The 72,089-nt window shown below is 44.9% G+C and overlaps 2 protein-coding genes across 2 annotated transcripts; both read left to right on the top strand.

Annotated features, from left to right (window-relative positions):
* The first annotated feature begins 44,890 nt into the window (after nt 1-44,890).
* Nucleotides 44,891-50,140, top strand: LOC125546095 (uncharacterized). Its single transcript, XM_048710247.2, has 5 exons — nt 44,891-45,961; nt 46,842-47,306; nt 47,455-48,483; nt 48,670-48,823; nt 48,936-50,140. Exons 1-5 carry the CDS (start codon nt 44,966-44,968, stop codon nt 49,901-49,903), a joined length of 3,612 nt encoding a protein of 1,203 aa, XP_048566204.2. The 5' UTR covers nt 44,891-44,965; the 3' UTR covers nt 49,904-50,140.
* Nucleotides 50,141-52,672: 2,532 nt separating this feature from the next.
* LOC125553885 (uncharacterized) lies at nt 52,673-53,391 on the top strand. The gene has a single exon (XM_048717569.2). It carries the CDS (start codon nt 52,796-52,798, stop codon nt 53,249-53,251), a length of 456 nt encoding a protein of 151 aa, XP_048573526.2. The 5' UTR covers nt 52,673-52,795; the 3' UTR covers nt 53,252-53,391.
* The last annotated feature ends 18,698 nt before the right edge of the window (nt 53,392-72,089 follow it).

The raw sequence follows: 72,089 nt of genomic DNA, 5'->3' as shown, positions 1-72,089 counted from the left end.
GTAGGGATATGTATATGCAGTAACCCGAATGTTGCTCGGAGTCCCGGAGGAGATCCCGGACGTCATGAGGAGTTCCGGAATGGTCCGGAGGTAAAGAATTATATATAGGAAGTGCTATTTCGGGCATCCGGACAAGTTTTGGGGTCATCGGTATTGTACCGAGACCACCGAAAGGGTCCCGGGGATCCACCGGGTGGGGCCACCTGGCCCGGGGGGCCACATGGGCTGTAGGGGTGTGCGCCTTGGCCTACATGGGCCAAGGGCACCAGCCCCAAGAGGCCCATGCGCCTAGGGTTCAAGAAGGGAAGAGTCCCAAAGGGGGAAGGCACCTCCTAGGTGCCTTGGGGAGGAGAGATTCCTCCCTTGGCCGCCGCCCCCCTAGGAGATTGGATCTCCTAGGGCCGGCGCCCCCCCTCTTGGCCCTCCTATATATAGTGGGGAGATGGAGGACTTCTCAACCCACGCCTTTGGTGCCTCCCTCTCCCTCTCCAACACATCCTCCTCCTCCATAGTGCTTGGCGAAGCCCTGCCGGAGTACTGCAGCTCCACCACCACCACACCGTCGTGCTGTTGCTGGAGCCATCTTCCTCAACCTCTCCTTCCTCCTTGCTGGATCAAGAAGAAGGAGACGTCACGCTGACCGTACGTGTGTTGAACGCGGAGGTGCCGTCCGTTCGGCGCTAGGATCTCCGGTGATTTGGATCACGTCGAGTACGCCTTCCTCATCCCCGTTCTTTGAACGCTTCCGCGCGTGATCTACAAAAGTATGTAGATGCAATCCGATCACCCGTTGCTAGATGAACTCATAGATGGATCTTGGTGAAACCGTAGGAAATTTTTTGTTTTCTGCAACGTTCCCCTACACCTTTTTCAAAGAAGTGAACTTTTTTATCGAAATTTGCTGAACTTTTTTAAAAATTCCGTGAACTCTTTTCAAATTTGTGAACTTTTTTTGAAAATCCGTGAACCTTTTTCAAAGAAGTGAACTTTTTTATCAAAATTTGCTGAACTTTTTTCAAACCCATGAAATTTTTTCAAAATTCCGTGGACTCTTTTCAAATTTGTGAACTTTTCTTATAAAAATTGATGAAATATTTTAAATCTGTGAACTTTTTGATCGAAATTGATGAACTTTTTAAAAAATCCGGTGAACTCTTTGCAAATTTGTGAACTTTTATGAACTTTTTTCAAAAGTGATGAACTTATTTTTAAAATTGATGAAGTTTTTTCAAATTCGTGAATTCTTTTTCATATTTCATTTTTTTTCAAATAAATTATACTGGGACTGAACCACGGGTCTCGTAGTGTGTGTTTTCGCATTGATATCGTCAAAGACAGTCAGGCGCGGTGGTTGTTGCGTCTACTGCTGCAGCGTTCGCATCCTAGTTTGAATCCCACTACTAGCAGAATACTGTTCCTTTTTGTCCGATTTATTTTAGCGAGCTATGCTGGGCCGGCCCATTACCGCTTGCCTTCGGGCGCCAGGTGGCCTAAGCGGCGCTGAGGGCGCCGAAGAGGAGCTCTCCTATTTAAGAGTACAGATGTCCAAACATTGGCTATACCTCGCCCGACACGAGATAGAAACCCCCCTCGCCTACAGCGAGCGTCTGGTTCGCCCGGCCCAAGTATCCTACTGCAGGTTACTTCAGTTTTATTTGTTTATTCATTCGATTTTATTTACTTTTGCTCATATTTTCGAAAACAATACCATACATTCAAAAAATTATATTTATTAAGAAATATACAAAATCAAGAATTCAAAAAATTTTAATACAATATAAAAAATTTGTTAGCGTAAATTTAAAAAAATGTTGATAGCATTCAAAGAAAATGTTGGTAATATTTGAAAAGTGTTCACTCGTTACGAAAAATGTATATGACATTTTTAAAAGTGTTTATTAAATTTAACTAATTTTTAGAGAAATTTAAAACTAATGTTTCATATCATTCAAAAAAATGTATGTCACATTTCAAAAAACGTACACACGTTCCCAAATAATGAACTAAAACATTAAAAAATGTTTAACATTACTTTTTAAAATGTAAAAAATGTCCACATATGTTTTTACAAACATTTAACAGAAAAATGTTAACATGCTCAAAATAATGTTGACAGCATGTATTGGGAAAAATGTTACCCATGTATCCGAAATGTTAATACATATAAAAATGTTTTATATGTATTAGAAAAAATATACACCAAAACATGTAATTAAAAAAACGTTAATCTTGTATTTTAAAATTTAAAACATCTATAAAAAAATGTTACTGACGTATATGGAAAACGTTCAATGTGCATAAAAAAATGTTCCATGCGTACACTAAAAATACACATCTGCACTGAAAAAAGGTGTGTTGAAAAAAAGAAAAATATTTAAAAAAGGTAAAGAGAAAAATAAAAATAATAAACAAAAATGAAATCACAGAAAAACAAAAGAAACTGATTCATAACTGCGAAACATGGTATAAAATAAGAGAAAAATGAAGAAACCCGCTGAAACCCAAGAATGAAATAAAGAAAACCAAAGAAAAAAAGAAAAGGAAAAGGAAAAGGAAAAAAAGAACACAACTTTTAGAAAAAAATTGACAGAAACCCACACAGGAAACGCACACAAAAAAACTATACTAAAAACCCGTTGTACAGTTATCTCGCATTGGGCTGGCCCGACACTGTATCTACCTGAAAACCCTTCAGGCGAGGGTAGCTTCTATCTACAAAATTGAAGTTGGTTGTTGTTGTTGTTGTCCTCTATCCATCTACTATTTGATACGTTTTTTAGATTCTCAAGTGCGGTTACACTTGTGCCCTAAATTGGAGTAGCTAGCTTGCCCTCTACCGCTGGGGGAGTTATCTGCGTTGCAATCTCGCCATTACCTCATATACATCTATAGTGCTATGCAATTTTGTTTGGGAATGGGTGGCTTCGTGAAATCATTGGTTGTTGCGATCCTGGGATAGTCTAGGCGTCAACTTGGCTTAATTAGCATGTCACTGGCTCCTCTTCTATTCCTTCTTTTTTGTTTCACCACAATTATAGGTTGGTGAAATGACCAAATTGCCCACTGCCCTTGTGGCAAATAACCAAATTATGTTTGATCGGCGGAGTTGATTCATCTCCCGGACCTCGATTCCCCCACAACCCTCTTCCAATCGACCGTCGCCGCCCCGGTGGCCCCAAATGTCCAGATTCGGCTGTCGAGGCTCGTTTGCGCCGAATAAGCACGGGCCATCGTCGGATCGACATTGCGACCGAAACAGGACCGTGCAGCCGTCCTGAGCACCCACTAGTGCGCCAAACTCCGTATCCATGTGCGACCTGCCACCGCCAAAGAAGACGAAGGGCCATGGCTTGCAGCAGCGGCTAATGGCGATCTAGCTGTTGAGATTAAGGATTAGGACACGTGGAACCGGTACTAGATAGGCCCGTTCCATCAGGGGGGGGGAGCAAAATTGAAGTTGGTTGTTGTTGTTGTTGTCCTCTATCCATCTACTATATGATACGTCTTTTAGATTTCAAGTGCGGTTACGCTCGTGCTACTTAATTGAAACTTGCATCGATGCACATATATAAGTAAATGTTGGACATGTGGTGGCTCTTGTGCCCTAAATTGGAGTGGCTAGCTTGCCCTCTACCGCTGGGGGAGTTATCTGCATTGCAATCTCGCCATTACCTCATATACATCTATAGTGCTATGCAACTTTGTTTGGGAATGGGTAGCTTCGTGAAATCATTGGTTGCTGCGATCCTGGGATAGTGAAGGCGTCAACTTGGCTTAATTAGCATGCCACTGGCTCCTCTTTTATTCCTTCTTTTTTGTTTCACCACAATTATAGGTTGGTGAAATGACCAAACTGCCCCTGTGGCAAATAACCAAATTCTGTTTCGATCGGTGGAGTTGATTCATCTCCCCCGGGTGATGTCATGGATCGCCAGCTCACTATGGCTGATTACTCCGGTGCGCACCTCCTATCCCGGCATGTCCAGCCCCACTGGGCTACTCCTCGCACTCCAGCATGCGCTCCAAAGTTGCTAGGTTGCCACTCGCCCAGCACACCCATTCGCCACCGGGTCACCTCTCACGCACACTCAGTTCGTTAGCCGGCATCATGTTGCAAGTGAATATTTCCATCCGTATGGTTAACTCACTCTTCCTTACAATACATTACGCAGCAATCCATTCAAATTCTTTTCAGAAGAACCTATTGAATCAGGAAGCACTCTAGGTTTGTATGCTATGTTGACCTGTTGAAGCTAGCGATGTCCTGAACACAGCGCTCCAGTCAATTTCATTTCGCCATGTTATGTTTCTCTCTTCTTTCTTGCCACTAAGTGCTACTGTTAATCCCATTATCCTTACAACATGTTTTCTCTTCTCAATCCTTCAATTATACATTGAATTTACAGCGCTCCAGTCAATTTCATTTTGCCATGTTATGTTTATCTTTTCTTTCTTGCCAATAAGTGCTACTGTTAATCCCATTATCCTTACAACACATTTTCTCTTCTCAATCCTTCAATTATACATTGAATTTCACTTGTAAGGGCTGGTGTTGTTTCAGGATTTTTTGCATCTACTTGCAGTTTACCCTTTGATTGTGTGGAGACACAGTGTCAGAAGATGCAACCTGATGCTGCCGGAAGAGGTATCTCTACACTGGGTCGAATTGTATGCAAAGCACGGGACATTGTTCATGGCCTCCACCACTGTTCCAGACTGGCACCATTAGAGAGATCGCGTGAGTTGGTGCAAGGTTCACCTGGACTGATAACCAGGTGGACCTGATAACAAAGTGTGCTGGATCGGGTTCTAGTGTCCATCGAGTGGGAAGTCGCCTTCCCACTTTGCTCTTGAATGAAAACTGAGTAACTCCCATTTTTGTTGTACACATTCTATATAAACATAATTTAATCTATTTCTAATTGAAGGAACATAGTTATCTTTATGTTTTCCACAATGGGTATTAGTTTACAACTAGCGGAAGACTAGCCTAACCCGTTGATAATCTAACATTGCTAGTGGAAAGAACCAGGTTAAATGTATCAGGTACATGTAGGCTGATTCATGTGCTTGACTTGCCAAATGAGCATCTTGAGTTTTTATGTCCACTTCAAATGAAGATCAGCTACAGATAAATCACCAGAAACCAATACCATGGCATGAATGGATTACTAATTTCGGAGCTACTTCTGTGACGTGAGATCAATACGTGCTACTTGGCTGCTGCATCAAGAGGTGGGAAAATTTAAGTAATTAAGTTGGTTGTTGTTATCCTCTGTCCACATTTTATTTGGTACGACTTTTAGATTCTACAGTGCAGCTACACATGTGCCACTTAATTGACACTTGCATCGGTGCACATATATAAGTATATGCTGGACGTTTTCTAGCTCTTGTGCCCAAAATTGGAGTAGTTAGCTTGTCGTCTATCACTAGTAAACTTGTTTATCAATCTCACCAATTTCTCATATACATGTATGCTGTGCAACTTTGTTTGGAAATGGGTGGTATCGTGAATGAGCGCAACACAATTTCTTGAGTGGTTGCTACCAACCTAGGGCATCTAGCCAATAGCCCATATGACTATATACTTTTGGAGCATTTTAAGGTAGATAATGAGGCCATATAGTGTCCAAATATGAGTTGGCCGCAGTTTAGTTTCATAACAAATTTGGCAGATAAGTCTCCTACTTAATGAAGATTTGGTTGGACATTTGATTGCATGCAGGCACCCAGATGTGAGGCTATAGCTACACGATCTCAGCAACGGTCTCTGAAGGATGATGAATTTAAGAAGGTGATGATCAGTCTATGGGCGATATAGTGGGCTTGGCGCATGGCAATCCAAGAATAAGAATATCAGTCCCTGCCGTCGACCCTCTGTTTTACTTAGAAATATTTAAGTGATCTAGCCTTAATCCTTGAACGTTTTGTGGCTGCGAAGCCAGCTATCTGTATGGCAAGAGCCAAGCACTGGAAGCCACCTTCAGATAGTTTTGCAAAGATCAACATCGATGCTTCAGTCTAGGAAACATGAGAAGGGAGCACTTGCTGATGTGTGTCGAGATGACCAAGGAGGCTAAGGAATTTAAATGATCCAGAAATCCTAAAGGTGATTTTGAAGTGTTCAAGATCGAGCATGAAATTAGGGAGTCGAACTTTGAAGCACATGACCTGGAAAATGCTGCTGCCTCGCTTGAATCCCGCTGGTCCTATTGGATTAGACTGGTTGAAAGATCACATAACTGTAATTTTTAGAATCATCGGGGGAGTTCCGCCACCTGAATATATTACTCAAAGTAGCAGGTCACTCCGCAAGTATTACAAGAATTACATAAGCACGTTTGCACGTGAGGACATGAAGGAACGCCACGAGAAGACGTTTTCCTTACCTCCAGACTTGGAGAGACGATGTGACCATAAGTCTGGATCAGCAATGATCTCTTTTACCAAGAGAGAGGAGTGAACATCCATGTTGCGGAAAGCCATAGCGTTCCGAGCATCCCAAATTTTCCATAGAATCTCGAGAAGGACAAAAGGCCATGACCCCATAGGAACACCCATAGCCCAAGGTCCCTCCCATAGCCTCCGGGTGTCGCTGTAAGCAGTGGCGGCGCCACGGTAGGGGCGACTATGGTCAGCCGCCCCGGGTAGCCAAATCCCGTATACTAAAATATGATTCGTTTTGTATACATGGGCTGATACATGTGAGGATTTGCACTGGATTGGGTTACACACAAGCCCCGTAGCAGCCCATAGCCCCAATAGTTAGCTCGGCAGCCAGGAAATCCACCGAACACGTACATGCAATCCAGGAAACCCAAATAGTACTAAAAAAGGGAAATTCCCAAATCGAGCCAGGAAGCCAGCACCCAGCAAGACTAAAACCTAGCCGCCGTCGGCTCGCCGAAACAGACCTCCGCCTCGCCGGGCCGCCAGCCACCAGCCGCCGGCCGCTGGGGACCTGATCCAGATCCACCGTACGCGGATGAGCGAACCAAAAGAAGATGTCCCCGGTGTGGGAGGAGGCAGCGACGGCAGAGCATCGAGCTCGTGCAAACGCGGACCTACAGTTTGCAAAAACAGCAAGTGCAATCAGCAGGTTGTCCAACTCCAATACATTTCCTTCTCGTTCTAAGACATATATTGATATTCAACTTGTTCACCTGCTGTAGGCATCTATTAGTCATGTAGTTGGACATTTTGGGCCACCGAATGAATCATTCAAAAACGGGAGTCCATGTTAGTAGTTCTCTATGATGTTCATGTTAGATTTTGTGGTTTTGGGTGGTTACATCACCTACTTGTTGAGTATATTGAACTGTTTAAATCATTGGTTATGTTAATTTTTGAATGCATCTAGCTTAATATTTGAATTTTATGGGATTTGGTTCAGCGGACTTGCATTTGTCAATCAAAAAATCTGTACCTCAAATGTTCCGCCCCGGCTAAGTTTAATTCCTGGATCCGCCACTGGCTGTAAGGGGGACAAAAACCAAGCCACTAGCCAATCCTGAGCGCGAGAGGACAGGAGAGGAAGAGATGCACATTGTCTTCATGAGGAGCGCCACATCTTGGGCATAGGTCATTCAGAATGATGTTTTTGCGGAGCAGATTGGCGCGGGTGTTGAGGCAGTTATTTAAGAGGAGCCAAGCGAAAACCTTCACTTTGTTTGGCACATGTGAGCCCCAGATCGGAGCAGCATTCCTGTCGAAGTTGTCAGTGCGAAGAACAAGTTCATAAGCTGACCAAACCGAGAAGTCCTTGCCGCCAATAAGAAATCTTGAGTCCGGCCCTGGAGATGGCATAAAATCTTGTGACACAGACAAAAGTGAAGCCAATTCCTGGGAGGCTGCGGAGGTTAGGCGATCCTGCATATTAGAGACTATACCGAGGTGCAAAACACTAGCTACTATGACTAAGGGATTGAGCGCCAGAATTTTCCCGTTTACAGACATTGTTTCAAGCAATAAGACATTGAGCGCCAGAACAGGTCTCCTCAACAGTCCAAAAGAAAGCACTTCTAAGAGCATCAATTTTCTTCAGAACTTCTTTGGGAATTTTGAAGACCGACATAAAGTGCACCATTATAGAGTCCAGCACAACAGAAATAAGGATGATGCAGTCACCCTTGGAAAGTAACTTAGCATGCTAACCCGATAGAAATTTCTTGCAAGAGTCTAGGATAGGGTGCAATGCATTACCCGTTGGTCGTAGAGGAGATAACGGTAGACCGCGATAGGTTTGGGGGAAGGAAGAAATGGAACAGCTAAGTGTGAGTGATATCTGTTTGGCGGCCACGTGAATACGAATGATGGTGGTTTTGGAGAAATTTATAATTATCCCTGTAGCAAGAGCATAGTGGTCTAGAATTGTTTTGAGCTTAGCAGCCCCGACTATAGAGGCATTAGCAATGATCAGCGTGTCATCGGCGTACTGGTGAGTGACCGGCGGTAGATGGGAAAAGAGCGGGTGATGCAAGTGCGTGTCATCATAGGAGTTGAGGATCATTTGCTGAAGTACATCAGCAACAATGATAAAGAGGCAAGGTGAAAGCGGGTCACCTTGTCGCATGCCATTTTTATAGTTAATCCAACTCGCCAGAACTCCATTAAGGAGCACTGCATTCTCCTACTGGCCAGAATGTTGTTGACCCAAGAGTAGAACCGTTGTGGAAAACCCCGACTGACCAAGATCTTGTTAAGAGAAGCCCAAGCAATTGAGTCAAACGCTTTCCTAAAGTCCAGTTTTAGGACCATAGTGGGGGGTTTGCGGGAGTGGTAGGTACTAATGATATCGGCGGCAAAGATGATGTTCTAAGCAATATTACGACCCGAAATAAATCCAATTTGATAGTTGTGCACGAGGGAGGGGATGAGAGATTTTAGCCAATTGGTGAGAGATTTGGTGATCGCTTTGACCGGACAGTTTTGCAGGGCAATGGGCCTAAAAGCATCAGGGGAACCAGCCTCATCCTTTTTGGGTAGAACTACAATAAAGGCCCGGTTGATGCTCTCTAGGTTGGCAAGCCCTAGGTAGGAGTCATGGAAGACACTCAGGCTCGTGGGCTTGGCAAGATGCCAAAATTTCCTATAGAACGCCGGGCTGAAGCCATCTGGACCGGGGCTAGCGAGGGGGTCATATGAATGAAGGACTCTGTGATCTTTGTTTCAGAGAAGGTGTCATCAAGGGAAAAGAGGCCAAAGGTAAGGTTGGGGTAGAGGTTAATTAGATAGCGAAAAGTTCTAGGCAACAATATATGTGAGAGAGTGGGCAGCTTTTTGATCGTGCCAGAAGAATTGTTGTCCATTATGTGAGAGAGTGGATTGTTTTCTTCTGCAGGCCTTGAGAGGCAGAGGTTGCGAAATTGTTGTCCAAGCTCTGCGGATTGTTTACTTAAGCTAATCGTGTACATTATTAGTTAAAGTATTTAGAGTTTTCACCCCCTTCCACAGTTGCCCTAACTTTTCCCCGAAGCCTCCAGAAGGTAGTTTTCTCTTTGACCGTGTTTTGGAGAATGGCAATAGCCACTTTCTTGGTTGAGTGCAACCCAAGTCTAAGTTGGTACTTGTAGCTACAAAGCCTGCAGGTGGGCAAACCAAGAACTTCTTTGTACAATACAATTGGAACTTACCAATTTTAATTACGGTGGGAGACAGGAAGCATGTGTTATATATTTTTCTGTCACATATGAGTACATTAGCTTAAGTAGTGCATTTAAACTAGTGTACACGATTCTACAAAAAGAGGTTGTAAAAACATAAACTAGTGTACACAGTTTTTAACTAATAAATGACTAAATTAGAGTGTATATATCCATCCAAAACACCATGCTCATCTCGAAATCACAACTAGCTAGTAAAAAATCAGAACGGTCAAAAGTGTTGAATCGTCTCTACCCCCAACATAGGGGGCCGCATGTGTATATATTGATTGTATGGGTGGAGTACAGGCTAGTTTGGTTGAGGTAACCGAAAGATATTTACATGAGGGAGAGATGGAGATAAAAAATAGATGTAAACAAAAGAGAATCTATCTCTATCCTAACAAAATGTGACGCACAAGTCATGGTGTGGCTAATGCCAACAACCTGCCTGTTTAACACCCTTCCATAATCATAACTTTCCTAAGTTAAGATCATGCTTAAACTCTTCAAATAATTTCATGGGTAAGGCCTTTGTAAAGCCGTCTGGAACTTGATCCCTTGAGTGAACAAATATGATCTCCAATTCCTTGCTCGCAATTCTTTCCCTTACAAAGTGATAATCAATTTCAATATGCTTGATCCTTGCATGAAAAACAGGATTAGCTGATAAGTATGTGTCACCAAGGTTGTCACACCAGAGACATGGAGTTTGAGTACTAATTATACCAAGTTCTCTCAACATGGACTTCACCCAAATGATTTCTGTTGTTGCATTTGCCAATGCCTTATATTCTGCCTCAGTGCTTGATCATGAAAATGTTGCTGGTTTGCTTCCACACCAAGGTATCAAGTTTGGCTCAAAGAAAATCACAAACACACCAGTTGACCTTCTATCATCCAGGCAACATGCCAGACAAAATCAGAAAAAGCACTGACAATAGTGGATGATGATTTACTGAAGGTTAGGCCAACACTTAATGTGTTTATCACATATCTCAATATGCGTTTGGCAGAAATTCGGTGAGAAGTAGTTGGTACATGAAGGAACTGCCAGACCTTATTCACAGCAAAAGAAATATCAGGCCTAGTGAATGTCAAGTACTGAAGTTCACCTACCAAGTCTTGTATTTGGTACCATCCTCTTGATTTAAATGTTCTCCTTTTGTAAGGGAAAGTTTATCTGAACTGGATATATAGTGGTGTTGATGAAGGTTTGCAGTTTTGTAATCCAGTTCTACTCAGAAGATCAAGTGCATACTTTTCTTAAGATATGTGAAGACGACCTTTTTTTCTTGACCTCAATACCAAGGAAATAATGCAAGTCTCCTAAGTCCTTAAGAGCAAACTCCGACTTCAAATCTTTTAACAGAGCAACCACTGATTCATTGGATGACCTTGTAAAAATGATGTTATCAACATATATAAGCACAAATATGGATGTATTCAATTTATTGTAAATAAATAGTGATGTATAAGACTTGAATACAACAAAACCAAGAGTTTGCAATTTTGAGCTCAAACGAGAGTACCATGCTCTCGGAGCTTGCTTCAGTTCATAGAGAGATTTATTGAAACATGACTTGTAGGAAAAATGCTTTAGAGCAGAAATCAACAAACTATAGAGTGAGAGCATCTCTAGTTGATCCCCTCAAAACCACATAACTCCTTCAGTTTTTCGTTTTGAGGAGTTAAATTGAATCTAACCAAACCCTTATCTGGTTTAATAACTCATGAAAAAATTTAAGCGATGCGTCAGCTTACACTTATATTTGAGTGACCGCAGTCGTCTCAGTATAAATTTGGCCCTTCTACCCCACACCCCCCGCCCTCCCTCCGCTCACACTGCGGCGCTGCTCAAAGCCACCCCGCAGCCCCCGTCGGCTCCCTTCCCACACCCAGACCTCGATTCCCCCACAAGACTTTTTCAATTGACCATCGCCCCAGTGGTCCCGAATGGCCGGATCCGGCTGTCGAGGGTCGCTGGTGCCGAATCGACGCAGGGCCATCGTCGGATCGGTGTTGCGACCGAGACAGGACTGCACAGCCCCCTTAACATCCACCAGTGTGCCAAACTCCATATCCATGTGTGACCTGCCGCCGCCAAAGAAGAATAAGAGCCATGGCTTGCGGCAGCGGCCGTTGGCGATGTTGGTGTCGAAGATTAAGGAATAGGACACGTGGAACATATACTAGATTGGCTCGGTCCATCAAGGGGAGGCAAAATTGAAGTTGGTTGTTGTTGCTGTCCTCCATTCATCTACCATTTGATACATCCTTTAGATTCTCAAGTGCGGTTACCCTCGTGCTACTTAATGTCAGTGCACATATATAAGTAAATGTTGGGCATCGGGTGGCTCTTGTGCCCAACATTGGAGTATTAGCTAGCTTGCCCTCTGCCGCTGGTAGAGTTGTCGACGTTGCAATCTCGCCATTAACTCATATACATGTATAGTGCTATGCAACTTTGGGAATGGGTGGCATCGTGAAATCATTGGTTGCCGCGATCCTGTGATAGTCAAGGCGTCAACTCGCCTTGATTAGCATGCCACTAGCTCCTCTTTCGTTTCTTTTTTTCTATCGCAACAATTACAGGCTGGTGAAACGACCGAACTTCCCCTGTGGCAAATAACAAAATTATGTTTCGATCGACGGAGTTGAATCATCTCCCCGGGCGACGCCATGGATCGTGAGGTCACCGTGGCCGATTGCTCCGGCGCCGCCGCCTATCCCTGCATGTCCAGCCCCACTGGGGTTACTCCTCGCACTCCGGCGCGTGCCCCAAGGTTGCAAGGTTGCCACTCGCCCCGCACACCCATTCGCCATCAGGTCGCCGCTCACGCACGCTTAGTTCGTTAGCCGGCATCATGTTGCAAGTGCATCTTTCCATCCGTATGGTTAACTCACTCTTCCTTACAATACATTACGCAGCAATCCAGTCAAATTCTTTTCAGAAGAACCTATTGAATGAGGAAGCACTCTAGGTTTGTATGCTATGTTGACCTGTTGAAGCTAGCGATGTCCTGAACACAACACTCCGATCAATTTCATTTCGCCATGTTATGTTTGTCTCTTTCTTTCTTGTCAATAAGTGCTCCCACTACTCCCATTATTCTTACAACACGTTTTCTCTTCTCAATCCTTCAATTATACATTGAATTATACATTGAATTATGTATGCTGTTTCGTGATTTTTTGCATCTCCTTGCAGTTTACCCCTCAATTGTGAGACACAGGGTCAGAAGCTGCAATCTGATGCTGCCGGAAGGTATCCAGGCTTTATAATTGTGAAAAGAACAGAAAAAGAAATGAAAGAGGAGCTAGACTCACACGAGGATAAAAGCTCGGCAAATGTGAACCTTCGTTGAATGCGGTTATTCAATGATTGCATTGCCTGGGTGGCCCTTAGAGAGATCCCATGAGTTGGTGCAAGGTTCACCTGGACTAATAATCAGGTTGACCCGATAACAGAGTGTGTTGGATCAAATTCTAGTGTCCATCGAGTGAAAAGTCGCCTTCCCACTTTGCGCTCTGCGGGCCAAAGTTGTTTGGTAAGTTGAACAAAACCGAGTAACTCCCGTGTTTGTTGTACGCTTATATACAAAACTAATTTAATCTATTTCTAATTGAAGGAACATATTTATCTTTGCGTTTTCCACAATGGGGATTAGTTTATGACTAGCGGAACTGCGGAAGACTAGCTTAACCCGTTGATCATCTAACATTGCTAGTGGAAAGAACCAAGTAAAATGTTTCGCGTACATGTAGGCTGATTCATGTTCTTTACGTCCACTTCGAGTGAAGATCAGCTGTAGATAAATCATCAGAAATCTGTACCATGGCTTGAATGGATTACTGCGTGACGGTTTGGGCAGCGGGATGGCGGTCCTGTGTGAGCTCTCGTCGGCAGCCGTGGCAGTGCGGGCGGCGCGGCTGCCGGTCTTCTGGTGGGGGAGGTCCGGCCCCCTCGGCTGCGCAGTGTGGCGGCCTCCCTATGGCTTCCCGGGCGGTGCTTCCGGCGGCGGGCTGCTAGGGCACCCGCCTGCTCGGGGCTGCAGCGCCGACGGGTTGGATGGCTTCGGCTTGGCGTCCTTCCGGCGTGTGAGGGCGGGGTGACAGCCCACCTCCTGGAAGTTTGGTGGTCTCTGTGCAGTGGTGGGCGCTGGAGGTTTGAGGTGGCTCTCATGTGTGGTCGGCGCAGCGACGTCATGGGAGGTCTGCGGGCTAGCGGAGATGCGGTGCGTGTGGGTGTGGTGTTGGGTGGTGCTGTGAGCGAAAGCTCGCTTGGTTTTTACCAGCCGGTAGCGTTGGCGTCCATGGACGTCGTTTCACCTTCTTGGAGGCACCGCTGTGGAGTTCATCCCCTACACACCTTCGGTCTCAGGTCTGTGGGTGAAAGCCTAAGGCTCAGTCGGGCCGGGCGACGGCGTCGACATCGATGCTTCCTCCTTTGGGGCGTCGTCTTGAAGATCTAGGGGTTCAGTTCGTGCTCCTCATGTGCTAGACGAACACGGTGCTGCGGTCGGCAGGTGCCCGACCGGCAGTGTGGAGGTTCTGGCGCCGCGACTTGTGCGGCAACGATAATGGTGGCTAGATGTGCAGGGTTGTGGCTGGTCTTTGTTCCTCGACAGTCGGCTTGCTTCTGAGCATGAAGTCGGAGCTGCGGCGTTGCGGGGCGACACGGCGGCAACGATGCCATGCGATGGGCATTTCGGTCTCTGTTGGCGCCAAGCGTGCTCCTTTTCTCATGTGATGCTCGTCATCAAAGTCGGAGATGTCTGGTCCTCGTCGTCACCGGCCGATTTTGTGGCTTAGGCCAACATGGTTCTCGTGTGTCGTTCGTTCGAGAGGCCTTGACGGGTCGTCTGCGACGAAGTCGGAGTCGCTTGCTCGAGGAGAGGTGATGACGATGACATTGCAGGCAACCTCGACGGTGTCCTTGCCTCAGCGGTGTGTGTGGGTCTTGTAGGTGTCAGGTCGGCCGGGGTGCCCTTCTTTGTGGACGTGTTGTAACGGTTTTAATCCGGTTTTCCGTAAATTAACTGGACAACTTTCTTCTGCTTTTTTAAGAAATCGAGATTCTCAGGGGCCGAGTTTCAAAAAAACTCCAGAGCTACTTCCATGATGTGAGATCAATACAAGCTACTTGGCTGTTTACATCAAAGTGGTGGCAAAATTTAAGTTGGTTGTTGTCCTTTGTCCACCTATTATTTGGTTTGTGAGCCCTCCGCTGCTTCCTCCGGTATCCTTGGCTGACCCTTCAGCGCGAGGTTTTACTCGGGAGGAGGTTGTTGCTTTTGGTGGGATCCCTGACCCGGTCTCGGCGGGGCGACAGTTGAGTACTCGTCTCCAGGACCACCCGGAGGTTGATGACATGCAGCAGAGGTGCGTCATGAGGGCGGCCAAGCTTCGTGACGTTGAGGTCACCACTGGTATGTCAGTCAACATGTCTAATTTTATTTTGCATTTTTCTAATGATGAGATTATTAATAATGCCAACCAGTTAGGAGTTTCGCTAGGGAGTACCAGTAATGAAATTTCTAACTCGGTTAATGATCTCCTAGATTTGGAAGCGGAACGCGCTATAGATATTATTCGAAACCTAGCAGCAGTAAAACCTATGAACGATGCAGAGATTGATGCGTTAGGGGTAAGAGTGCTCGATAATTTGTGTGCGGATCTTGCACCATCCACTCCTGATTCTGAGGAAGAGGATGTAGTTCTAGAGGATGCAGTAGCAAGACCAACTGATCCCGGTTATGAGGACCGGATGGAGGACCATGATAAACCCAAGCGTAAGTGGAAGCGGAAGGTTTATGCGGCTTCCGCGGTTCGTAGGAGTGCTAGGATTCGAACGGCCAAAAAATTTCATGATGACCTATGAAAGGAATCTTTTGGAATAGCAGAGGTCTTAAGGACTTGGCTAAAAGAAGGTTCCTTGCTGAGGCGTCTCTTGAGCATCGATTAGATTTCATTGCTCTTTCTGAAACTGGTAGGGATAATTTTGCGCCCCAGTTTCTCAATACTTTATCGGGTGGTGTCGATTTTGATTGGCATTGCCTTCCTCCGCGAGGAAGATCGGGTGGGATCTTGCTTGGAGCGAGATGCGATTCACTGGAAGTTCGTAGTGTAGTGATGGGTGACTTTGCGGTTAAATTTCGGGTCAGGTCCAAAGCCGATGGTTTTAACTGGGCTCTGGTGGCGGTGTATGGTGCCGCACAACCCGAGTTTAAACCGGAGTTTTTGGCGGACCTTGTTCGAATTTGCGGATCTGAGCAGCTCCCAATTTTGGTTGGGGGTGACTTCAATATCATTAGGAGGAGAGATGAAAAGAATAATGATAATTTTGACGGAAGATGGTCATTTATGTTCAATACCATTATTGAAAGCTTGGATCTGAGAGAGATAGAGCTTTCCGGTAGAAAGTTTACCTGGGCTAACGCGTTGCCAAACCCGACGTATGAGAAGCTGGATCGAGTTCTCGCGAGTGTCGAGTGGGAACAAAAGTTCCCTCTCGTAACGGTCCAGGCTCTCTCGCGCGGAATCTCGGATCACACACCTTTATTCGTGGACTCAGGTGAGCCAAACCACGTGGGAAACAAAAACACATTTTCTTTCGAACTTGCATGGTTTGAACGAGAAGGCTTCCTGAATCTGGTAGCCAGGGAATGGGCTAAAGATGCAGGAGGCACGACCTCTTGCCAGCGTTGGCAGAACAAGATTAGGCATTTGAGAAGTTTCCTACGAGGATGGGCTAAGCACCTTAGTGGGGTTTATAAAGTTGAAAAGGAAAGGCTCCTTTCTCTGATTCAGGCCCTAGATATAAAAGCCGAGTCCATGATTTTGCAATCTGCGGAGCTTCAGATTAAGCTCGAGGCGGAGATGAGGTTGAAAGAACTTCTCCGTGAGGAAGAATTGAAGTGAGCGTTGCGGGCTAAGGTTCGCAGAGTGGTCCAGGGGGACGCAAACACTCAATTCTTTCACTTGATTGCTAATGGCAAACACAGAAAGAAGAGAATCTTTCAGCTTGAGCAAGAGGAAGGAATGATTGTAGGGCAGGACAACCTGAAATTTTATATCACCGAATATTATAAGCAGCTATTTGGACCTCCGGAGGACAGTTGTGTATCCCTCGATGAGTCCAGGATTGAGGATGTGCCTCAACTAACTGCTCGTGATAATGATATTCTGGTTGCCCCATTCTCGGAGAAGGAGGTGTTTGATGCTATATCGCAGATGAAAAACAATAAGGCTCCCGGGCCTGATGGATTCCCGGCGGAGTTTTACAAGAGATGTTGGCACATTATTAAGGGGGATTTACTTCCAATGTTTCACGATCTTTTCTCTGGAAGCTTCAGTTATTTCACTTAAATTTTGGAACAACAACACTGCTTCCTAAGAAAACGGATGCTGTGAGAATCGAGCAGTTTAGGCCGATCTGCCTTCTCAATGTTAGTTTCAAAATTTTCACCAAGGTTGGGACTAATCGGCTCACACAGATTGCGCATTCTGTGGTGCATCATTCCCAAACTGCTTTCATGCCGGATAGGAACATTCTAGAAGGGGTGGTGGTCGTGCATGAAACGCTCCATGAAATTCACTCGAAAAAGTTGGATGGAGTCATATTTAAGGTGGATTTCGAGAAAGCGTACGATAAAGTTAAATGGCCATTCCTACAACAGGCGTTGCGTATGAAAGGCTTTGATGAAATCTGGCGACGCCAGGTTGAGTCATATACGCAAAAAGGGAGTGTTGGAATCAAAGTGAATGATGAGATCGGTCATTATTTCCAGACACAAAAGGGCCTGCGACAAGGGGATCCGATGTCCCCTATCTTGTTTAACATTGTAGTGGATATGTTGGCAATTCTAATAGGAAGGGCCAAGGAGGCTGGTCAAGTGGGTGGCCTGGTACCTCATCTAGTTGATGGAGGTGTGTCCATCCTCCAATATGCTGATGATACAATCATCTTTATGGAGCATGACTTGGAAAAGGCGAGAAATATGAAGCTGGTGTTATGCTTATTTGAACAATTGACCGGGTTAAAAATTAACTTTCACAAAAGCGAGTTGTTCTGCTTTGGTAGAGCCAACGATGAACAAGAGGCTTATAGGCAATTGTTCGGGTGTGATTTGGGGGCTTTGCCTTTCACCTACTTAGGAATACCAATCCACCATCGTAAGCTGACAAACACAGAGTGGAAGTGCATCGAGGATCGATTTGAAAAGAAACTGAGTTGCTGGAAGGGCAAGCTCATGTCGTACGGAGGCCGTTTAATTCTGATAAATTCGGTTCTCACGAGTATGCCTATGTTTCTTTTGTCGTTCTTTGAAGTCCCAGTTGGAGTTAGGAAAAGACTGGACTTCTATCGATCGCGTTTCTTCTGGCAAGGTGATGAGATTAAAAGAAAATATCGGTTAGCCAAATGGGATATCATCTGTAGACCGAAAGACCAAGGGGGTCTTGGTATTGAGAATCTTGAAGTTAAGAACAGATGTCTTCTCAGCAAGTGGTTGTGGAAGTTATCAAGTGGAACTGACGCCACTTGGGCGCAAATCCTCCGTAGCAAGTATCTTCAAACCAAAACTCTGTCTCAGGTGACAGTAAGACCGACTGATTCACCCTTTTGGAAAGGGCTTATGAAAGTAAAGTTGTCCTTGTTTAATAGGACAAAGTTTATTGTTGGTGACGGTGCCAGTACGCGATTCTGGGAGGATACTTGGCTCGGAGAGACACCCTTAGCAATCCAATACCCGTCTTTGTATCGTATAGTTCAAAGACGTGAGACTTTTGTTGCCACGGTATTACAATCAATCCCCCTTAATATTCAGTTCAGAAGGGTATTAGTGGGTAATTGTTGGGAAGAATGGCTGCATCTAGTAAGGAGACTGATGGACATTCAGCTTTCCCAACACCCAGATGAATTATGCTGGAAGCTTACTAGGTCTGGAGTTTTTACTGTTAGATCAATGTATGTTGATTTATCAATTCAAGCTCGATTCTTAGTTCCAAACATGTTTGGGCTGTCAAAGTCCCTTTAAAAAATCAAAGTGTTTATGTGGTTTCTGCATAAACAAGTTATTTTAACCAAGGACAACTTGACAAAGCGTAATTGGACAGGATCTACTAGGTGTAGTTTCTGTGTTCGGGATGAGACGATCAAACACCTTTTTCTTGATTGCCCGCTAGCTAAAGTTTTATGGAGGACGATCCATATTGCTTTTAATATTACTCCACCGAATTCAGTCAACACGTTATTTGGAACGTGGCTTAACGGGGTAGAGCCCGAGTTAGCGAGACATATTCGTGTAGGAGTCTGTGCCTTGGTGTGGGCGCTCTGGAATTGCAGAAATGATTTGGTTTTTAACAGGACAACACATATTCATTTTTTGCAGGTTATTTTTAGAGCCACGGCGTTGATCCGTTCGTGGTCGCTACTCACTCCGGCGGAGGCCAGGAAGCGTTTGGTTACTGGATCTATCCGCTGGGAGATGATAGCTCGGAATATCTTCAACCGGTTTGGATGGCGATCATGTAATAGGATAGGCAATTAGTTTACCTATCTCTTTTTCAGCCAGCCGGTTGTGGCGTCTTTTATATGACTAGTATGTGTTTCTAGCCCATGTTGGCTCTGTGTGAGCTTTGTTCACTTTTCAGTAGGAGACTTTGAGACCTTGTTGGAACTTATTTGGTTTAATAAGATGGCCGTATGCATCGATCTGATGCAGAGGCCGGGGTATCCCCTTTTCGAAAAAAACCTATTATTTGGTACGACTTTTAGATTCTACAGTGCAGCTACACATGTGCCACTTGATGGGCACTTGCATCGGTGCACATATATAAGTATACGCTAGATGTTTTGTAGCTAGCTTGCCCTCTATCACTAGTAGAGTTGTTTGTCAGTCTCACCAATTTCTCACATACATGTGTAGTGTGCTGACTTTGTTTGGGAATGGGTGGTATCGTGAATGAGTGTGACACAATTTCTTCGGTGGTCGCTACCAATCTAGAATGCCAAGCCAATAGCCCATATGACCATATACTTCTGGAGCCTTTTAAGGTAGATGATGAGTCCATCTGGTGTCCAAATATGAGTTGGCCGCAGCTTAGTTTCGCAACAAATTTGTAGGATTTGTCCCTACTTAATGAAGGTTTGTTTGGGAATTTGATTGCCTGCAGGCACCCAGGTGCAAAGCTACGGCTACTCGATCTCCGGGAGCCTCTGAAGCATGATGAATTTACGAAGGTGCTGATCAGTCTATGGGCGATATAGTGTGCTCGGCGCAAGGCAATCCGGGAACAAGAATATCAGTCCCCGATGTTGACCTACTGTCTTATTCAGAAGTATTTTATGTGATCTAGCCTTAATTCTTGAACGTTCGGTGGCTGCGAAGCCAGCTATTCGTATGGCAAGAGCCAAGCGTTGCAAGCCACCGTACCTTCAGATACTTTCGCAAAGATCAGCATCGATGATTCAGTCTCCAGGAACCATGAGAAGGGAGCACTTGCTGCTGTGTGTCGAGACGTCCAAGGAGCATTCTTAGGTGGATCAGTAGTCCTGCTAAGGAATTTAACTGATCCAGAAATCCTAGAGGCGTGGCTTGCAGGGGAGGTCTTGACCTAGCATCTGATATGTACCTGAGTAAAGTACAAGTCGTTACTGATTGTTTGTCTACAGTGAAGCATCTGAAAGACCGTGATCATGGCATTTGCAGCTTCATCATACAAGACATTCAAGCAAAGATAGGAGATTTTTGAAGTGGTCAAGATCGAGCATGAAACTAGGAAGTCGTACTTTGAAGCACACGACCTCGAAAAGGCTGCTGCCTCGCTTGATCCTGGCATATATGTGTGGTTGCTAGGTTTACCTGATATTATTGTGATCCCGAACTCCATTTTAGTTGAATAAAGTGGTTACAACCACTCAATTTTTTTTGGCGGATTCCCCTTTACACGACTCCCTGGTTTTTTTTTTGTTGAGACACACACGACTCCCTGGTTATGTTCTGTCGGAATCTCTTGACATGCTGAATCCGGTTGGCCCAATTGGATTAGAAAGGTTGAATGATCAAATAACTGTCGAGTGAACCCAAATCTAAGCTGGTACTTGTAGCTACAAAAAGCCTGCAAGCGGGCAAACCAAGTTTTTTTTTTTGCGAAAAGGCCTAAGAGCAAATATTAAGAACCCCATGACCTTACAAACACATCCAAATAGAAAAGTAAAATTACAATCAAAGCCTTGAGCATGCCGAAGTCTTCTTCCCCCGCATCCATCGACAGTGCACTGTGAGCAAAGCTCAATGCCACCTTTGGGCCTCCGCCTTGGTGGAGTAAACTTTTTGAAACCCAGGAGAAGTCGTCAATGCAGGTTAGGAGACGTCGACGACCGCGATATGCAAAGCAAATCGCCACCCCATGGAAGTGAACACCGGTAAGGACATGTAGGAATGCTGAAGATGACGAAAGCAGGTCAAATCTAGATGGATCCACCAGAAACCTAAACCAACCTACAGGGTGTCATGGCACTAGCTGACTGGAAATATAGGAGGGTGAGGTCGGCCCACACCATTAAATTCAAGGTGTATAGTTAGTAAATTGGAAGGGGTTCGTAGGATCCCCGTTTTCCTTTCGAGAGTGGGTAGGATCCCCGTAAGTAATCAGGCATAAGTCTAGCCTTTTTGTAATGGGGCTGAGCACCCCCTCCCTCTGCTCTCGGGGACCTTCGACTTGCTTCTTTTGCGCACAAGTCGTTGATCCCTAACCTTGTACCTTTCTTTCTACCTATCAATGCAAAGATGCGCTTAGGCGTATTGGTGAGAAAAAAATAAGTCTAGCCTTTTAGGGAAAATCCCATTAGGAGATGAAAAACACATTGCTAACCGTAGTGGAAAGAACCCGGTAAAATGTATTGCGTGCATACCGGCAGTTGATTCATGTGCTTGGGTTGGAGATATGTTGGCATTGCCAAATGAACATCTTTAAGGGCATCTCCAGCCGCGCCCCCAACAGGGCCCCCCCAGGCCACTTTTTCGGCGCCGGCGCCGAAAAAACAGCCCAGTCGCGCCTTCAGGACGCCGAAAATCGCCGGTTCGGACCTTTTTTCCGCCCGGCGGTCACAGGCCGAATCCGGCGCGCTGGGGAGCAGTTGGGGGCTCCGGCGCTAGGGAAAAGCACGCCTGGCCCACACTGACAGGGGAAAAGTCAAGGTTTTCTTCCCCCGACTCGCCTCGCACCCCCCGCGCCCTCGGCCACCACTAGCTATATCCCGACGACGGCCGCCGCCCTACTCCGCTAGATAGCCATTCCCCGCCGGAAAATAGCAGCGCTTCGCCGCGGCAGCCCCTCCCACAACAGCTGGGCGTTTCCGGCCGCGGAGGCGTGGTTTAACGGCGGGTACACGCCCACCGAGCGCAAGGTGTTCGGCGTTTTGCCTGCCTCGGCGATGGACTCGGATGAGGAGGAAGAGCTCGCCGCGCTGCTGGAGGAGGAAGCCGCGGCCGACGTCCAGGAAGAAGAGCATCTCATGGTGCTCGCCGCCCTCGACCAGCTGCTGGCGAGCAATGAAAAGCCGCGGCGAGGTGGCTCGGCGCCGGGGCGGATGAAAGCAAAGAACCGGCATCGTCTCCAAGGCTACTGCATGCTCTACTCCGACTACTTCGCCGATGCTCCACTTCATGGCGAGAGAACATTTCGGCGCCGTTATCGGATGAGCCGAAAGCTCTTCCTCAAGATTGTGAATTCCATCCGGGAGTTCGACAACTACTTCAAGTGCAAGATGGATTGCATTGGCGCTCTTGGATTCACCTCCATCCAGAAGTGCACGACAGCGATGAGGATGCTTGCATATGGAGCTCCCAGTGATTCATTCGACGACTGTGGGCGCATGGCCGAGTCCACCAGCATAGAGTGTTTCTACAAGTTCTATCGGGCAGTGATGGCAGTGTTTGGGCCACAATACTTGAGAACACCCAATGCGGAAGACACTGCTCGGATCCTAGCCCAGAATGCAGCAAGAGGATTTCCTGGGATGCTTGGAAGCATCGACTGCATGCATTGGAAATGGAAGAATTGCCCATTTGGTTGGCAGGGGATGTACAAAGGCGCCAAAGGTGGTTGCAGTGTGGTGCTTGAGGCGGTAGCCACACAGGACCTTTGGATTTGGCACTCCTTCTTTGGTATGCCAGGAACTCACAATGACATCAACGTGCTGCAGTGCTCTCCTGTTTTTGCCAAGCTCGTTGAGGGCCATTCTCCTCCGGTGAACTTCGAGATCAATGGGCACCAATACAACAAGGGGTACTACCTAGCAGATGGCATCTATCCGAGATGGTCGACATTTGTGAAGACGATCTTAAAACCTGCGGCAGGAGGCAAGAACGCCTGGTTTGCGAAAGTTCAGGAGGCTTGCAGGAAGGATGTCGAGCGGGCATTTGGTGTGCTCCAATCTCGATTCGCTATTGTTCGGTACCCCGCTCAGACCTGGTCCAAAGATCAAATGTGGGAGATTATGACTTGCTATGTCATCTTGCACAACATGATCATCGAGAGCGAGCAAGAAGACCCAGTGTTTGACACTGAACCATACTACAGGCAGGGTCCTCTAGCCGAAGTTGATCACCAGCTACCGGCAACTTGGACTGCCTATCTTAGTATGCGTCAGGAGATCCGAGACCCACAGGTGCATCATCAACTGCAGAAAGATCTGATTGAGCACCTATGGAGGCTCAAGGGGGACGTCGTGTGATGAAATACAAGTTTTTATTTGTTGAACTATATAATTTGTATTGAACTATTTGTTGTTGTACTATTTTGTTGAAGTATTTGATTTTTCTGTGATGAAATATGTGATAAAAAATAATTGTGTTGATAATTGAACGCCGAGACACGGCGAAACCATGCTGAATATGGGCCTATTCTCGCCCATATGAGTCCTTTATTCGCCGAAATTGGGCTGCAAAGTGGGCCAATTTTGACGCCTGGGACGAGCTGGGAGCGATGACTGGGCGCAAAACCGCCCCAGCGCCGATTGTATCGCCGGTTCGCCCCCAGGTGACGATTTTTATGCGTCTTGGGGGGGCCAACGGCTGAAGATGCCCTAAGTCCACTTTGAGAGAAGACCAGTTGTAGATAGATCACCGCAAACCAGTACCATAGCTTGAATGAATTAATAACTCCAGAGCTACTCATGTGAATTAATAACTCCAGAGCTACTCATGTGACGTGAGTTCCACACGAGCTACTCGGTTGGTTACATGGAGGGGCGGCATAATTTAAGTTGGTTGTTGTTGGACTCTATCCATCTACTATTTAGTACAGTACGACTTTTAGATTCTCTAGTGCGGTTACACTTGTGCCACTGAATTCACACTTCATTGGTCGGTGCATCACATATATAAGTAGTGCTGGATGTTTTCTAGCTCTTGTGCCCAACATTGGAGTAGCTAGCTTGCCCTCTATCACTAGCTAGTAGAATTGTTTGTCAATCCCACCAATTTCTCATACACGTGTATGGTATGCAACTTTGTTTGGGAATGGGTGGTATCATGAATGAGGGCAACACAATGTATGAATTGGTTGCTACGACCCTGGGATGTCAAGGCAATAGCCCATATGGCCATATACTTCTGGAGCTTTTTAAGGTAGATAATGAGTCCATAAAGTGTCCAAAGATGGGTTGAAGGCAATTTGGTTTCACAACGAATTTGGTGGATTCCCCTCTACACCGCTCGTTGGATCTTGTCCGTCGGAATCTCTCGGCAGGGTGAACTCCCCATGGCCCTGTTAGTTTAGACAGGTTAAAAGATCAGATAACAGTTGTGCTGAATCCAAGTGAGCTGCAAAGCCTGTAAGTGGGCAAACAATGTGGGCTAAAACTTCTTTGTGCAATATAATTGGAGTTTACCAAATTTATTTACTGTTGGGGACAGGAAACATATGTTATTTATTTTTCTGTCACATAGGAGTACCATAGCTTAAGAAGTGCATTTGAAACTAGTCCACACGATTCTATGAAAATTCCAAAAAAAAAAACTAGTATACTCTTAACTAAATGTCTAAATTAGAGTGTATATATCCGTCTGAAACACAATGTTTCGTCTTCAAATCACAGACTAGCCAGGAAACGGTATCTCTAAAGTACATAATCATTTGTCTACTACTTTTTTTAACTCAAGCTTAACTCTTAATTAAAAGAGTTCAGGAATCTCATCCGATACAACTCCCAGAATGGATTCTGGAGGAGCTTGGTTCCGTACCATACACAATTTATTAGTGCTCTCTTCTCACTACTGGAATTTCCCTGGCGCCAGGTGTCCGGCTTTTCGTTGTGAGCCAAACCGTGGGCACTCGGCAAACTAATATACTCAAGAGTACCACTCAGTAACCACGGGTTTACCAAAACGAGGTAATGTTGTCGACAGTGCTTCGCGGCGAACAAGGCACAGTCGGCAAACAAAACAAACGGCTGAGACAAATTTTCCACGCCAATGTACACCAAGTCTGGATCTGAGATCGAACTCATCATCATCCAGGGTCTTGCACTGCCACCATCTTCTTCGGTGGCCTAGCTAGGCCGGGTCGCCATAGAAGCTCACCACACTGGATCCGTCTGGTTGTCATCGGATTCACCAACATAACCGCCGAGCACCGCCTGATAGAGGCTCGAAACATAATCTCCTGCTCGGACCGCATCATCCCTCCAAGTCCTCCAAAACTTTCCCAACAAGTTGTCCCTCGACCGGTCCTCCCCACTGCCGTCACGCCTTGGCGGTGGGTGGGAGGCGGCTAGGGTTTACGATTGCCTCAGAGCCTCGTACAAACAAAGAACTTCTTTGTGCAATATAATTGGGGCTTATCAATTTTATTTACCGTTGGAGAGGGGAAGCACGTCTCATATATTTTTCTCTCATAGGAGTACAATAGCTCAAGTAGTGCATTTAAAACTAGTGTACACTAAAAAAAGGGTGTAAAACAAATAAACTAGTGTACACAAGTTAGGGCTTATATATCCATCCGAAACACCATGCTCATCTCCGAATCATAAACTATCCAGTAAAAACTCAAAGCGACCTCTCTCATTCCTCTGTGACCACTTTGTCAATCTCGAGATGATGCGTTAGCACAGTCCATCGAAGATGCTCATAGGCGTAGGATGTGTATGTGCATTCATAGGAATGAGTGTATGTGTGTATGTATGGGCATCTGCGTCTGTATTGTGTCAAAAAAAATTGCTTTCCCGTGGGTGTCTTAACACTTAAAAATCAAAATGATTTACTGCAAAAATAAACAAGACAAAATAAATGTTGAGTAATAAAAAAATATGGTAACCTCTAATCTAAGACTAATATATGGCGTCTGATGAGAAGGTGTCGTGCAAATACACGCACCACACTCAGTGAACACTCCAACTGACACTTTTTCTATGCCCCCACTGACCTAAAACTCAAAAGTTGCCTCATTTCAGAAGACCCTCAGACGTCATGTGCGCATGCTAAAAAATACAACTGTGAACAGTGTCTTCATTTTTTTTTCCTGAGTAATCATATGGGAGTCTATCTTTTTGGTTATGCATGTATAGCTTGAATTTTGGTTTGAAGTTAGATTTACTACAGGAAAAATACACATCCATGACAATTCTGCAAAGCAAATGAAATTCTGTCATCACTTCCATTACAAAAAAAAAGTGAGAATATTGTCATGCATGTGTTGACTTTTTACATCTATGACTAAAAATAATGATAAAATGTTGAAAATCATCCTCGGAGGGCTGCCTGCGTACTTGGATGTCGTTCTTTGTGCCTTTCATGACAAGAATGTTCGTGAGAAGTAAGGGCGAGAATTTTTGGCTGATTGCTCGGATGAGTTGTACCTCACATGTATAAGTTTGGTAGTTTCGACCTGGTCGAGTCCAGATGTCAGCCTCTCTAGAGCCATACAAAAATGCCGATTTCCATCCAAACACAATCCAACACCATCAATCAACGTAAACAAATTTATTATTATTTTTAATGTTCGTTGTACTACCACTATTGAAGATGAATAGATTGAAAGTTTTTTCCCGCAAAAAAAACGCAAAATTTTTGCTAGGGCTGCTCGCTATTGTGATCCAAACATGGCCCAGCCTTTTCTTTTTTGAGGAAATCACCGGAGGGACAACCTGCCCTATCTGAATATATTTCTCATTCCACTGAAAAAAGCAGCAGAAGAACCCAAAGTACAGGGATAAACATGCTACCGCCAAAACATTTTTGCAAGAGCAAAAGTTTGACAGATTACAAGTTCAGAGTAGAGAGGAAGGGGCTCCACGAGAGGTCTCCTCTGGCATCAGGCTTGGCACGGTAAGGCAAAAGGTTCAGGCTTGCTGTCGCTCCTTTATGTCGTGGTTGATTTTTTTTAGGGTATGTTGTGGTTGATTTTGTGGCGTTTGCCACAGAAGCTATTAATTAAGTTCCAATCTCTGGCGCTCCTCCTCTGGCGGTCCCACGGGTGGCAGGGGAGGAAACCCTAGCCGCCGCCGAACCGCGACCTTCTCCCCATCCCTCCCCTCGCCGCCGCCAGGGCGTGCCGGCGGGCGAAGCCCGCTCGGCATGGCGACGGCGGGGCGCTTTATCCTTTTCACGAGGCCGGATCGCCGTGGGGCGATCTACCCTGGGCGGAACGCGACGCTATGCGGGGCGCGACGACGCTGGGCTGCCACGGTGGCGGGCGTGGAGGGCTGCACGAGGCGGGTTACGTGCTGGTGATGGTTATGGCGGCCGGTGGTCGATCTGCCGGATCTGGATGACGCGGGGGCGGTGGCACCTGTGCTAGGCAGAGTCGGGCGAGATCCCCTTTGGGCTGGCATCCGTCGTGTATGCGGTTTTGCTGGTTGCTCGTCGGATTCGTCTTGTTGCTTGCGCTCGGCCTTCTGGATCGGCGCCGAGGCAGGTCGGGGTGGCATCCCCGGGGTGCTCGTGATGTGCTATTGGTGGCTGTGCTATTGATGTGCAGCTACTGACGTCGGTGGAGTGCGACGGCCCTTCTCGGCATGGAGGCGGGACATGGCGGTGGTGGTCATCTCCTCCGTCGGAGGTGGTCGGCCTGATGCTGGGTGGTCGGATCTCCAGATCCGTCATCTAGTCCCGGCTACGAGTCGGGGAAACATGGTTGCCGGTGAAAACCGAACCGACGGCAGGCGATGGCGGCGTTTTCGCCGTTACCTTGATGGAGGCATCGTCGTGTAACTACTGTCGACTTACTCGTGCTGCTCCGGGGGAAACTCTAGTATCTGGTGTGCCAGATCAGACGATGGCGGCACTACGGTGTCGTTTCTCTCTTAGGAGCATCGTTTGTGGAGCAGCGCTGGAAGTCAGAGGCGGGAGGTGGAGCGGTTTCGTCTTGCACGGAGCTTCGGTGGAGATGTCAAGTCATGCCTGACCGACATGTGCTAGTCATGCCTGGTCGGCAGGTGCTACGCACCACAGATCTTCCAAGGACTTCAAGCTGTGTCGGCTGGTGGTACTTGGCAGCATGGCACTGAGGTGTATCAGTGGCAACCGCGACGCGCTCAGCTGTTTGCGCGCAGGGAGGAGGTGCCGTTGGGCGCCGTGGTGGCGTCGACGGTAGCTAGACCGAGCAAGGTTGATGCATCAGTACAGGTCTGAAGATGGAGCGGTGGCAGTTGGCGGCGGCGGCCTCTGAGAGCACGCCGGACCTGTGTGTGCCCCAGACTCGGCAAGTGGCTAGGTTGGGGTCTCAGGTCTTAGATGTTAGGCTTGGCTGCGATGTCTGTTTGGTATTAGGCCCAGGCTATCTGCGCCCATTCATCAACTGGATAGGTGTAGCGACAGTTTATTGCTTAGACGGCGTCTTTAGTCTTACTGTTGTATGACTTTGTAAGGTCTTGTGAGAATAATTAATAAAGTGGCCGTATACGTCGCCCAGATGCAGAGGCCGGGGTCATCTTCTTTTTCTATTTTTTTTTGATAAGATCTGATATGCAACAAATATCTTGGGGCCAAAGTTGTTTCATAAGTTCAATGGAAACTGGTGACTCACATGTTCGTTGTAGACGTTATACATAGAGATGATTTAATCCATTTCTATTTGAGGGAACATAGTTATGTTTATGTTTTTTACAGTGGGTATTAAATTACAAGTAGCGGAAGAGTAGCCTGGCCTCTTGATCATCTAATATTACTCGCCCTAGTGGAAAGAGGCAGGTACACTGTACCCCTCCCATGCATGCGGATTCATGTGCTTGAGTTGGAGATATCTTTACAAATGCCAAATAATGAGCATCTTTACATACTGTCCAGAGAAGACCAGCTGCAGAAAAAATCAGTACCATGGTATGAATGATTACTAGTTCCAGAGCTACTCTCGTGACATGAGATCGGTACGAGCTACTTGGCTGGTTAAATCAAGAGGCGGTAGAATTTAAGTTGGTTGTTGTTGGTATCTATCCATATCTACTATTTTGTACGACTTTTATATTCTCTCCGGTGCGATTACACTTGTGCCACCCAATTGACACTTCATCAGCGCACATATATAGGTAAATGCTGGGCGTTTGCTAGTATCTCTTGAGGCCAACAGTGGATAGCTAGCTCGCCCTCTATCACTAGTAGTTGTTTGCATCAATATAGCCAATTTCTCCTATACATATAGCTTGGGAACGGGAATGGGAATGGGTGGTATCGTGAATGAGTGCAACACAGTTTGTCCATCTACTGCTCTGACTCGGGGATATCTGACCTATAGCCCATACATCCATATACTTGTAAAGTTTTTGAAGGTACTCATACAACATCCAAGGATGAGTTAGCCACAATTTAGTCTCGCGGCGATTTTCACAGAAACCCTATGCACTACTCGTGTGACCTATTCCATCGGGATCTCTCGGCAGGCTGAACCCTTCATGGCCCAACTGGGTTGGATCTCTCGGCAGGCTGAAGACTGTCGTGTGTGGTCGGAATCTAACCTGCGCCAGTAGCAGTAAGCCTGCAAGCGGTCAAACCAAGTGAGATACCAATTCTTTGGGCAATACAGTTGGAACTTAGCCATTTTATTTACCGCGGGAGACGGTAACCATGCATTGTATTTTCTTCTGTCTCATAGCTTAAGTAGTGCATTTGAAACAAGTGTACACAAGTTTTAACTAAAATATCTAGACCGTAGTGTGTAAATTTATCCGAAATACCATGCTTTGTCTCCAAATAATAAACTAGCATGTAAATGATATCCCTAGTTGTACATAATCATTCTCCTATACAAGACCCTGAATCTATTCAAATCCATGGCTTCTACTGCAAAAAACGGTAGTTAGAGGGAGAAGAACAGTGCACCATGGACAATACAAGTACACATGGAATAATTTATGACTTCTAATGGAGCAAAACATTGTGATAGGAGGAAACCAAATTTAGTGCTTATGAAACAACATTAAAGATTAAACGGTTTCAATTCCACGAGAAATTAAACCAAGAAAAACAGCAAAAAGTTTGTTCACCGTATCACCAAGTAAGGATTCCAATTCCACAAAAATTAAACCAAGAATAACAACATGCCACACCCATATAAACTCAACAGATCCAAAAAGTTGGTCCTAAGAGAACACAAACTCTATCCAAACAGATGGAGAGAAGTCCATATTACAACGTTGAATTGTCACTAAAGTCTAGGAAACAACCCTGAACTTCAACCGCCTAGATTTCAACCCTAAACTATCAAAACCGTGTAACATTCAACCTTTACCCTAGTTTTGATCCCGTTGACTGGGTTTGAAACCTCTGGTGAACTGATGAAGAGACAATTGCCATCCAATCTACTCATCTCAGTGGATATGTGAGGTTTTGTGCTGAAGTCCATGGAAAACACTCCAACTTTAAGAACATTTAACCAGTCATGGTGACCACTGATGTATCTGATGACCACCAGTAATGTTTTACACCATTCCACCAAGTTGCACATCTTTGCCGGACAATCCTTAACCGTCGGACGAAACTCTATCAGACACTTCCGAAACACAGTGAGCCTCACTCTCTCGCAATCCTCTTCAAATTCATAGGAGAAAATGTCTGTAGCGTTATGCAAGACCAAATAGAGCTTTCCCTGGTAGAAGGCAATATCAGCGGAACAAGATTTCCATAGACGTACCATGATGTCATCCCAGGCCGCCAGAACCAAAGAGCAAGGCACAGTTACAGCCAGAATGCACTTGGAGCTGGAATCGCAAAGAAAACACGGCCACCTTGATAAATAACCTCCCCTAATCATGCACTCGGAGAAGATGTTCAACATGAATTACCCATTTCAACGGTAGTATCCGCATCTGTGTTGGCAACGACACCGCTAGCCAGCCATCAAAAGAGCCCCACGCAATGGGCTTACTCGGTCGGCATGGTTCATGTGCTTGAGTTGGAGATTACTTTACTCTACCAAATGTGCTTCTTTACATCCAATGTCCAGAGAAAACCAACTGTAGGTAAATTGGGTCAAATGTTTAGCATTATGAACGAATGACTAATTCGAGAGCTACTCTTGTGATGTGAGAGTACTACTTGGTTGGCAGCACTAAAAGGCCGCAAAATTGAAGTTAGATGTTGTTGGCCTCCTATCCATCTACTATTTTGTACGGCTTGTAGATTTCCCAGTGTAGCTACACATGTGCCACTTAATTATATCGATGCATATATAAAAGTAAGTTGGATATTTGTTATAGCTCTTACGCAACATTGGAGTAGCTACTAGCTTGCCCTCTAGCACCGGTTGTCATTTGCAAATTGCAACGATGTTCGGGGAATGGGTGGTATCGTGAATAAGCGCAACACTGATCTGTTCTTTTGTGCTGCTTCTCGCACATGTCGAGCCCATATCTCATACAATTCATAGACTTTGGAACTTGTTGCTGCTAGATATAATGAGCCCATACAATCCATATACGAGTTGATTGGGATTTCGGTTTTGCTCGGCAGGGCTGGCAGTCATGGATTTTCAGTGGGAGCCCAAGAAACTGACGAGAATGCCTCTAGGTCTTCTCATTTGCTCCAATCGAATTTCAAAGGGAGGAAAATCAAAAGGACTTCTCCCATTTCTCTAAAAAGGATTGCTTTCCTGTGCTTTTCACATGATGTAAATAATCCAACAGGAGCTCTTGTTTGAGCGGACGCTTGAGGCATGGTGACGGGTGTTTAACACTTGAAAACAAGTCAAAATGATTTACAAGAAAGAAAAAGAAGAAAGACGGAAAAATAAAAATAGACTGACAAAAAATATAGTCAACCTCTACCACCAATATATAGTGTCTAAGGTGTACTACAAACACGTGCATAGAGACATATGGAGTATACGTATACCACATCCAATACACAATCTAAGTCACACTTCACTTCTTCTATACACCCACTATCGTAAAACTGAAAAGTCGCCTAATTTCAGGAAGACTGTCAACCCTCAGACTTCATGTGTGCACACTACAATCCAAATGTGAGCATTGTCTGTCATTTTTTTTCCTTTTTCTGAGTAATCATGTGGGAGTTTATCTTTTTTGCTTCTGCGTGCATAGCTCGATTTTTGGTCTGAAACTACAAGGAAAAGCTCAGCCACAAAAAAAGAGAGAGGAAAAACACATATGGGAAAATTCTGCAAAAATGAAATGAATCTCTGTCATAGTAGTACCATTTCCATGATAAAAAAAGTGGGATTATTGGCATGCATGTGTTGAATGTTTACGTCTATGACTTAAAAAAATGATAAAATGTCAAAAAATCAGCCTCGGCGGCCACCCACGTACTTGGATTGTGTTCTTTAATTTGGGGCAAATTTTAACATGGTCCCTTAATTTGGTCCTTGCAAGACGAGAATGTTCATGAGAAGCAAGGGCAATATTTTTTCGTTGATTCTTCGGGCACCTTGCTTGCTATATGTTGGGTTGTTTCAACATGGTCGAGCCCGTATGTCAGCCTCTCATACAGGAGCCATACAAAAAAAACCTTGTTATCATCAAAACGTAAGCCAACACCATCAATCAACGCCAAAAAAATTGGTAAGACTGCTCCCTACTGTGATCCAAACATGCCCTTAAGCTATTAACTGAGCATGGTATTTATAGGATCCGATATGCGACGAATATCTCAGGGCCAAAGTTGTTTCGTAAGTTCAATGCAAACCGGGTGACTCCCATATTTGTTGCAGACATTGTATATAGAAATGATTTAATGCATTTCTATCTGAAAGAACATAGTTATCTTTACGTTTTTTATGATGGGCATTAATTTACAAGTACTACCTCTGTACCAAAAGTAAAACGTTTTGGTAGGCTATTTTAGCCTACAAAAACGTCTATTTTGCTATGGAGATAGTAGCGAAAGACCACTGGATAGAAGAACTGTACCGCTCGCATGCATGCAGATTCATGTGCTTGAGCTGGGAGATATCTTTACAATGCCAAATAAGCATCTTTACGTCCACTGTGCAGAGAAAATCAGCTGCAAAGAAACCAGTACCACGGCATGAATGATTACTAATTCCAGAGCTACTCTCGTGACATGAGATCAGTAGGAGCTACTTGGCTGGTTAAATCAAGAGGGGGCAGAATTTAAGTTGGTTGTTCTTGGCCTCTATCCATCTACTATTTGGTACGACTTTTAGATTCTCTCCGGTGTGATTACGCTTGTGCCACCCAATTGACACTTCATCGGCGCACATATATAGGTAAATGCTGGGCTTTTGCTAGTATCTCCTGCGGCCAACAGTGGAGTAGCTAGCTTGCCATCTCTCGCTATCACTAGTAGGTTTTTTGCAGTACAGCCAATTTCTCGGATACATATAGTATGCAACTTTGCTTGGGAATGGGAATGGGAACGGGAATGGGAATGGGTGGTATCGTGAATGAGTGCAACACAGTTTGTCCATCTACTGCTCTGACTCGGGGATATCTGACCTATAGCCCATATATCCATATACTTGTAAAGTTTTTGAAGGTACTCATACAACATCCAAGGATGAGTTAGCCACAATTTAGTCTAGCGGCAATTTTCACAGAAACCCTATGCACTACTCGTGTGACCTATTCCATCGGGATCTCTCGGCAGGCTGAACCCTTCATCGGGATCTACTCGTGCATATAACATCAACATAAATAACCTAGGCTCGGATGCCACTGTTGGGGAACGTAGTAATTTCAAAAAATTTCCTACGCACACGCAAGATCATGGTGATGTATAGCAACGAGGGGAGAGTATGATCTACGTACCCTTGTAGATCGCAACAGAAGCGTTGACACAACGTAGAGGAAGTAGTCGTACGTCTTCTTCCCGATCCGACCGATCCAAGCACCGTTACTCCGGCACCTCCGAGTTCTTAGCACACGTACAGCTCGATGACGATCCCCGGGCTCCGATCCAGCAAAGCTTCGGGGAGGAGTTCCGTCAGCACGACGGCGTGGTGATGATCTTGATGTTCTACCGACGCAGGGCTTCGCCTAAGCACTACAACGATATGATCGAGGTGGAATATGGTGGCAGGGGGCACCGCACACGGCTAAGGAACGATCTCAATGATCAACTTGTGTGTCTAGAGATGCCCCTGCCTCCGTATATAAAGGAGCCAAGGGGGAGAGGTGCGCCGGCCAGGAGGAGGGCGCAGGAGGGGTCCTACTCCTACCGGGAGTAGGACTCCCCCCCCCCCCCCCCAATCCTATTCTAACTAGGATTTCCAAGGGGGAAAGAGGGAGAGGGGTGGCCAGCCACCTCTCCTAGTCCTAATAGGACTAGGGGAGGGGGGGAGGCGCGCAGCCCTTATGGGCAGCCCTTTCACCTTTCCACTAAGGCCCACTAAGGCCCATATGGCTCCCGGGGGGTTCCGGTAACCTCCCGGTAATCCGGTAAAATCCCGATTTCACCCGGAACACTTCCGATATCCAAACATAGGCTTCCAATATATCAATCTTTACATCTCGACCATTTCGAGACTCCTCGTCATGTCCGTGATCACATCCGGGACTCCGAACAACCTTCGGTACATCAAAATGCATAAACTCATAATAACTATCATCGTAACGTTAAGCGGGCGGACCCTACGGTTCGAGAACAATGTAGACATGACCGAGACACGTCTCCGGTCAATAACCAATAGCGGGACCTGGATGCCCATATTGGCTCCTACATATTCTACGAAGATCTTTATCGGTCAGACCGCATAACAACATACGTTGTTCCCTTTGTCATCGGTATGTTACTTGCCCGAGATTCGATCGTCGGTATCCAATACCTAGTTCAATCTCGTTACCGGCAAGTCTCTTTACTCGTTCCGTAATACATCATCTCACAACTACCATATTAGTTGTAATGCTTGCAAGGCTTATGTGATGTGCATTACCGAGAGGGCCCAGAGATACCTCTCCGACAATCGGAGTGACAAGACCTAATCTCGAAATACGACAACCCAACATGTACCATTGGAGACACCTGTAGTACTCCTTTATAATCACTCAGTTACGTTGTGACGTTTGGTAGTACCCAAAGTGTTCCTCCGGTAAACGGGAGTTGCATAATCTCATAGTTATAGGAACATGTATAAGTCATGAAGAAAGCAATAGCAACATACTAAACGATCGGGTGCTAAGCTAATGGAATGGGTCATGTCAATCAGATCATTCAACTAATGATGTGACCTCGTTAATCAAATAACAACTTATTGTTCATGGTTAGGAAACATAACCATCTTTGATTAACGAGCTAGTCAAGTAGAGGCATACTAGTGACACTTTGTTTGTCTATGTATTCACACATGTATTATGTTTCCGGTTAATACAATTCTAGGATGAATAATAAACATTTATCATGATTATAAGGAAATAAATAATAACTTTATTATTGCCTCTAGGGCATATTTCCTTCAGTCTCCCACTTGCACTAGAGTCAATAATCTAGATTACACTGTAATGATTCTAAAACCCATGGAGCCTTGGTGCTGATCATGTTTTGCTCGTGGAAGAGGCTTAGTCAACGGGTCTGCAACATTCAGATCCGTATGTATCTTGCAAATCTCTATGTCTCCCACCTGGACTAGATCCCGGATGGAGTTGAAGCGTCTCTTGATGTGTTTGGTCCTTTTGTGAAATCTGGATTCCTTTGCCAAGGCAATTGCACCAGTATTGTCACAAAAGATTTTCATTGGACCCGATGCACTAGGTATGACACCTAGATCGGATATGAACTCCTTCATCTAGACTCCTTCGTTTGCTGCTTCCGAAGCAGCTATGTATTCCGCTTCACATGTAGATCCCGCTACGACGCTTTTTTTAGAACTGCACCAACTGACAGCTCCACCGTTCAATGTAAACACGTATCCGGTTTGCGATTTAGAATCGTCTGGATCAGTGTCAAAGCTTGCATCAACGTAACCTTTTACGGTGAGCTCTTTGTCACCTCCATATACGAGAAACATATCCTTAGTCCTTTTCAGGTATTTCAGGATGTTCTTGACCGCTGTCCAGTGATCCACTCCTGGATTACTTTGGTACCTCCCTGCTAAACTTATAGCAAGGCACACATCAGGTTTGGTACACAGCATTGCATACATGATAGATCCTATGGCTGATGCATAGGAAACATCTTTCATATTCTCTCTATCTTCTGCAGTGGTCGGGCATTGAGTCTTACTCAACTTCACACCTTGTAACACAGGCAAGAACCCTTTCGTTGCTTGATCCATTTTGAACTTCTTCAAAATCTTGTCAAGGTATGTGCTTTGTGAAAGTCCAATTAAGCGTCTTGATCTATCTCTATAGATCTTTATGCCTAATATGTAAGCAGCTTCACCGAGGTCTTTCATTGAAAAACTCTTATTCAAGTATCCCTTTATGCTATCCAGAAATTCTATATCATTTCCAATCATAATATGTCATCCGCATATAATATCAGAAATGCTACAGAGCTCCCACTCACTTTCTTGTAAATACAGGCTTCTCCGAAAGTCTGTATAAACCCAAATGCTTTGATCACACTATCAAAGCGTTTATTCCAACTCCGAGAGGCTTGCACCAGTCCATAAATGGATCGCTGGAGCTTGCACACTTTGTTAGCTCCCTTTGGATCAACAAAACCTTCTGGTTGCATCATATACAACTCTTCTTCCAGAAATCCATTCAGGAATGCAGTTTTGACATCCATCTGCCAAATTTCATAATCATAAAATGTGGCAATCGCTAACATGATTCGGACAGACTTAAGCATCGCTACAGGTGAGAAAGTCTCATCGTAGTCAACCCCTTGAACTTGTCGAAAACCTTTCGCGATAAGTCGAGCTTTGTAGACAGTAACATTACCATCAGCGTCAGTCTTCTTCTTGAAGATCCATTTATTCTCAATTGCTTGCCGATCATCGGGCAAGTCAACCAAAGTCCATACTTTGTTCTCATACATGGATCCCATCTCAGATTTCATGGCTTCAAGCCACTTCGCGGAATCTGGGCTCACCATCGCTTCTTCATAGTTCGTAGGTTCATCATGATCTAGTAGCATGACTTCCAGAACAGGATTACCGTACCACTCTGGTGCGGACCTTACTCTGGTTGATCTACGAGGTTCAGTAGTATCTTGATCTGAAGTTTCATGATCATTATCATTAGCTTCCTCACTAACTGGTGTAGGTGTCACTGAAACAGTTTTCTGTGATGTACTACTTTCCAGTAAGGGAGCAGGTACAGTTACCTCGTCAAGTTCTACTTTCCTCCCACTCACTTCTTTCGAGAGAAACTCCTTCTCTAGAAAGGATCCATTCTTAGCAACGAATGTCTTGCCTTCGGATCTGTGATAGAAGGTGTACCCAACAGTCTCCTTTGGGTATCCTATGAAGACACATTTCTCCGATTTGGGTTCGAGCTTATCAGGTTGAAGCTTTTTCACATAAGCATCGCAGCCCCAAACTTTCAGAAACGACAACTTTGGTTTCTTGCCAAACCACAGTTCATAAGGCGTCGTCTCAACGGATTTTGATGGTGCCCTATTTAACGTGAATGCGGCCGTCTCTAGAGCATAACCCCAAAACGATAGCGGTAAATCTGTAAGAGACATCATAGATCGCACCATATCTAGTAAAGTACGATTACGACGTTCGGACACACCATTACGTTGTGGTGTTTCAGGTGGCGTGAGTTGCAAAACTATTCCACAGTTTTTCAAATGTACACCAAACTCGTAACTCAAATATTCTCCTCCACGATCAGATCGTAGAAACTTTATTTTCTTGTTACGATGATTTTCAACTTCACTCTGAAATTCTTTGAACTTTTCAAATGTTTCAGACTTATGTTTCATTAAGTAGATATGCCCATATCTGCTTAAATCATCTGTGAAGGTGAGAAAATAACGATATCCGCCACGAGCCTCAATATTCATCGGACCACATACATCGGTATGTATGATTTCCAACAAATCTGTTGCTCTCTCCATAGTACCGGAGAACGGTGTTTTAGTCATCTTGCTCATGAGGCACGGTTCGCAAGTACCAAGTGATTCATAATCAAGTGGTTCCAAAAGTCCATCAGTATGGAGTTTCTTCATGCGCTTTATACCGATATGACCTAAACGACAGTGCCACAAATAAGTTGCACTCTCATTATCAACTCTGCATCTTTTGGCTTCAACATTATGAATATGTGTATTACTACTATCGAGATTCAATAAGAATAGACCACTCTTCAAGGGTGCATGACCATAAAAGATATTACTCATATAAATAGAACAACCATTATTCTCTGATTTAAATGAATAACCGTCTCGCATTAAACAAGATCCAGATATAATGTTCATGCTCAACGCTGGCACCAAATAACAATTATTTAGGTCTAATATTAATCCCGAAGGTAGATGTAGAGGTAGCGTGCCGACCGTGATCACATCGACTTTGGAACCGTTTCCCACGCGCATCGTCACCTCGTCCTTTGCCAGTGCCCGTTTATTCCGTAGTCCCTGTTTCGAGTTGCAAATATTAGCAAAAGAACCAGTATCAAATACCCAGGTACTACTGCGAGCTCTAGTAAGGTACACATCAATAACATGTATATCACATATACCTTTGTTCACCTTGCCATCCTTCTTATCCGCCAAATACTTGGGGCAGTTCCGCTTCCAGTGACCAGTCTGCTTGCAGTAGAAGCACTCAGTTTTAGGCTTAGGTCCAGACTTGGGTTTCTTCTCCTGAGCAACAACTTGCTTGCTGTTCTTCTTGAAGTTCCCCTTCTTCTTCCCTTTGCCCTTTTTCTTGAAACTAGTGGTCTTGTTAACCATCAACACTTGATGCTCCTTCTTGATTTCTACCTCCGCAGCTTTCAGCATTGCGAAGAGCTCGGGAATAGTCTTGTTCATCCCTTGCATATTATAGTTCATCACGAAGCTCTTGTAGCTTGGTGGCAGTGATTGGAGAATTCTGTCAATGACGCAATCATCCGGAAGATTAACTCCCAATTGAATCAAGTGATTATTATACCCAGACATTTTGAGTATATGCTCACTGACAGAACTGTTCTCCTCCATCTTGCAGCTATAGAACTTATTGGAGACTTCATATCTCTCAATCCGGGCATTTGCTTGAAATATTAACTTCAACTCCTGGAACATCTCATATGCTCCATGACGTTCAAAACGTCGTTGAAGTCCCGATTCTAAGCCGTAAAGCATGGCACACTGAACTATCGAGTAGTCATCAGCTTTGCTCTGCCAGACGTTCATAACATCTGGTGTTGCTCCAGCAGCAGGCCTTGCACCCAGCGGTGCTTCCAGGACGTAATTCTTCTGAGCAGCAATGAGGATAATCCTCAAGTTACAGACCCAGTCCGTGTAATTGCTACCATCATCTTTCAACTTTGCTTTCTCAAGGAACGCATTAAAATTCAACGGAACAACAGCACGAGCCATCTATCTACAATCAACATAAACAAGCAAGATACTATCAGGTACTAAGTTCATGATAAGTTTAAGTTCAATTAATCAGATTACTTAAGAACTCCCACTTAGATAGACATCCCTCTAATCTTCTAAGTGATTACGTGATCCAAATCAACTAAACCATAACCGATCATCACGTGAGATGGAGTAGTTTTCAATGGTGAACATCGTTATGTTGATCATATCTACTATATGATTCACGCTCGACCTTTCGGTCTTCGTGTTCCGAGGCCATATTTGCATATGCTAGGCTTGTCAAGTTTAACCTGAGTATTCTGCGTGTGCAAAACTGGCTTGCACCCGTTGTAGATGGACGTAGAGCTTATCACACCCGATCATCACGTGGTGTCTGGGCACGACGAACTTTGGCAACGGTGCATACTCAGAGAGAACACTTCTTGATAATTTAGTGAGAGATCATCTTATAATGCTACCGTCAATCAAAGCAAGATAAGATGCATAAAAAGATAAACATCACATGCAATCAATATAAGTGATATGATATGGCCATCATCATCTTGTGCTTGTGATCTCCATCTCCGAAGCACCATCATGATCACCATCGTCACCGGCGCGACACCTTGATCTCCATCGTAGCATCGTTGTCGTCTCGCCAATCTTATGCTTCCACGACTATCACTACCGTTTAGTAATAAAGTAAAGCATTACATCGCGATTGCATTGCATACAATAAAGCGACAACCATATGGGTCTTGCCAGTTGCCGATAACTCGGTTACAAAACATGATCATCTCATACAATAAAATTCAGCATCATGCTTTGACCATATCACATCACAACATGCCCTGCAAAAACAAGTTAGACGTCCTCTACTTTGTTGTTGCAAGTTTTACGTGGCTGCTACGGGCTTAAGCAAGAACCAATATCACCTACGCATCAAAACCACAACGATAGTTTGTCAAATAGACTCCGTTTTAACCTTCGCAAGGACCGGGCGTAGTCATACTTGGTTCAACTAAAGTTGGAGAGACAGTCGCCCGCAAGCCATCTGTGTGCAAAGCACGTCGAGGGAACCGGTCTCGCGTAAGCGTACGCGTAAGGTTGGTCCGGGTCGTCTCGTCCAACAATGCCGCCGAACCAAAGTATGACATGCTGGTAGGCAGTATGACTTATATCGCCCACAACTCACTTGTGTTCTACTCGTGCATATAACATCAACATAAATAACCTAGGCTCGGATGCCACTGTTGGGGAACATAGTAATTTTAAAAAATTTCCTACGCACACGCAAGATCATGGTGATGCATAGCAACGAGGGGAGAGTATGATCTACGTACCCTTGTAGATCGCAACGGAAGCGTTGACACAACGTAGAGGAAGTAGTCGTACGTCTTCTTCCCGATCCGACCGATCCAAGCACCGTTACTCCGGCACCTCCGAGTTCTTAGCACACGTACAGCTCGATGACGATCCCCGGGCTCCGATCCAGCAAAGCTTCGGGGAGGAGTTCCGTCAGCACGACGGCGTGGTGACGATCTTGATGTTCTACCGACGCAGGGCTTCGCCTAAGCACTACAACGATATGATCGAGGTGGAATATGGTGGCAGGGGGCACCGCACACGGCTAAGGAACGATCTCAATGATCAACTTGTGTGTCTAGAGATGCCCCCTGCCTCCGTATATAAAGGAGCCAAGGGGGAGAGGTGCGCCGGCCAGGAGGAGGGCGCAGGAGGAGTCCTACTCCTACCGGGAGTAGGACTCCCCCCCCCAATCCTATTCCAACTAGGATTCCCAAGGGGGAAAGAGGGAGAGGGGTGGTCGGCCACCTCTCCTAGTCCTAATAGGACTAGGGGAGGGGGGGAGGCGCGCAGCCCTTATGGGCAGCCCTTTCACCTTTCCACTAAGGCCCACTAAGGCCCATATGGCTCCCGGGGGGTTCCGGTAACCTCCCGGTAATCCGGTAAAATCCCGATTTCACCCGGAACACTTCCGATGTCCAAACATAGGCTTCCAATATATCAATCTTTACGTCTCGACCATTTCGAGACTCCTCGTCATGTCCGTGATCACATCCGGGACTCCGAACAACCTTCGGTACATCAAAATGCATAAACTCATAATAACTGTCATCGTAACATTAAGCGTGCGGACCCTACGGTTCGAGAACAATGTAGACATGACCGAGACACGTCTCCGGTCAATAACCAATAGCGGGACCTGGATGCCCATATTGGCTCCTACATATTCTACGAAGATCTTTATCGGTCAGACCGCATAACAACATACGTTGTTCCCTTTGTCATCGGTATGTTACTTGCCCGAGATTCGATCGTCGGTATCCAATACCTAGTTCAATCTCGTTACCGGCAAGTCTCTTTACTCGTTCCGTAATACATCATCTCACAACTACCATATTAGTTGTAATGCTTGCAAGGCTTATGTGATGTGCATTACCGAGAGGGCCCAGAGATACCTCTCCGACAATCGGAGTGACAAGACCTAATCTCAAAATACGACAACCCAACATGTACCATTGGAGACACCTGTAGTACTCCTTTATAATCACCCAGTTACGTTGTGACGTTTGGTAGTACCCAAAGTGTTCCTCCGGTAAACGGGAGTTGCATAATCTCATAGTTATAGGAACATGTATAAGTCATGAAGAAAGCAATAGCAACATACTAAACGATCGGGTGCTAAGCTAATGGAATGGGTCATGTCAATCAGATCATTCAACTAATGATGTGACCTCGTTAATCAAATAACAACTTATTGTTCATGGTTAGGAAACATAACCATCTTTGATTAACGAGCTAGTCAAGTAGAGGCATACTAGTGACACTTTGTTTGTCTATGTATTCACACATGTATTATGTTTCCGGTTAATACAATTCTAGGATGAATAATAAACATTTATCATGATTATAAGGAAATAAATAATAACTTTATTATTGCCTCTAGGGCATATTTCCTTCATACATATGGAACAATTCATGACTTCTAATGGAACAAAACATTGTGAGAGGAGGAAACAAAATTTAGTGCTCATGAAACAACATTAAAGATTGAAGGATTCCAATTCCACAAAAAATTAAACCAAGAAAAAACAACAAAAAGTTTGTTCACCATATCACCAAGTAAGGATTCCATTTCCACAAAAAGGTTAAACCAAGAAAAAACAACACGCCACACCGATAAAAACTCAATAGATTCAAAAAGTCGGTCCTACGAGAACACAAACTGTACAAAATCAAGATGGAGAGAAGTCCATATTACAACCTCTAGTTGTCACTAAGTCTAGGAAACAACCCAAAACTTCAAAACCATCCAAATTTCAACCCTGAAACTATCAAAACTGTGCAATATTCAACCTTGACCCTGGTTTTGACCCCGTGGACCAGGTTTGATACTGTTGACCACCCGGTCCACAATCCCACTTAGCCCAGGTAAAAGAACTCACAACCAGTCACTTACATGCGGGACCTATTAAAAAGTGTCATGAATCCCCTCCCAGGCCGCCAGTACCAAAGAGCAAGGCTGTGGCGAGCAATTGCAGCAAGAATGCACTTGGAGCCGGAGTCGTGAAGCAAACACGACCACCTTGGTAAATAACCATTCCTGATTATGCACTGGGGGAAGATATTCAATAGGAAGTACCCATTCGAAAGGTAGTATTCGCATATGCATTGGGTGCGACACCGCGAGCCAACCATCAACGGAGCCCCACACAAGGACTTTCTCGGCCGGCCAACATGGCGTTGGGAAGAAGGATGTGGCGGCTGGCAGTCATGGACTTGAACGGGGTGAAGCTAACGAAGACGGACTTGAAGAGGAAGAGAAGCAGGAGTGATGGGGACGGGCGCTGATGGCGAGCGGAGTCCAGTCACGAGCGGTAGATGGAGCAAAGGCTCGTGCGATCGCGAGCAAGGGAGCCGATTGGCGAAAGCCTATTTTGGAGGGGAGCAAGGGAGCCGACAAAGTACGGAGCGTAGGATGTCATGCGAGATGCTCGCCCATCGAGCCCACCGAAGCTCAAAGCACTCTGCGAGAAGCTGTAGGGGTTGTTTGGTTTGAGCCCCAGCTAGCCACACCAAAAATTTGGTATGATCAATGCAAGAGCATAACCAAAATTTTGGTAAACTAGCATCGTTTGGATTGTAGCCGTCATCGTCTCGTCAACGTGTTAGGCCAAATTTACATATGCGCATGCCGTCTGTGGTTGGCACACCAATTTCTTGGGACAGTGACACTAGCTACTTCGGGTAATTTTATTGTGAGCACCAGCGGCGAGTAATAAAAAAAAAAGTACCTAGCTGACCCATTGAGACAGGGGGACAAAATGCGACGCCAATTTTTTGGTCGAGCTTTTCCGGGCCATCGTCTCGCCAACGTGTTAGGCCAAATTTACATATGCATACGCCGTCTGAGGTTGGCGCGCCAATTTCCTGGCAATAGTCCAAACGGCAACCAAATCCTATGGGCGAGCCAAAATATTGATATGGTAAGTTTTTGCTGTAATCCAAACACGCCCTAATTTTTCTTAGTACGCATATTGAGCAAGAGAGAGAATCTCCACCTGAGATGTCGGACTCCATGGTTGGGTGGTACCCTGAAGGTGGGGGTGGGTTCCTCTAAGACATGCATATAAACATACAGAATATACCACACAACACTCAAAGCATACTTCAACTCGCATGGATGCACCCGCCAGCCAATGGTACGCGCTGGCCGGCCCAAATTTTGGCCTGCCACCTTAAATTTCAGCCGGCCACCTCCCTTCTCATCGCTTTCTTCCCACCGCGACGAGATCAGAGAAAATACACGCGCACATGGCGGCCGCCCCTCGCGTGCTCCGACATCCCCTGTTTGCCCTCGCCGTCGATAATTGTCGTCGTGCTCACCGTCGACAGTTGTCGCCGTGTACTTGACATCGACGCTCGCCGCCGATGCTTGCAACCAAAACAGACTATAGTGATAGCAAAAGTGGTTGAAAAAATGCTCGCCTTCTTGCTCGCCGCCGATGCTCACAACAAACTTACCCCAAGTAGCTAGTGTCACCGTCCTGTTAGATTCTTCGAAAATGCTGGTTCCATCACTCTGTGAGGGCCAAAACGGTTGTAAGTGAGCTACTTGCCTAAGGTTAGTTCAATAAATTAGAAGACACCAATTGGCAAGTCCAAGAAAATCTTACTATATTTTCTGAGTGTGACAAAAAACATCTTACCTAAGATAAGACTTAAATCAAACACCCCACTAAATTGATCAAACCCACCAAACTTAGACGTGGTAATCTAACCCCAAATCTTTTGGTTTGCGCTCTCTTTCGCCGCCTACGTGGATGTGGCTCTCTCCCTCCCAAAATTTCCCCAAATCCGTCGACCTCCCTCCGTCCCATTTCAAACCCCAACAGAAGATCTCACCCCACATCCGCAATGCCGCCCGTGCGCCGCCGCCGCCGCACCACCCCAGCCGCCGCCGCCGACGGGTCAGCCCCCTCCTCTTCCGCCGACCTCCTCGCCCTGGCCGCCACCCTCCTCCCCACTCCCACCGCCGCCGCAGCTCTCAAGACCCCTCCCCACCTCAAGCACACCGTCCACTCCCTCCCCGACTCCCACCCGGTCCTCCTCTCCCTCCCGCAAACCCTAGCCCAAGCCCTCTCCCCCGACCCGGACCCCGGCGCCGTCTCCCCCCGCGCCGCCGCCGCCGTCCTCCTCCACCTCCTCCTCACCCACCCCTCCCACCCGCCGCGATGGGACGACCTCCTCCGCCCGCTCGCGCTGCTCCACGACCGCCTGGCGCTCCTCGCCACCGAGGACCCGCCCGTCGCCGCGCTCGCCGCCTCCTGCTTCGAGCTCGCCTGGCGCGCCGGGGCCCCGGGGCGCGACGCGCTCGTCGCCCAGACCCTGCCGTACCTCTTCTCCCAGGCGCTCACCTCCGGCTCCAACGCCAGGCCGCTCCTCCGCCGCCTCTTCGCCCTCCGCGAGGCGCTGCACCTGCTCGACTACACCGACGAGAGCATCTCGGACTTCAAGGTGCTCCTGCTGCGCTGCTTCGTGTCCCCCCACTTCCTCAAGGCCGAGGAAGGGAGGAAGCTCCTCGCGCTGGTGCTCGGGGTCAGCGAGGGGCTCGCCAGGGAGGGGCTGGAGTTCATAAGGGCCCAGGTGGGGATGATGCGAGGGAGGCGGGCGGCCGTGGTCGCCTACGGCGAGGTGGTGTTCAGAGCGTGGAAGGACGGAGGGTGGGTCAGAGGGGAGATTGGGGAAGGGTTTCTGCAGGGGATGGTCGAGGCAGCTGTCCATGCCGCTGACAAGGAGGTGGCCAAGGCTGCCAGGAGGATACTTTGGGCGTTCGTCGAGCAGAAGGCAGTGGCTGGAGTTGAGAAGTTGGTCTTCAGGCTGTCCGAGCCTGTGCTGTTCCGGTCATTGCAGGTGCGTGCACTGTCTTGCTCTTCTCTGATGGGTGGTGGAACTATATGTGGCTAGTGTTGATACAAACTCGAATTGGTACCTGAGGGAAGCGAGTATGTATAATACTAATAATCACTTGAAAAATGCTTGCTCTGCTGTTGATGAAATCACAATTCAAGTGATTTGGTGATGAATTATAATACTACAATTACAATGGTTTGCTTAGGAAAGGTGCAAGAATGTCAAGAGTCAGGCAGTGGGCTATACTAAAATGCCTGGTCCTAGTAGTGTTAGCAGAGCTTCAAAGTACTTGCTGACATAACAAACAAATAAACAAAAAGGTTTAACTCACATGACTGTAAACTTGAAAAACATCCACAATTTCACACAACTTTATAACATGATATCTTAGCCTCTTAGTGTTTGTATCTCATGTTAGCTTGTTAATCTTCTCACAAGGGAGAGTCTACACAATGATCAGGTTTTTTGACAAAATGAAATTTGTCAGTACTGTGATACTCTAGCTAACAGTATGAGAGAAACATTAATGCATACTTAACAGTATCTGACTCTATATAGGTAGAATATCATGTATACTGTTGCCTTCAAATAACTCATCCACACTCCAAAAGCTGCATAGCTGGTCATCACTGTTGGTGCTCTACGTATGAGAGAAACATTACAACCTGTCATCTTATTAGAACATTGGCCAAGTTTACTAAATTCAGTGGATTACTTCAAGTTTAGTTTGTACTCAGGAAGTTGTAATCACTTCTCCCGTTTCACTTTTAACATGTACTCCCTCTGTAAACTAATATAAGAGCATTTAGATAACTATTAATATAAGAGCATTTAAGTTTAGACATTCTTATGGTTATATCAAGCGTCTACTTTGTGACAGGTTGCAAACTCTAATGTTCGCCGTAATGCTTTACATCTTCTACTGGATTTATTTCCCCTTGAAGACCCAGATGTGACAAAGGATGTCAATGATCCTCTGTTAGAGAAGCAGTTCTTCCTTCTAGACAAACTTCTCATGGATGACTGCCCAGAAATACGGGCAGTCACAGTTGAAGGAATTTGCCGTATTCTTAACCAGTTTTGGGAAGTTATTCCATCGCCAACCATTTCAAAAAAATTGAGTAAAATTGTTGATGACATGTCCAAAGATTCTTGCAACGAAGTTCGTCTATCAACACTGAATGGTCTGATATACTTGCTTGACAATCCACAAAGTCATGACATACTGAAAGTGCTACTTCCAAGATTAAGCGATATGGTTTCTGATCCTGCTTTATCTGTCAGAGCTGCTGCTGTAGATCTCCTGTTAGCTATTCGTGATCTTCGATCTTTCCAGTACAATAAGGTACGGTACATAGTTATCGCATGCATATCTTGGTTTACACTGTAGCCCAACTGACCTTTGCATTTACAGAATTTTCAATTTGAGCACATAGGCCAGTGTATATTTGGATATTTCTGGGTAGGATTTTAATACACACTTTTCTGTTCAGGTTGTTGGTTTGGGTACTCTATTATCTTCACTTGCGGATGATCATCCCCGTGTTGCTAAAAAAATCACAGAGCTTCTCATCCCTTCTTACTTTCCATCTAAGTTGCCTTTGAAAGAAGCATGTGCTCGCTGCATTGCACTCATAAAGAGATCACCGGCAGCTGGGGCAAGGTTCTGTGAATTTGCTCTGTCTGAAGGATCATCCCCGCGGTCTCTTGTTGAGTTTATCAAAGTCTCTATTACTCTGGCATTGTCACCATCAGGATTGAACTCAGCGCAGACTGATGGTCTTGTTATTGCTTCCGCCAAACTAATAAAAAGCTTATCTGATGAAGGCTCTAGTTTGGTTGCTTTGAGAGAGTACTTTACAAATGCTAAATTGAAGCTGCTCTTTAAAACTGCAGTTTCTGGTGGTGCCCAGGCTGCTCTTCTCAGCATGGTGCCAGCGATATCACCTGATCTATGTGTGTTACATATCGAATGCATGAACATAATTGTGAATGCTGCTGTGACTTCCAAGCAGGAAGAATGTCAAGAAGCATTGCTGGCAGCACATAAGCTAGTACATTTGAGTGGCCGTTCTGATGAAATGTTTGAAGAATTGACTAATATTTTGCAATCTAAAGCCTCTTATTTTTCTGGGATGCATGGACTTGAACCTCCATCGTGCCCTGTGGCATCTACAAAGAGGAAGAAAGGGAAGTCGCTTAAGAAAACACCAGCAAGATATGACGATGTGGATGGAAATAGGTCATCTACATCAGTAATCCTGAGTAATGAAGAACTTACTGCTGTAGGGGGAGCAGCATGGCAGCTCAATGAAATACTAAAAGCAGAGGAAATGAGAGCTGCTTTTCTGCATTCTTATGCAGAAATTGCATTTTCTTCTCTGAAGGTCATTTCTCAAGTGTACATTGAGCAATGCCTACATTTTGAATCTCTAGACCTCTCTCCAGTGTTTGCTTATTTGAGTTTGGCTACATATAGTGCTCTTCAGGATGTTGATCAAACAGACATGAGCTGCTCTGAGGTGAGTCCATTCGCACAGTGCCACCACACCTATTATCTTGTTGATAAACCGTACTTATCTGGTAGGCATCAATAGGAACAAAACCATGATTCGTTGATTGCACTACTGTTATCTTAGATAGCTTTCCATAGATCTATGTGTATCTAATATTTTGCCAGTCTAATTGTAACTTTCATCTTGTGTCAGTCGACAGTTGTCAACCAGTCACTGGACCATCTGCTGAGATGCTATGACAGATTTGTAAATGGATCTGTTACTGTTTCCACTGACTCAACGTCAACATTGAACAAGAATAAGAAATCTGCAGAACATGAACATCAGCAGCATGTCACCCCTGAAGGTACGGCTACACCAAACCCATACAAACTTGTTATGTGGTAACCCTCTTTAAATTGAATCGTTTATTCGTCAACTCAACCGATTATCTGATGTTCTGATAGCATTTTGTACAGGAAGTCCAGCAGAAGGCACAATAAATGTGATTATGCTTGGCACTTCAATTCTTAAGTTCATTGTCGATACGACAACCATCAAGCTGGTCAATGAGAGTAAAGTAAGATGTGTGGGATTTGCATCATCTTACACAAAATATGCAGTATCAGCCATGAAAAGGCACAGTGAGGGCTCATCTTTCAATGGGGACGATCTGAAAGACATACTGATCCTTACACGAAGCTCCTTCACTTACGCAGCCAAGCTGCTTCATTTGGTGCTAGCAAGCTCAACCGAGTCGTCGAGTCCCCCAGAGGAGGCCTTCCTCCTTGCCAATAATCTTCTTGATCTTGTACCTGCTGTCGAATCATTTGCAGGCCCGAGATTTGCTCTCACATTAGTTTCAGTCGTAAAACAGTGGCTGCCAGTCCTGATATTGGGCCTTGGATGCCGCTGGTTGATCGGGCCAGAAAGTGAGATGGCTAACAAGACGTGCAACTTGGGTGACTCCGACTTACCACTGTGGGTTGCTGCTCTGGCCAAAAACGAGCTGTTTGAGGCTGAGGAACCCAGGGAGGATGATCAGAGCGAGCAGGGGAACGAGCACGAGGAGTCGCCGTCGTCCAGAAAGCTAGCAGAAACGATGGTGACCCTGCTGAGGAAAGGAAGCCCTAAAATCCTGGATTCTGTGGGTGGCATTTTGCTTTCCAACCTCCAGTTGGCGCTGCAGAGAGCGGAGCATGGCATCGTCTTAGGCTTGGCACGCTTTGTTTGTGACAAGCTGCTTGGGAGCAGCAGCAGCAGCTCGTCAGCCTCTCAGAACCTGCAGCTCACTCGTGATTCTCTGCGCGAGAGCTTCTTTGAGATCGACAGGCATTGCAAGGAGGATGGCAGAGTTGACGATGAATGTTCAAGGCAGCAGCTGGAGAGTGCAAAAGTATTGGTATCCTCAGTCCTCCCCTATGATGCATGCAGTCAGACGAGCTGACTGATACCGTGAGAAGTTAGTTGACCTGGCAAGCACGTATGTACTCTCTCTGTTCGGAATTACTTGTCTTGGATATGGATGTATCTAGAACTAAATACATCTAGATACATTCATTTCTGTGACAAGTAATTCCGAACGGAGGGAGTGCCACTTAGAAATCGGTGTTTCTGAGAGAATTTATGTGTACATATATGGCAGTTGGTTTCTTTATTCGAGACCCAGCTATCCTTTCACTTAGCCTCAGTTCACCTCCTCCATCTTTGAAAAGTGCTATGATAATTTCTTGCACTTAGAGATTATCAAGGATCAAAACAGGAAGGAACCTGGCGGGCCAACACCAGCTATAAATAAGCAATAATCCTAGACGCACGGATTATTACGGAGTTGTTACGAACTTTTCTCTCTAACTAATCTATCTCTCCCTTGATTTTCAGGCGGATAGGGCCCATCCTCCCCCTTCTCCAATCCCAAGCTCCCCCTTCTCCAATCCCAAGCTCCCACGTTTGCATAGTCTGTGAATCATGTAATCCTTCTCTCCATGTGTCTAGCATTACTCTACTCATAAATAAGCCTCGAGACCAAAGGAAGAGGGGCAGCTTCTACTTCAAGCGCCAATACAATGGAATCGAACCCTAGTCTTAGCCTACATAGATTGGATCTAAGACATCCCATCTAGACCAACCACCTTAAACCCAGCGACTCCACCTCTAAGTCGTTGGACCATTATATTGTACTTGCTGATATATTACCGATATAATTTCAGACAAGCAGGATTAGGGTTCTTAATTGCATTGCAAGGACCCAAACCTGGGTTGAACGGCAACCTCTTTGTCCATTTGATAACTTGAGGTCACGTCCCACTGTCATACAAATCGGATCGATGTACATTATTGCACAATTGTTCGGGTACTTTGCGAAACACCATCGACTGAAGGGGACCTTGCTTTCATGCTTCCTTGTATGTTGAAATGTGGTCGTTTTTGTTGTGTCGATTAAGCAATACATTGATAACCATGCAACTTTATTGAGAAGCTTTGGTGTGGCCACGAGCCTTGAGACCAATTTGCACAAAAGTTTAGTTGTGTTTATTCGATGTGTGGACATTGATCTTCCTATGATCATGGAGTTGTTACCAGCTATAACTACAACCTTTCCGATGCGATACCCGGGGCTACTGCTTATGATTTACAGGTTGCATGGAGTGTACTTTCATTTCGTCATTGAAAAAATTGCGAAGAAGTTTATTGGGTGGTTGATGGAGTATTTTATACTTCCTCCGTCCCATAATATAAGAGCGTTTTTGACACTACACTAGTGTAAAAAACACTCTTATATTATGGAACGGAGTGAGTAGTTATCAGGTGTTGCACTCTTGTGGAGTCCATCCTCATTGGGCGATATTTTACCACCTAACTATGCTCGTCCTTCCTAAGGGAACGACCAAAGCCATCATCAATCTTCTAAGGCCTTTTCTATGGTTGGTTCATACAAGGATTCGAGAGGGCAATGCAAAGTCAAATGGATCTTGTTTGCCACCCAACAAACTTGGGGGAGTTGGGGATCCTTGGCATTAAAAAAATTGTGAGGGCCCTCCATCTTAGGTGGTTGTGGCTTGAACAGACAAAACCGATCAAGGTGTGGGTTGGCATGGGAACGCTGTGTGATATGGTCGACATGGATCATTTCTACAAGTGCATTACCATCACAATTAGAGACGGGAAGTTGACAAAATTTTGACATGTGCCATGACTTAATGGGGAAGCCTAAAGAGATAGCTCCCTCAATTTTTAATTAGTCCAAGCTTAAGAACAAAACATCATTGAGGCTCTTATGGGAGATGAATGGATCAACAAGATTGACATATCAGCGAGATTGGATGTGAAGCACATCATGGAGTTTTTCTCCCTTTGGGATCTTCTTAATGAGGCACACCTAAATACTCCCGGTCTCCCAGATGCCATACTTTGGAAGCTCATTGCCTCGGGCTCCTGCTCATCGAAATCTGTGTACAAGGCCCAGTTTGAGGGGCTCACTCCGACAGTCATGAAATCAGCAGTTTGGAACAATTGTTCGTCCCCAAAAGTCAAGTTCTTCGTGTGGCTAATCTTTCAAAATAAAAGTTGTAGAGCTAACCGCCTTCATAGCCAGAGTTTGCCAAACTGTGGGCTATTGAAGTTGTGCAATAGGGTGTCGGAGCCTGCTGCACACCTCATGTTTTGTTGCCGGTTCTCAATCTGTATTTGGTGTGATATTGGCTTCGCCTTGAGTACGCATCTTTGGAGGATTGGGCCAACTTGCAAACTTCTAGCTAAAGGTGATCGTCCGTCACACACCATGGCCATCGGATAAAAGCGTTGATGTCGTTGCAAATGCTCATCTCCTGGCAAATCTGGAACGAGAGTAACGCATGGATTTTTTATTGTATTTTTTTGCAATATCTACTCTTTGCACTCAACTATTCTTGCCACGGTAAATAACGAGGCTTCATGTGGAGCATTGCCGTGCAAAGTATTCGAGATCAATCATGTTCCAAAAGTTTTTGCCTCTGTTTAAATAAAACGATGTGTGAGAGCACACATGTTTATGGAGTTTTGGGGATTTTCAAAGCTTATACCACATGCACCGCATGAAAATGGAATTTCAAGCACCGAAATTCAAGCAACGATCATAGTAAACCTTAGAAGCAACGAGTTGGCACCACCTCATCACCTCATAAAAAGGCTACCCAAGCTCTCAAAGAAAACCTTACAAGGAACGGAACACCCATCCTGGACGCCTCTCCTTGCATGGCATGCACTCCAAGCAACACAAAAATTGTACTCATCATAGGGCCACCAAATAATCCAAACTTGGGACACTCCACATTTGTTTGTGCCACTAGTAAGTGCATGCATGGCACTCGTCGTGCTCGTAAGACTAGCTCTGTGGCTTCTGGGCTCCTGCCTGGAGCTCGCCGCCCTAGTGCTCTTCCGGGGCCTCGCCCTCCTCGCCGTCGCCGCCGTCGACCTGGTCAGGCTGCCGGGGCAGGCGGCAGACGCGGCGCTCAACGCGACCAAGGGCGTACTCGAAGCGGCGGTCGAGTTCGTCTTCGGCATAGTTTGGGACGTGGCGGTGGCCGTCGTCTCGGCGTTTCTCGAGTCGCTCTGGAGCGCGGTGGCCGGCACGGTGGAGTTCGCCGCGTCTACGGTTGTCGAGCTCATGGAGGCAGCACGGGACGGCAGCGAGGAGGCGGCCAAAGCGCTGACGGAGGCGCTGGAGGGCGCGGCGGATGCGGTGGCCGGCACGCTGGTGAAGCTCGCGGAGAACTACACGGATGCTCTTGTGCACCTCTTGCAAAACCTCGTCTGATGGTACGACATAATGCATATGCCAGGCCACTCATGTATTGTACATAGATATAGATGTCATTTGCTTTGGCACTCGCCTAATTTTTCAAGGAGTAAGGTGCAAATATTCTTTATTTTTTTTCTTTTGGGACGCAATATTCATATTTTCACGTGTGTTTGAGACATTTGTGATCGTTTCATAGTTTCCGGGTACTCTGACACGTAATCTGTTGTAGTACGATCTGCAAGTTAGTTCCTTTCTTTTTTTCCTGCACTCTTCTACTCCCTCCGTTCCGAATTACTTGTCGCAGAAATGAATGTATCTAGACGTATTTTAATTCTAGATACATCCATTTCCGAGACAAATAATTCCAAACAGAGGGAGTAGTAATCTTTGTTTCACTTTTATCTTTTAAAAAATGAATTAGGTAAATTAAAACTTTTATGTATATTTTCGTGCATTTCTATAAATCTTCACAAATTTTGGAAACGGCTTGCCTATTTAAAAATAATAACCATGCATTTCGGAAAATCTTCATGCAATGTTTTTAAAAATCACTCAATTTGAAAAGTGTTCACGTAATTTGAAGAAAAACGCGCATTTTGAAAAAATAATTCTGCATAACTGTGAAATGTTCGCTTTATTTTAATATGTCCATACAATAAACAAAAGTGTTTGGATATTTTTAAAAGTATTAAAACATCTTTAAAAATGTTAGTCAAATTTAAAAAGTGTTGAAAAAATCACAAAGGAAAAATAAAAATATTATAGTATAATAAAAATATAATATGAAAAGGGAAAACAAACAAAAAAATAAAACAGAAAAACCATAAAAATAAAAAATAAAAAAATAGAAAAACCAGAAACGCACAAAACGGGAAAAGGCCAAGAAATACCTAATCCGTGGGTGGTTATTTTTTAAGCAAATCCGGGGCAGCAAATTGGGCCGGCCATCTAGTCGCACCCTTAAAAGAGCGCGTGGGCTATGTGTCGGCAGAAATATAATAGGAATCGCCTACGGGCGAGCGAATCGGGCGGGCTCATTAGGGTTTGTCATGCGCAAAAACCTAGGTCGCTCGCTGTGCTTCGGTTTTCTTCCCTTTTTCTCGTTTTACTTTTTTCTTCGTTTGTTCACTGATTTTCCTAGGTTTTTCTTTTTTCCATTGTTTTTCTACAACGGTTTTCTTCGATTTTTAATTCCCCGTTATACTTTTAGCTTTTCCTTTGTTTTCTTTGATTATTTTGTCAATTTTAATTGGTTTTGTTTTTCAAATACATGTCTAATTTTTCTCATTGCACAATATACATTTTTAGCGCATACGTGAAACATGTTTTTAATGGCATAAATATTTTTTTGAAACTACATGATTATGTTTTTTTACATTCTATAAACACTTTGAAATTTCCATGGATTTTTTTGGAAACACGTGAATATTTTTTTAAATGTCACCTACAGTTTTTATTGGAAATAAACATTTTTTGAACCTGTGGGATTTTTTTTTTGCATTCTACAAACAGTTTCTTAATATCATGAGCATATTTTTAATTGCTGCAGTTTTTCTTTGAATGTCACATACATTTTTTGAACTGTATGAAACATTTTTTCGCATTACGCAATCATTTTTTTACATTGTATACACTTTTTCTTTCAATGTGACAAAAACATTTTTCGAAACTTTTGGACATTATTTAAAATATAACGTACATTTTTATGATTGTATGAAAGATACTTCTCTTATTAGGACAATTTTTCGTACATTGTATAAATTTTTTAAATGTCATGCACACTTTTTCAAACGTGTGGCATTTATAAATCTGACAAAAAATTTCTGTGTACATGATTAACATTTTTCTATACATATTTTAACATTTTAAAATGAATGATTAACATTTTTTTAAATTATTGAAATAATTTTTGTAATGTATATATATATTTTTTGGATAATTTCCAAGGACATTTTTTGTACTGTATATACTTTTGTAGAGAATACTTTGAAATATAAAATAAAATTTAAGGAAAGGAAAAAACAAAAAGGTGAATAAAAACGGAAGAAAGGACGAAAAACAAAAATGATGTCAGATGGCGCACGGGTACTAAGCCGGCCTAATAGGTGCTCTTGGTGGAACTCGCAGTGGGCAGCACATAACCTCACCCTGAAAAGAGATACTCCTACTTTTTTGTGAAGGGCCTTTCTTTTATAGCTCCGGCACTGTTCAGGATACAAACTAGATGGAGGTCATGTAAAAAAAAAAGATGGAGGTGCAAAGAAATCAGAATCCTATGTTGCACAGTTGACCTTGTTTTAGCTGATAATCTCATGCCCTACTATTATTTGCGAGAATATAGGATGACTAATTTCACATAAACTTAGCACGAATGCGGCAATTTAGTACTCCCTCCGTTTCTTTTTAGTCTGCATATAAGATTTGATCAAAGTGAAATTTTATAAAGTTTGACCAACTTTGTAGAAAAAAAATACCAACGTCTACAATACTAAAGATATATGGTATGAAAATTAATTACATGATCGGTCGAGGCGGAGGGCGACGGTGGCAGCTCCGGCGTAGTGGCCGCGGGGGTCGGCGGCGGCGTCAACGGGATCCCAATCCAGATCGGATCGGGAGGGAGTGGACCGAGCGCGGGGGGGGGGGGGGGGGGGGGAGAGTGGGGGATATGGGCTAGGGTTCGGTGGGAGTGGGGGGTTAAGCAGGGGTAGGGTGGGCCGGTCGGGTAGCCTGGTTCGGCGGCCAGTTGGGCCGTTCGGCCCAGTTGGCCAGTGGGGTTTCCTCTTTCCTTTGTTATTTTTTTTGTTTTACCTTTCATTCATTTCTCTTTTATTTTAGTTGCACTATATTTTTGGTTTATAAAATATGAAAACAGCTCCAAAAATAGTGTGTCAAATTAATCCACTGTTCTAAGAAGTTTTACCTCAGAATAAAAATAGTTTAGTATTTGGTAAAATATATTAGGAGTATAACTAATTGTTTTGATGTTGTTTTAATCACTTAAGGGTATTTAAATATTTTATAAAGATGTTCTTACTCCACCAATAATATCCATGATTTATTTGTCACATTAAGAACATTTTAGTTTTGACTTTTGAAAACTTTAATTGTTTGACTTGATTTTAAATTTGAATTCGAACCATTTTTGAACCATCGCGAGATTAATAACAGTAACCGAGGTGACGTGGCATCATTAGCGTGGAATTACTGTAGCATGATTACCCGGGCGTCACAATTCTCCTCCACTACAAGAAATCTCGTCCCGAGATTTAGGAGCGGTTACAAGGGGAAGGGATCTGGTTACGAAATTCTAAAGATTCTTCTCGGTCATAGTTGCTCTTCTCGAAGAGGTCGATCCATTACATTGATGTCTTCGGTCCTCTGCTTCAGGTCGTCATGATGAAGTCACCGTCCTTCCTTCAGGACCATCACCGAACTTACGAAAGGGTGAGAAGGGAAAACTGTATATGGATGGATTTTAACAAGATCGAGCATCAGACGGTTAACTCAGGGAAGAAGCATAAGTTTCTCTCGATTTGAAACTTAAGAAGATATCGAGAGCAAAGTAAGAAGGTACCATGAGAAGTTTCAAACGAATAGGCAATCGTTCGATGCCTAATCAGAAGGTGAAAGGGTTTCAGGGCAACGAGAATAGGTATTGCGCCTCATACCAGAATAGATCACTAGACAGGTGGTCCGTGAATTACATACAAAGTCGCATACGAAGTCGAGCGTGAGGAACAACCTTGGGAACAGGTGTTGTATAGGAGAGTCAGGTTTCGATCCTGTGGAACTGTGGGTTATGGGCCCACCATGTGGGATAAAAGTAGGAGGGGTGACATCTTGCATGGTCACGATAGCAAGGCATGTCAGAGGCTAGTCTATCAGTTATGTCGGCAACAACATCGATACCAAGGGCGAGGGACGAAGAGAACCATTCTCCTGCTTGTTGAACGAGGCGGACCAATAGGCAAAGTTCTCATCCATCGGTGGTTACCGGAATGTCATCAACAATAGAAACAAGGTCTTACTGATAGAATTGTACACCGAGGTGTTTACCTAAGTAGGAGAAAACTACTGCTTACATCATATAGATCACAAGAAGGTTTAAACAATCCCAATGGAAAGGAAAAGTGATTGTCAGGTTTAAGCAGAACAATGGAAAGGAAAATGTGTTTAAACACATATTTCAAGGGTATATCCTTCCCAAGGACAAGCAGAGCATGATATCCATGACAGGATATAATGTAGAAAACCCTTTAGAAACGGGGAGAGAAACTTCATGACATTACCCATACAGCGGTGTTTGGATAATTTAGCAGGAAACATTTAGCATTGGCTTCAAATGTCCTTGTTGACAATCGGAGTACCACAAACATGCTTCGAGATAGCATTACATGGTCTTCAAGCAAGTTCAGACTTTGGAAACAAAAAGGGTCCATCAGGAAGAACTTATAGAATAAGTCTTACAATTTCCTCATGGAAGAAAGGATAGCCTGGCTGAAAAGGGAAACTATAACAATTGGGCATCCAGCCAGGTGTGCTAGGCATGACATCACCTTACCGGGTCTCATAAGGACCATTGTTGTAACTCTTGGAAATATGTTCCAACCATCATATCTGACCTAGATTCAGATCTGATTAGTGCCAGGATACCTCCGACTTAGTAAGCCTGAGAAGAAAAGGTGCAACACAATGGACGAGATGACAATGTAAGATTCTCGGGAAATGAACTATGAAGTGATTTCCGTTAACAAGAGTTCATCATTAATCCAAGGAGAGGACAAAGAGGTGTCTGGTGAACTCAACGGCAATTCATCGAGATTTCCAAAAGATGGATTTCCACAATTAAGTGAACAAGGAGATAACATTTGTCAGATCAAATGATATAAGGAAGTATGCTCACGGAAAACATACACAATTAAACATTGGTTGAAAGGTGCGCCCAAAATATGGGTTGGGTTGCACGACCAATGTCAGAATGGTGATTCAATAATCAATAGTCTAAGAACGAACGGCCGACCATTAACTTCAAACCAATAGGGTTGCTAGAAGTGCAGAATCCAAACAACACCGTTCACTTGTTGGTACCCCGGTTGGAATCAACACGAGGACCAAGAAAGAATGGTGATGGTGAGAAGTATCACGATACCAAGAATTCTTAAGAGGTGGTGAAATTCTCACAACATTCTTGACATAAAAGATGGCAATACTCCAAGGTAAAGGAGAACAAATGCTGGATAGCAAGGATCTCAAGGTATAACACAAAACACGAACAAGTTTGTGTTGAACGGAAGGCAATCGAGTGGTCGATGATAACACAAATCATCGAGGGCAAGGATGGTATTTCTCATCAGGAATTCAATTGATGTCCTTAAGGAGCTCGAAATGTTGATGATGATCATGAAATTTCTGTCGAGAGGTTTCATGGAGATGTAATCGGTCGGCGATGACATCAAGTCAAACGAATGATGAAGCGAAAGGTTATTGGAACCATGGGTACGTCACAAACTTGAAATCAAGTTTGTTGTTTGAGGTGAAACGATAAGACAAGGAAGATCGACGTAAGCTTAGCCCATCGTCGAAATTGTGCTCCGGAAAGAAGGACCAGGTAGCACAGTTAAAATTTGGCACGATAATGATATAGTCGAGTAGGCTCGGAATGACGTGATTGAGTTCAAACTCGTACTTAAAGAAGATTACTAAGAGTTGTTGAACCGTAGTGTGGACTCGGTTCAGTTATCGGTGTCTTTGAGTGTTTAATAACTTAGAGCCCATGAAAAATTGGAATCAATGAGAATGTAGCACTTGATGAAGAACTCATAAGAAGTTATGCAGTTCCGTGATAATCTTGAGATACCAGGGGGTAATACTCGACGGCAAATCAAAGTAGAGGTTGGACTGGGGTATTACCCCGTAGAAGACAAGTGCTTAAACTTGCACGAGAAATGTTATTTAAAGGAGAACATGGTCGGAACCACGATTGCAAAAGGCCAGATCCCAGATATAAGATGAACTTATACCAAAGGAATAATTATTTTTACGAGCAGCTTCCATGATAAGTTATACATCGTGTCCCTGGGCATGAACGCAAGGTTCAAGGTCGACTCCCACTTCTTCAATGTATAACCTTCCATTCACTATTCGCTTTGATAAAGGCATTAGTGTTGAAAGTTTTACCTGGTGAAATACCAGATGAGTATGACTCATGAAAACTTCCGAGTTCACACATATAAAGGAAGGCATCGGATCAACCCGTTAGGGTATCGTGGAAACATATACCACAATCTTCAAGAGTAGATATCACCAGCTCGAAAGCAGAGCATGGTTGGCAAAAGGAGAGGATACAATTTACCAAAGGCATTATGTATCGGAGAAAGAACTCACAAGGTGATTAGTTATGAAGGACACTGTCGGACAATAATCCAACAGTGGATATGGCGATCCACAATGGAGCTGATGTGAATATCGATACCCAATCAGAGGAAGAAAGAATGCAAATGCATTGGTTTATAGGACATCTGAATAATTCAACGTTTAAATAGCAAAGGAATTATGATTTTTAAATCAAGGGATCAGGAGCAACGCTCTGATCAAGGATGGATAAGTTGAATAGACTTAGGGGTACCATCGATGGCAATCTGATTGGCCGAGAACCAGCTCATGTTCGAAAGACGTCTGAGCGGAAAGATAATTTATAAGGATCAACTGATGATTGCGTGCATTCGCACACATATAGAATCAACGGACTTAAATGATAGTGACAAAGGATGCCAATAAGATTACTAGATTTATGGGATTAACCAAAATGTAAGCAAGCAAGAATTTCAAGGGCAATAGGCTCCTGAGGATTTTTGGAAGATCGAATGGTATTTCGAAGATTGATGACATACATGAATCAACTGGGGATGAGTGGATACTCGGTAAGTGTGAGAAATTATCTGTAGGGATATTCATGTGTCAAGAACTGCAAGGCAGCAAGCTCAAAGGATTATCGAAACAACGACAAGTGTTTCGGGGTATCTTGTAATAACAAGACCAACTATGAATAAAAGTAAAAATGACAGGTGTAAGTATTTATCCATAGGGATTTTTCGGTGGTAGGGAATTGCAAAAGCAATAGGCATAAGGTCTCGAGAAAATATCGGAGAGTATTGTCAGAATATTCCGTTGAAGCAGTCGACCATCCGTAATGAAAGGGTTCTCCGGCAGGAAGTGGTAGCGAGAACCTAGAGTTAGATTTTAGCAAAATCATTTAACCCGAATAGAAGAGAGATCAGAATCCCAGAGTATAGACGAGGAGTAAAAGATCCTAATACCACCCTAATGGCGACGTGGGCCCATGGGCTACACAGCCTTGTTAGTAAAACAGTTTTCAATGTCTAGACTCGACTTCGGCTAAGGAGTTGAAAAGGGGATTCCTACAGGCAGTCGGCTCTGATACCAACTTGTGACGCCCCCGATTTAATCGTACACTAATCATACACGCAAACGTGTACGATCAAGATCAGGGACTCATGGAAAGATATCACAACACAACTCTACAAATAAAATAAGTCATACAAGCATCATATTACAAGCCAGGGGCCTCGAGGGCTCGAATACAAGAGCTCGATCATAGACGAGTCAGCGGAAGCAACAATATCTGAGTACAGACATAAGTTAAACAAGTTTGCCTTAAGAAGGCTAGCACAAACTGGGATACAGATCGAAAGAGGCGCAGGCCTCCTGCCTGGGATCCTCCTAACTACTCCTGGTCGTCGTCAGCGGGCATCACGTAGTAGTAGGCACCTCCGGTGTAGTAGGAGTCGTCATCGACGGTGGCGTTTGGATCCTGGGCTCCAACATCTGGTTGCGACAACCAGGTAGAAGGGATAGGGGGAAAAGAGGGAGAAAGCAACCGTGAGTACTCATCCAAAGTACTCGCAAGCAAGGAGCTACACTACATATGTATGCATTGGTATCAACTGGAATAAGGATATTATATGTGGACTGAACTGCAGAAAGCCGGAATAAGGGGGGATAGCTAGTCCTTTCGAAGACTACGCTTCTGGCAGCCTCCGTCTTGCAGCATGTAGAAGAGAGTAGACTGAAGTCCTCCAAGTAGCATCGCATAGCATAATCCTAACCGATGATCCTCCCCTCGTCGCCCTGTGAGAGAGCGATCACCGGTTGTATCTGGCACTTGGAAGGGTGTGTTTTATTAAGTATCCGGTTCTAGTTGTCATAAGGTCAAGGTACAACTCCAAGTCGTCCTGTTACCGAAGATCACGGCTATTCGAATAGATTAACTTCCCTGCAGGGGTGCACCACATACCCCAACACACTCGATCCCATTTGGTCGGACACACTTTCCTGGGTCATGCCCGGCCTCGGAAGATCAACACGTCGCAGCCCCACCTAGGCACAACAGAGAGGTCAGCACGCCGGTCTAAACCTAAGCGCACAGGGGTCTGGGCCCATCGCCCTTAGCACACCTGCACGTTGCGAACGCGGCCGGAAGCAGAACTAGCCCCCTTAATACAAGAGCAGGCTTACGGTCCAATCCGGCGCGCGCCACTCAGTCGCTGACGTCACGAAGGCTTCGACTGATACCACGACGCCGGGATACCCATAACTACTCCCGCGTAGATGGTTAGTGCGTATAGACCAAATGGCTAGACTCAGATCAAATACCCAGATCTCGTTAAGCGTGTTAAGTATCTGCGAACGCCGACCAGGGCCAGGCCCACCTCTCTCCTAGGTGGTCTCAACCTGCCCTGTCGCTCCGCCTCAAAGTAACCGTCGGGGGCCGTCGGGAACCCAGGCCCACCTCTACCGGGATGGAGCCACCTGCCCCTTCAGCCCCCATCTCCGAACAGTATCACGGTAAGGTAACTGTGTAAAGCATATTGTATATGCTCGTGGTCACCTCCCGAAGTGATCACGGCCCAGTAGTATAGCATGGCAGACGGACAAGAGTGTAGGGCCACTGATGGAACACTAGCATCCTATACTAAGCAGTAGGATAGCAGGTAAAGGTAACAACAGTAGTAGCAAGGATAGGCTATGCATCAGGATAGGAATAACGGAAACCAGTAACATGCTACACTACTCTAATGCAAGCAGTATAGAGGAGAGTAGGCGATATCTGGTGATCAAGGGGGGGCTTGCCTGGTTGCTCTGGCAAGAGAGAGGGGTCGTCGGTGACGTAGTCGACCATAGGGACATCAGCATCATCACGGGGTCTACCGAAGAGAAGAGGGGGGGGGGGAGAAACAGTAAATACATAGCAAGCAAGTGCATATCAGGACAATAGGCAGAGCTAAACATGTTCTAACGCGGTATGAGGTGATACCGGTGAAGGGGGAAAACACCCGGGAAAATATCCCCGGTGTTTCGCGTTTTCGGACAGATGAATCGAAGAGGAAAAGTTGCATGTTTGCTATGCTAGGGATGTGTGGCGGACGAACGGGCTGCGTATTCGAATTCGTCTCGTCGTTCTGAGCAACTTTCATGTATAAAGTATTTTCATCCGAATTACGGATTAAAAGATATGATTTGTTTAAAGATTTTATTAATTTCTGGAATTTAATTAATTAATTAATTCGAAAATGAATTAATGACATCAGCATGATGTCATGCTGGCATCAGCAGTCAACAGAGTTGACTTGGTCAACCTGACCAGCGGGTCCCACTGGTCAGTGACACATTTTAATTAAACAGTTTAATTAATCTAATCAAAATTAATTAGTGGGTGGGCCCACTGTCATACTAATTAATTAGCTAATTAACAGTAGTTAATTAGGTTAACTAATCATTAGGTTAATTAATCTTAATTTAATCAAAATTAATTAGGTTAATTAATTTGTTAATTAATTAATTATTTTCATTATTTATCTACTTATTTATTTATTTATTTAATTCTTTTTTTTTCTTTTTTTTAACAGAAACGTTCTGGGGGGTGTGCCCCACTTGTCATAGGGCCAAGGCCCTTAACGGGCATACGGGCAGGCTGGTGCGGGCGAAGCCGCACCCCTGCTCGATAGCAAGGCGAGGCCGGTTCGGGGCCGGAGCGGGCGCGAGCAGCGCGGGCCACAGCCGGCGGCGACGGCCGCGGTAGGTGGGGGCAGCAGCGCCGGCGGCCACCGCAGCGGAGAGGAGTCCTGGGACGGAGCGCGCGAGAGCGGGCACCGGCGCGTGGCCGCGGCCAACGGGGACAGAGGCGGGGCGCTTGTGCCGGTGCGCCAGCGAGTGCCTCCGGCGGCGGTTCGGCGGACGAGCAGCAGAAGTGGGGCGGGGCGCGGGCGTGCGGTCGTGGGCGCGGGCAGTGGGCAGTGGCGGGACTGCGGCTGTGGCCGCGCGGGCACGCGCGGGCGCCGGCGAGGCGCGGGCGTGCCGGAGCGCGGACGACGCGGTGAGCGAGCGAGGGGGAGAGAGAGGAGGGGCGCGGAGGCCGTAGCCTCACCGGAGACGTAGGGTCTAGGGCAGCGGTTGTCGGGGGGGAAGGACGGAGACGACTTGCGACGGGGAAGCAGGCCGGTGGGGGAGCTCCTGGCGCCGGCGCGGTCCAGACGGCGACGGGCACGCAGGGGGAGAGGGGCGAGGGGAAGACGAGGATGAAGCGGTCCGGCGGGGGGGGGGGGGGAGGGTCGAGGCGGAGGGCGACGGTGGCAGCTCCGGCGTAGTGGCCGCGGGGGTCGGCGGCGGCGTCAACGGGATCCCGATCCAGATCGGATCGGGAGGGAGTGGACCGAGCGGGGGGGGGGGGGGGAGTGGGGGATATGGGCTAAGGTTCGGTGGGAGTGGGGGGTTAAGCAGGGGTAGGGTGGGCCGGTCGGTAGCCTGGTTCGGCGGCCAGTTGGGCCGTTCGGCCCAGTTGGCCAGGGGGGTTTCCTCTTTCTTTTGTTATTTTTTTTGTTTTACCTTTTATTCATTTCTCTTTTATTTTAGTTGCACTATATTTTTGGTTTAGTAAAATATGAAAACAGCTTCAAAAATAGTGTGTCAAATTAATCCACTGTTCTAAAAAGTTTTACCTCAGAATAAAAATAGTTTAGTATTTGGTAAAATATATTAGGAGTATAACTAATTGTTTTGATGTTGTTTTAATCACTTAAGGGTATTTAAATATTTTATAAAGATGTTGTTACTCCACCAATAATATCCATGATTTATTTGTCACATTAAGAACATTTTAGTTTTGACTTTTGAAAACTTTAATTGTTTGACTTGATTTTAAATTTGAATTCGAACCATTTTTGAACCATCGCGAGATTAATAACAGTAACCGAGGTGACGTGGCATCATTAGCGTGGAATTACTGTAGCATGATTACCCGGGCGTCACACAGCGGTCAAACTTTGCTCCAAGAGAATTTCCATAAATAATTTTCCAGTTTTAAGTATTTTGAGGTGTCAGATAGAAACTATTTGGATAATGCATGTGGGCATGTTGCATAGTCATGTCCAATACAAAGCCCCACACATATATTTGACCTGTCCCAGCACCCTCTACAGCCCAACAGTGATTGTACTATTGCAGGGTGTACATGTGCATGGTTAACTTTTTATATACTTGACCGAATCTCACCGGCCTTACTAGCAGTATTGTTTGATCCTTTTCATCCTTGATGACAATGTTTCCTGGGTGGTAACTGGCATTTACTCGGCTGCCATAATTTCTAGTCTAGCACTTATTGGTATCTACTAGAAACTAGTCCTTCATGGCTTGTTACTTTTTTTTTTCAAAATCTTAACTCCACAGTTTGTTTTGACAAGTAGGGCATGCCGGTATGGGAAATACCCTTTGGCTCTCGGGTGTATATGCACCTGATATGAAAAAAAAATAGTAAGTCCAGAAGAAAGTTAAAAAACTGAAACTTTTTTAAAAAAAAACTTGACCTTATGTTGTATTCATATATAAAGTTTCACCAAGAGAAAGCTCCCGTCGAAATCAGGGCAAAACAAACAAAATTCCCTGGACAAAAAATGTGAATAATAACTTGTTATTGTCAACCTAGAATGCCATGAAAGTAAATCCTTGGTGAATCTATTTATACGAGTACAAGAAGGACAATTTTGTTCCTCAAAAAGATTCATAATTCTTTGACTTTTCACAATTATTATTTTTCATATCAGATATATACACACACGAGAGCCAAAGGGGTGTGTCAATGCCAGCATGCTGCCGAAGACGAGGAAATAGTACCTACGGTGCATGACGTGCCAACCGCTAAGCCTCGTCACCGGCTTGACAAGTTGCAGGCGCATGACATACGGGTGATTACGGGAGCCGATTTTGGTGTTTTGACCATTTGCTCAAAGTTTAGTCGGATCTAACCCTGGTTTAAAAATGTTTTGTGATTTGACCCTTTTTCCTACCGCCGACGACGCTGGCGGTAGGGTTATACAGGCTACCGCCCAAATTCTAGGCGGTAGCCCACTCATCCACGTCATCCCGAGTAAATGGCAGTCGTCTCCTGCCATCCACCCTACCGTCGTGGACCCTGGCGGTGGTTGTGCAACCCTACCACCGGAGACCCCATCTTCTCCCATGCGCGGCCGCAAGAACAAAGAGGGAGGCGCCTCTCTCATCCCCTCCATTCCCCCTCCAATCTTCTTTGTTTCTCCACCATTTTCGCGGATCGAGATGATTCCAAAACGAGAAAAGTAAGCTCTCTCAATCCCTCCAATTCGTTTTAGTGAAAAACCTTTTGATTCGATGCATTATTCGACACAAGATGAACCCTATTTCATCAAGTAGATTTTGATTTTTCTTGTTTTAAGTTTGTTTAGTTAGGAGTAATATGATGTTTGATATGGTTGAATATGATAGAACCCTATTTCATCTAGTAGATGAACCCTAGTCATGTTCATATTTTTTTTGAATTGTTCATTGATGTTTGATGTGGTTGAATATGATTGAATTGGATAGTGTTGGGGAATGTTGCATTGAAAACAAAAAAATTCTACGCACACGCAAGATCTATCCATGAAGATGCATACCTATGAGAGGGGGAGAGCATCTACATACCCATGTAGATTGCTAAATGGAAGCGTTTATCAACACGGTTGATGTAGTCGTACACCTTCGCGATCCGTTCCGATCAAGCACCGAATGTACAGCACGTCCGAGTTCAGCACACGTTCACCTCGATGACATCATCGTCTTCATGATCCAGCAAGAGGGGCGTAGTAGTAGATGAGTTCCGGCAGCACGATGGCGTGGTGACAGTGGTGGTGAAACGGTTTCCGCAGGGCTTCGCCAAGCACAACAGATTTAGAGCGGAGGAGGAACTAGAGGGAGAGGGGGCGCGGCCACACGGCCTGGGGATTCGTGGTGTATGGCGCCCCTCCCCTCCTCTCATATATATAGGTGGAGGGGAGGGGAGGCAGTCTAGGGCGCGCCCCAAGGGGACCGGCGGCTGCCCTTGGGCGCCTGCCAAGGTGCGCCCCCTTCCTTACTTGGCACGCGGGGGAAGGAAAGGGGGCCGACGGCCCCTAGGGCGCCTCTCCTTTCTTCTTCCTTGTGAGAAGAAAGACGGGAGGGGGCTAGCCCCTCCCCTTTCCTTTCCTAGGGCCAACGACCAGGAGGTGGGCGCATCAGCCCCCTTGTGGGCTGGTGTGCTCCCTCCTTTTTGTTGGGGAACGTAGTAATTTCAAAAAAATTCCTACGCACACGCAGGATCATGGTGATGCATAGCAACGAGGGGGAGAGTCTGATCTACATACCCTTGTAGATCGCAACGGAAGCGTTGACACAACGTAGAGGAAGTAGTCGTACGTCTTCTTCCCGATCCGACCGATCCAAGCACCGTTACTCCGGCACCTCCGAGTTCTTAGCACACGTACAGCTCGATGACGATCCCCGGGCTCCGATCCAGCAAAGCTTCGGGGAGGAGTTCCGTCAGCACGACGGCGTGGTGACGATCTTGATGTTCTACCGGCGCAGGGCTTCGCCTAAGCACTACAACGATATGATCGAGGTGGAATATGGTGGCAAGGGGCACCGCACACGGCTAAGGAACGATCTCAATGATCAACTTGTGTGTCTAGAGGTGCCCCCTGCCTCCGTATATAAAGGAGCCAAGGGGGAGGGGTGCGGCCAGCTCTATGGAGGCGCAGGAGGAGTCCTACTCCTACCGGGATAGGACTCCGCCCCCCCCCCCCCAATCCTATTCCAAATAGGACTCCCAAGGGGGAAAGAGGGAGAGGGGTGGCCGGCCACCTCTCCTAGTCCTAATAGGACTAGGGGAGGGGGGAGGCGCGCAGCCCTTATGGGCAGCCCTTTCACCTTTCCACTAAGGCCCACTAAGGCCCATATGATTCCCGGGGGGTTCCGGTAACCTCCCGGTACTCCAGTAAAATCCTGATTTCACCCGGAACACTTCCGATGTCCAAACATAGGCTTCCAATATATCAATCTTTATGTCTCGACCATTTCGAGACTCCTCGTCATGTCCGTGATCACATCCGGGACTCCGAACAACCTTCGGTACATCAAAATGCATAAACTCATAATAACTGTCATCGTAACGTTAAGCGTGCGGACCCTACGATTCGAGAACAATGTAGACATGACCGAGACACGTCTCCGGTCAATAACCAATAGCGGGACCTGGATGCCCATATTGGCTCCTACATATTCTACGAAGATCTTTATCGGTCAGACCGCATAACAACATACGTTGTTCCCTTTGTCATCGGTATGTTACTTGCCCGAGATTCGATCGTCGGTATCCAATAACTAGTTCAATCTCATTACCGGCAAGTCTCTTTACTCGTTCCGTAATACATCATCTCACAACTAACATCTTAGTTGCAATGCTTGCAAGGCTTATGTGATGTGCATTACCGAGAGGGCCCAGAGATACCTCTCCGACAATCGGAGTGACAAATCCTAATCTCGAAATACGCCAACCCAACATCTACCTTTGGAGACACCTGTAATGCTCCTTTATAATCACCCAGTTACGTTGTGACGTTTGGTAGCACCCAAAGTGTTCCTCCGGCAAACGGGAGTTGCATAATCTCATAGTCATAGGAACATGTATAAGTCATGAAGAAAGCAATAGCAACATACTAAACGATCGGGTGCTAAGCTAATGGAATGGGTCATGTCAATCAGATCATTCAACTAATGATGTGACCTCGTTAGTCAAATAACAACTCTTTGTCTATGGTTAGGAAACATAACCATCTTTGATTAACGAGCTAGTCAAGTAGAGGCATACTAGTGACACTCTGTTTGTCTATGTATTCACACATGTATTATGTTTCCGGTTAATACAATTCTAGCATGAATAATAAACATTTATCATGAAATAAGGAAATAAATAATAACTTTATTATTGCCTCTAGGGCATATTTCCTTCAGTCTCCCACTTGCACTAGAGTCAATAATCTAGTTCACATCGCCATGTGATTTAACAACAATAGTTCACATCACCATGTGATTAACACCCATAGTTCAAATCGTCATGTGATCAACACTCAAAGGGTTTACTAGAGTCAGTAATCTAGTTCACATCGCTATGTGATTAACACCCAAAAAGTGATCATGTTTTTCTTGTGAGAGAATTTTAGTCAACGGGTCTGCCACATTCAGATCCACATGTATTTTGCAAATTTCTATGTCAACAATGCTCTGCATGGATCTACTCTAGCTAATTGTTCCCACTTTCAATATGTATCTAGATCGAGACTTAGAGTCATCCAGATCAGTGTCAAAAACTTGCATCGACGTAACCCTTTATGGCGAACCTTTTTGTCACCTCCATAATCGAGAAACATATCCTTATTCCACTAAGGATAATTTTGACCGCTGTCCAGTGATCTACTCCTAGATCACTATTGTACTCCCATGCCAATTAGTGTAGGGTATACAATAGATCTGGTACACAGCATGGCATACTTTATAGAACCTATGACTGAGGCATAGGGAATGACTTTCATTCTCTTTCTATCTACCGTGGTCGGGCTTTGAGTCTTACTCAACTTCACACCTTGTAACACAGGCAAGAAACTTTTTCTTTGACTGTTCCATTTTGAACTACTTCAAAATCTTGTCAAGGTATGTATTCATTGAAAAACTTATCAAGCGTCTTGATCTATCTCTATAGATCTTGAAGCTCAATATGTAAGCAGCTTCACCGAAGTCTTTCTTTGAAAAACTCCTTTCAAACACTCCTTTATGCTTTACAAAATAATTCTACATTATTTCCGATCAACAATATGTCATTCACATATACTTATCAGAAATACTGTAGTGCTCCCACTCACTTTCTTGTAAATATAGGCTTCACCGCAAGTCTGTATAAAACTACATGCTTTGATCATACTATCAAAGCGTTTATTCCAACTCCGAGAGGCTTGCACCATTCCATAAATGGATCGCTGGAGCTTGCACACTTTGTTAGCTCCCTTTGGATCGACAAAACCTTCTGGTTGCATCATATACAACTCTTCTTCCAGAAATCCATTCAGGAATGCAGTTTTGTTTATCCATTTGCCAGATGTCATAAAATGCGGCAATTTGCTAACATGATTCGGATAGACTTAAGCATAGATACGAGAGAGAAACTCTCATCGTAGTCAACACCTTGAACTTGTCGAAAAACCTTTTTGCGACAATTCTAGCTTTGTAGATAGTGACACTACTATCAACGTCCGTATTCCCCTTGAAGATCCATTTAATCTCAATGGCTCGCCGATCATTGGGCAAGTCAATCAAAGTCCATACTTTGTTCTCATACATGGATCTCATCTCAGATTTCATGGCCTCAAGCCATTTTGCGGAATCTGGGCTCATCATCGCTTCCTCATAGTTCGCAAGTTCGTCATGGTCTAGTAACATGACTTCCAGAACAGGATTACCGTACCACTCTGGTGCGGATTTCACTCTGGTTTACCTACGAGATTCAGTAGTAACTTGATCTGAAGTTACATGATCATCATCATTAGCTTCCTCACTAATTGGTGTAGTAGTCACAAGAACAGATTTCTGTGATGAACTACTTTCCAATAAGGGAGAAGGTACAATTACCTTATCAAGTTTTCTACTTTCCTCCCACTCACTTCTTTCGAGAGAAACTCCTTCTCCAGAAAGTTTCCGAATTTAGCAACAAAAGTCTTGCCTTCGGTCTTGTGATAGAAGGTGTATCCAATAGTTTCTTTTGGATATCCTATAAAGACACATTTCTCCGATTTGGGTTTGAGCTTATCAGGTTGAAACTTTTTCACATAAGCATTGCAACCTCAAACTTTAAGAAACGACAGCTTAGGTTTCTTGCCAAACCATAGTTCATACGGTGTCGCCTCAACGATTTAGATGGTGCCCTATTTAACGTGAATGCAGCTGTCTCTAATGCATAAACCCAAAACGATAGTGGTAGATCGGTAAGAGATATCATAGATCGCACCATATCTAATAAAGTACGGTTATGACGTTCGGACACACCATTATGCTGTGGTGTTCCAGGTGGCGTGAGTAGTGAAACTATTTCACATTGTTTTAACTGAAGACCAAACTCGTAACTCAAATATTTTACCTCTGCGATCATATCGTAGAAACTTTTATTTTCTTGTCACGATGATTTTCCACTTCACTCTGAAATTCTTTGAACTGTTCAAATGTTTCAGACTTATGTTTCATCAAGTAGATATCCCCATATCTTCTCAAATCATCTTGTGAAGGTTAGAAAATAATGATACCTGCTGTAAGCCTTAATATTCATCGGACCACATACATTAGTATGTATGATTTCCAACAAATCTGTTGCTTGCTTCATTGTTCCGGAGAACGGCGTTTTAGTCATCTTGCCCATAAGGCATGGTTCGCAAGCATCAAGTGATTCATAATCAAGTGATTCCAAAATCCCATCAGCATGGAGTTTCTTCATGCGCTTTACACCAATATGACCTAAACGGCAGTGCTACAAATAAGTTGCACTATCATTATTAACTTTGCATCTTTTGGTTTCAATATCATGATTATGTGTATCACTACAATCGAGATCCAACGAACTATTTTCATTGGGTGTGTAACCATATAAGGTTTTATTCATGTAAACAGAACAACAATTTATTCTCTTACTTAAATGAATAACCGTATTACAATAAACATGATCAAATCATATTCATGCTCAACGCAAACACCAAATAACACTTATTTAGGTTCAACACTAATCCCGAAATTATAGGGAGTGTGCGATGATGATCATATCAATCTTGGAACCACTTCCAACACACATCGTCACTTCACCCTTAACTAGTCTCTGTTTATTTTGCAACTCCCGTTTCGAGTTACTAATCTTAGCAACTGAACTAGTATCAAATACTGAGGGTTTGCTATAAACACTAGTAAAGTACACATCAATAACATGTATATCAAATATACTTATGTTCACTTTGCCATCCTTCTTATCCGCCAATCACTTGGGGTAGATCCGCTTCCAGTGACCAGTCCCTTTGCAGTAGAAGCACTTAGTCTCAGGCTTAGGACCAGACTTGGGCTTCTTCACTTGAGCAGCAACTTGCTTGCTGTTCTTCTTGAAGTTCCCCTTCTTCCCTCTGCCCTTTTCTTGAAACTAGTGATCTTGTCAACCATCAACACTTGATGTTTTTCTTGATTTCTACCTTCGTTGATTTCAGCATCACGAAGAGCTTGGGAGTTGTTTCCGTTATCCCTTGCATATTATAGTTCATCACGAAGTTCTACTAACTTGGTGATGGTGACTAGAGAATTCTGTCAATCACTATCTTATATGGAAGATTAACTCCCACTTGATTCAAGCGATTGTAGTACCCAGACAATCTGAGCACATGCTCACTAGTTGAGCGATTCTCCTCCTTCTTTTAGCTATAGAACTTGT

Source organism: Triticum urartu, chromosome 1A, assembly GCF_056163025.1.
Source record: "Triticum urartu cultivar PI428250 chromosome 1A, HENAU_Tu73, whole genome shotgun sequence".
Classification (NCBI taxonomy): domain Eukaryota; kingdom Viridiplantae; phylum Streptophyta; class Magnoliopsida; order Poales; family Poaceae; genus Triticum; species Triticum urartu.
Note: the sequence above shows the minus strand (reverse complement) of the source record. Positions and strands in the feature narration are given on the sequence as shown.

What these genes read in the sequence shown, in the direction of transcription:
- LOC125546095 (XM_048710247.2), top strand. Translation starts at nt 44,966, where the DNA reads ATGCCGCCCGTGCGCCGCCGCCGCCGCACCACCCCAGCCGCCGCCGCC. An exon ending in GATCTTTCCAGTACAATAAG is followed by an intron (nt 47,307 to 47,454) that starts GTACGGTACATA and finishes TTTTCTGTTCAG; the next exon opens with GTTGTTGGTTTGGGTACTCT. An exon ending in GCAGCATGTCACCCCTGAAG is followed by an intron (nt 48,824 to 48,935) that starts GTACGGCTACAC and finishes CATTTTGTACAG; the next exon opens with GAAGTCCAGCAGAAGGCACA.
- LOC125553885 (XM_048717569.2), top strand. Translation starts at nt 52,796, where the DNA reads ATGGCACTCGTCGTGCTCGTAAGACTAGCTCTGTGGCTTCTGGGCTCC.